Genomic DNA, 72089 nt, shown 5'->3' with positions numbered 1-72089 from the left:
ACAATTAGTAATAAATAATCAACAACCGGGCGTCTGAGCTACCTCTAAGTAAGACCCGATTCAAATGGTGAAGGTGTACTCAACGATGATACACTAACAGTCACCGCACGAACGAGTATTTCAAAATACAACGAAACGATGAAGCTATGCAAAATAGGGAAGAAAATAATAAATAATTAAAAATATTGACCAGGGTGCTGGGAGCACGGACACACGACCGACCGACCGCGTCGTGGTCAATCCCACGCCAGTTTTATATTTTTAATGTATTTTATTATTTTCCATGATTTGATGAAAAATCTCTCATTTTATCAAATCTCCTTCGTCTCGAGGAAACTCCTCGGTTTCATGGTACTTCCATGAATCCATAAAAATAATATAAAATTAAGAAAAGGAGTGTGGGGCATGCCATTGTCCAGCCGGCCATGCCTTGGTCCCAACCGGCCCCACACCCCATGGTTCCTTATTATTTTATTATTATTTCTCTAATTTCATGAAAAAACTCATTGATTTCATGGTATTTTGCACAAATCATCAAATAATAATAATAAAATAAAATAAAATAAATTATGAAAACTTGTGGGACCGGGCCTTGGCCGGCCGGCCATGCCCTAGCCGGTCCCACACTCCCCTTTGTTTTATTATTTTATTATTAGTTTTCCTTGAATTTATCAAATTCCTTGATTTCATGGTATTTCTCTCAAATTATGAAAAATTCTCTCAAATCATCAAAATACCTAAAAAATATTAAAAAATTATGAAAAACTTGTGGGACCGGCCCATAGCCGGCCGGCCATGCCTCCATGGTCCCACACGCCCTTGTTTTTATTATTTTAATAGTTTTTGCTTCCCTGAACTCATGAAAACTCCTTCAATTCTTGGAAACTCCCTAAATTCATCAAATTTCTCAAAATTCATGAATTTTTCATAAAATCATCAAAATATTATAAAATTAAGGAAAAGGCACCACGGGACCGTGGTCTCGACCGGCCGACCATGCCTTGACCACGACGGTCCCACGCCTCCTCATTCCTTATTTTATAATTATTTTTCATCATCCCATGGTGTTTTCCTCAGTTTCGTCGAAACCCTAATTTTGGCATATTTTCTCGAATGGATGCTCAATTGCACGTCAGAAAATATCAAAATTCTCAGGACTGAGACGCGGACGCCTTGGGGACACGAGCACGCTATCTTGACCGACAAAGATTGGCTCTTTGGCTCACGAAAGCCGGTCCCATCAATTTTCACAGTTTTGACCTAATTTGCACAATTGCTCGTATTAGGTCCAAAACTCTTCCAAACACGTTGGATTTTCATGAAGTGATCGTTAGGCGGTCACGTGACAACCCAGGGCCGATTTCATGACTCCAAGTTCGGTATCTCGTCTCGTCATAATTAATTAGGTTTTCTCACCTAAGGCTCAGACGAGCATTTTCGAATAAATGATTAAATCAGCATTTGATCATTCTTTCACCAACAAATCGTCAACTCTTCATGAATTCTTCGTATTTTCTCACGTGAGCATATGGACACTACATGGTTGATCCACGGTCCCATGTATTCGCTCCCTCCTTCGTCCCATGGTTAAACTTTTGAAGAACCATGAATTGATCATCAATTGATCAAATTAAGGTTTCTGAATTCAAGGATCATCATTCCAAATTCCAACCTTAATAATTTTACGATGACCTCATGGTCATTAATCTTATTAATTATGCTCGGTTCAACAACCAGTACTTTAATTAATATTTTGGTCACGCTGCCAATAATCCATCAGATGAGCAACACTTGCTCAGACGATCAAATATTCAACAATTCATCACATGAGCAACACTTGCTCAGATGATAAATATTTTCTCAAACCGAGAAATATTGGTTCAACAATCAATATTCAGCGATCCATCGAATGAGAAATACTTTCTCACTTCATCGTAAGAATCATACCTCTGTCTCATGACACGTTCAATTCATGAGTTTCAGAACATCATGTTCAACACTCAGCAACCACATGGACTCATCGTCCCATCAAACCACGAAGTCATCAACTGACTAACATACCACGAGACGTCAATCGTGTCACTTGGGGGGATATCACTTAGGGTTTTGGTATGGCGGTCTACGGCACGTGTGTTCAAACACACGATGGAATGTGAGCAAGTCGTGCAATCAGTTGAAGCAATTCACGAGGTAGTGGGTGGAAAATCGACCAAGTCTCCATACGTTGAGCAACTGGTTTCAAACACGATCTTCACTTCCCCACTCCTTGATTCCATCAACTGTCACACTTCATGGAATCATGGTGTCTAAAGTTACAGCAATATAAATAAGTCTCTGAATCATGATTGAAGGATCAACATCAACAGTATCATCGATCTCACGTCTCATCGACAACACGAGATCATCAACTCATCAATTGAGAAACTACTCTCAATTGAGCAATTTCAATTACTCAGAGCTTATCGTATTCGGAATTCACACACCCACAATCTTTGATTACCATTGATTCCACACATTTCTCATCTTCCCTCCTACAGATCAACCCATCCTCTCTTGTGACCGAATTTATTATGGAACGATCATTGTCTTGATTTAGGCCAGAGTACTACAGATTTATCTCTCGAATCTAAAGCACCCCCTTTGCAGCGGTGCATCTGTGTGAGGTTTAACATTTCGCTCGGTTCCAGGAGTCTCCTCCTTACGGTCGTCTCCTCAATTCCTTAAAAACCAGCAAATCGTTTTTCCCATCTACAGGAGGCTTCAGTGTACCAGCTAAGTATGCGGAGTTGTATACCAGAATATGGGAAAGGTATGGTCATATCACAACAACCAAAAAATCACCAGCCGGTTTGCGTTGGTTAAGCAGGTGGAAGAAACATTATCTTCAATTCATGATATGTGCAATGTGACTGGCCATACCGTGTCCAGAGATATAATCTCGAGCTGGAAGTTTCACCAGGATATGTGTGTAGGCTTTGAGTTCAACGTCTCCTGGTTCTGTGAAGGTCTTTCTAAGATCCAAAGGTTGCAGGCTGAAGCGGTTGACGGCCCTTCCCCGGATTTGATTAATCAACAGGAGGCATAATTCGAGAAGTTGTCACAGGAGTTGAAGCTGAAATAGGTGGCTCTTCAAAGCATGAAGGACATTTTCTCCAAGAAGAACGAGCCGTTGTTAGGCATTTTTCCTTGAATGTTTTTATTTTCTAAACTTCGTTTTCTTAGGTTTTTTGTTTGAAAGGCAAATGAAACGCCTAGTTTATGATTTGGTTTTCTGGTTTTTGCATTCATAGATGATTGTTTCTTATAAGAGTTTTTGGATTATTTTGGAATAATGGCCCTTTGATCCATCAATATGTCAAAATCTGAATTGCGAATGTAGGTAGCAAAGTCATTCGGGAAAATTATGAAACCGTGAATGTTTCATGAGAAAAGGAAATATATGAAATCTTGAGATGATTGGGTTATCGACTTCCATTGCAAATGTGAAAACCCAAACAATAGATCGTGTAAACATTGTCTGACAAAACTTACTCACTTTAGGGTCTTTCACCAAAACTGAATCTTCAGGGAGTAAATCCGAGTCTTTATGTGACGCCCTCCTTGCCGCGAGAAGTCCCCAGTCATTATTTATTTTATGTGGAACATCTTTATGTCAATCCGCGGTAAGGCGGACAATCTCTAGTCCCCAGACGTAATTCTCCTGAATCCATATTTTCTTGGACGATGCGCTTCGAAACATTGCATTTTACTGGTAGGATGATGGAATTGAGAGTTTAATTTGCAACCGAGAGATTAATCTCCCACTGTGGTCGCCAATAGTTTGTGGGTGAAAACCGTTTCTGCTGATTTTAGTAATGTTGGGTGTGTGGATGAGAAACGAATTTAAACCCTAAACAATGCACTGCACGGGAGTACTTTTGATTCGAGAGATCAACCTAGACAATCCTGGCCTAAACCAAGAAATGTCCGTTCCAGGCTTGCTTCGGTCACAAAGTGAAGGAGAAGGGTTGGTCTTAGGGAGGGAAGCGAAGAGAGTGTTGAGACCAGAATAGTTGATTCTGAAGGTGATGGTTGTTTATGACTTGTATCTAAAAGTAGAACTGGCTAGCAGAATGGAAAGCTACCATGTGATTTCTAGATAATGTGTTTTTTCCGACCAAAAAACCTTGTCCTTTGGTGAAAATAGGTGAAGCCTATTTATACAAGTCATATTGAAACGTACCCTGGTCTCGTAGGAAGTGGAAATGATTGAGTGGCGGAAGAATATAGTAACGTGTAACCGTCAGTCATTATGCTTGCATGATGAAGGAAGTGAATTCGTTTACACCGTTACTTTTTACCACCACTAACTGTCCTGCTTCATGACACTTTCTTGTAACGGGCGCATTGCATGCCGCACGTTGTAAACCGCCAGACCAATACCCTGATGAGCATCCCCCAGTTTGTGACATGTTTGATGTCTCGAGTGTTTTCGTGGAAAACATGTAGCACTTTGCTACGTGTGGCAAGTCAAAGTCAAGGGACTTACCGCAGAAAAATAGCATGTAATGCTGTTAGGATCGTTTTGGCTGGTCGCCTAAAACTTGCCACAGGTTTGTCAGTTCGGTAGTGAACTTCGATGGGTGAGATCGCATCTCATGAAGGAGGGTAGCTGTTGATTATGGCTACCATGTGTTGGTGCCTGATAATGGCGCGGTGGTGTTTTGGTGTACGCCAGTGGCAACGTGGCATGGATGGCATGGCTCGTGCATGCCAGTGGCACGGTTATGCAAGTGGGGCCTGGCGTAGCCATGGCCACTATATTTAGGAAGCTGGTCGTCTAAACCTTGCCACAAGTCTGTCAGTTCGGTGGCGAACTTGGATGGCTGAGATTGCATCTCATGAGGAAGGATGTTCATTGATTATGGTCGCATCTTGTTGTATAGTGAAGTGGCGCCATTGACATAGCGGCGTCTGACGGATCCATGGCATAGCGGCATGCCAGTGGCGTAGCCGTGGCAGCTGTTTTGGCATATTGGTGTTAGACCCAAATATGTCTTCTGGCAACATTGGCCATGTTGCTAAGTTAATCTTGAGGTTTCAGGAGAGTCACTGGACCCAGTTGGCATGGAAACTTTTAGCTAAATTAGGGTTTGGCATATCGCAACTCTATTTAGCACGTGCGGCATGACTGTGGCATGGTGGCGTGGCTGGCATAGTTAGCACATGACAGTGGCACGAAGTAGCGCCTGACGTCGCCATGGCCGCTAGACTTTGGCACATCGGTGTTAGACCCAAATGTGGCGTGGAAACATTTTCCTTGTTTCCACATCAATCCCAACGCTCTGGGAAACGTTACTTGGCCCGGTTGGCGTAAAAACTTTTTCCAAATTAGGGTTTGGCATGTCGAAACCCTAATTGGTGTGTGTGGCATGCGGCTGCAGCATGACGACACTTTTTTGTGCAAACGGTGTCATAGCTATGCTTATGGCAAGACCGTAGTGTGGAAACGGCCACAGGAGTAAGGATTGTCGTGGGTGGCTATGATATGGTGCCATTCCTAGGGCTTCCTGGGTCCCACACGGCTCGTGGCATGTTGTGGCAAGTTTGGCATGTCGTTAGCATGTTGACGCGGTAAGTGGCATGTTTGGCACGTGCACTTTGCATGGTCGTTTGACGTGTGCGATTGGCATGATTTTGGCATGTTTGGCATGTCGTTAGCATGTTGGCACGGTTTTGGGAAGCCAACATGGTATGGAGACATCTTGACACCTCTTTTAAAGTTGTGGCAGGTTTATAACAACCTGATTGGTCAAAAAAGAGAAGGCCAGCCAAACACGGTGTGGCCACACTTCCAGCGTGAGTGTGGCGGCTTTAGAGCGACCTGATTGGTCGATGGAAACTGGGGCCGGAAGGTATGGGCCCAACCACAACTGGTGTGAGCGTGGCGGCTTTAAAGCGACCTGATTGGTCGAGGGAAGTAGGGCCGGTTTAGGATGGGGGCGTGGCCAATGGCAAGTGGTGCCGGCTGGCCTAAAGAATGGCCACGCCTCCCTTTGTTTTCATGTGGCTCCTTGTTTTCTGATTCTGGGCAAGGTTTTGCACCTACTAATCTATGGCGGATTAATTACCTAGTTTGCCTAGGCTTGAATTTCGACAAGCAAGGTCTGACATACTGCGTAAGGCGCAAAATCCTAACTTTTGCAAATTAGTCAGGGTAATCGATTGAATTCTATGTGTTGACACAGAGTTCCTTTAAGTTCATTACTAGAGAGCAGCATGCTTTCTGATTGAATGCCTTATGCAAAGACCTTATCCTTGATATTTGGAAATTCGTGCTACTCTGCTGCGAGTGAACACAAATTATCATGCCATATCAACATTAAGGGTTCAGCCGGGAAAAATAGCACAGAAGGTATTCAAAGAAACTTATATTAAGTGAATATAGGCAAGGCGCCAGGATAAATTTCATGTAAATATATTGAACGGCTCAATAAATATGTCAGTGGAGAGGTTAACACTCACGGCTCCGTTTCCTTACGTCACATCAAATGCAAATTTTTTTACAATTTTAACCCTAAGCTAAAAACCACAGTCAACACCATCCTTATATTCTTCTCCCACACTTCAATCAATTCAGAAGATAGCTCAGTGACACGTTGTTTATTCATATCCATAACAGAATTCATTAGATCGTTGACTACCGAAACTTGACCAGAGTATGAGTCCATCAAAACTTGGCTTGTCGCAATATGACCATATTTTAACCAAATCTGTTTATATAATGGTACTTGTCTTATCAGAACACTGAAGCCTCCAACATCTTCGAATTTCTCATTAAAAACAGTGCCATGCTGATGTCGTCCATCTTCAAACAATTGACCAGCAACGTTATACTCGAGCATTGGCGTAATTTTGCATGAATGGATTGATGTTGGTGCTTCACATTTTTCCTTTGTGACGTTAGATTTTTCCACCCCATCCCCACTTAGTTTCATTTGGGTTTCAGGCTTTGGCATTGACATTATAACTGGATCGATGTCTGAAATAGTCTGCACGGAAAAGAACATCTGGGATTCTGTTTCCGTTGACCTATCGCCGACTATCTGAAACATACAACTAGCCAAGTACTTGACATCTAGTCATAGACTATGAAGTTTCAATCGATGGTAAAAAAATGTTTTAAAATCTATTTCCTTTGTTTAAGGGATATTTTAGATAAACAATATTTGTTTTTGTTTTTATTGGGCAGATTGTCCAAATTGGTTAATATAACAGTATTTTTTTGATTCATGTCCATACAAATAATATCTATTTTTATAAGTCTATTTCACCCAGGATCGTTGATTATGGTCTTTTTAACCAATTTTGTGTTTTAATTTTACGCATGTAACAAAGAAAAGAAAACATTCTTAAGCCATGAGCAGCTGCGCGTAGTATTAGATTGAAACGAAGTAGACCAAGGGGATGAAAAGAAGTGCATCACCTCATTCGGTTCGTTTGGATTTTTACAAAGTTAGAATCCGGAAAGCATTGTATTAGATTGAAACGAAGAGGAGAAGAAGAAGTGCAACACCTCATTCGATTCGTTTGGATTTTACAAAGTTCGAATCTGGAAAGCATTAATCATTAAGTACATCACACATACATCTAATTGGGAATGCATTATGTATATATACGTGACCATAGTCTCGCTGTTTTCATTTTCCTGTTGCACATTGGATCCAGATTCGGTACCTCTACTGTCTCACAAACTTCGCTAAATTATTCTCCAAACATGAACTCTAAATTTTGTAGTGTGGCTTGTTGTGATCGTACAAGTATGATAGTTCATTACCATGTTTTATGTCAACCTTCCGGTCGACCATTGTGAAACCTATAAATGATTTTTGATAGGGGAAAAACTTTTTTTAAATCCACCCAAAAGTCTGCTTTCCCCTTAGTAAAAGTGGCTTTCCTCCTAACAATTATCAAAATTTAGACCACAAAGTAGAATTTGGACCATGTATGGCTTTCCGGATTATACTAGGAAAAAACTCAATGGGAATATATATCAATCAAATTGGTGAACTTCATAGAGGTCCTTGGATTATCATTGGTGATTTAAACTTTCATCTCTTAGGAGACCATAACAGTTCCTCTACTTCTGCCGATGGCTTAGTTAATAGCATCATTAACTCATGTGGACTTGAAGACATAGGTTTTGTAGGAAAGGATTACACCTGGACCAGAAATAACCTAGGTAATGGCACTAGAAGATCTAGGATTGACATGGCACTAAGAAATGGAGTTTGGTCTTATAATTATCCTAACTCAAAATAAGTTATGAACCTTACTCAAGTAGGAAGTGACCATAGCCCTATTATGCTTGCCTCTGACACTACAACCCCAAAGTCTTGGAAGCCTTTTAAATTCTTTCTAACTTGGTTGAATGATGAAAGTTGTACTTCTGTTATTGAGAATGCTTGGAGATTATATGTCTCTGGCTCACCTGGGTTTCAACTTGCAAAAAGATTTCAGTCAACAAAAAAGGAGTTATCTTTGTGGAATAGAACTCATTTTGTTAATGTCAATAAAAGGGTTGATGATGTTCAAAAAGAACTGGATGTGTTACAAGAACAACCTCCATATGATGAAAACCATAACAAGATTTTAGACATCAACAAGGATCTCTCTAAATGGCAGAAATATACAACTGATTTCTATCAACAAAAATCCAGAGACCATTTTATCAAGGATATGGACAATAATAACAAGTATTTTCACAACAAGACAAACAAAAGAAGAATGAAGAACAATATTGATTCTCTTCAAGATCAGAACAATACTTGGTTACACACCAGAGAAGAAATATCTCAGCATCTTACTTCTCATTTTAAGGAAATAAGTACTTCAATTGTTGTTACTCTTGATGAAGGCCACTTCATGCTTATCTCCACAATTATAACTGATGCAGATAATTTGTCACTAACTAGAGTACCCTCTCATCACGAAATTCATGATACTCTCAAGAGCATGGAGAACTGGAGTGCACCAGGGCTAGAAGGTTTTCAAGCAGGCTTCCATAAAAGTCAGTGGAGTATTATTGGTGAAGATGTTTGTCAGATGATCACAAGATTTTTTTAGACTAAACATATCCTACAACAGCTTAATAAAACATATATTTCTCTTATACCTAAGAAGAAAAAATCTATTTGTGCAGCTGACTTTAGACCAATTTGTCTATGCAATAATTCATACAAGATGATATCCGAGATTATTGTGAACAGATTGAAGCTCATTATGGAGAAAATCATATCTCCATATCAATATGCATATGTTTCTGGCAGACTTATAAGCTGTTAGAGCATCGCTCGGTTGAACCCACCAAGCGTTGGTATGTCAAGTTTGGTTGTCTTTTAGTGAATCAAAACTCATGTTAAGAGTCGCTTGATTATGTACTAGAGTCAACTTCGTATAGGTTAGCTTGAAAGTATTAGGATATGAGACATTACAAGTATTGCGAAGTCTTAAAGATGTGAAGGAGCAAGGATCTACAACGAAAACAATCATCCTTCCACTTGAGGTTAGTGATATTTAACTTGAACTGTTTCATTCCATAACATATCTTTCAAGTCGTGCATATTGAAAACATAACTTCAAAGAATATTTGAACTCTAGATAGACATAGTATTAAGGAATACAATACGAGGTTTATTGCTTAACCATTAAACTTTGTAGGTAAGACATCGTCATAATCATTTGAATGCTATTGTGATTATGTATGGGTATGAGGTGAGGATTTCATCCTAGGGAACAATGTTTACATGTGTTCTAAGGAAGTAAGTTCATAAACTTGTTTGTGGACCGAAAAGGAAATTGCCAGGTGTTATTGGTTTTGTTATTCATTGCATATCTTATGAACAATCAATATGTGTGATTGAGTATAACCGCTCACAACTTGTTTGTGTTCTTGGTAGAACTATTCACAAAGGCCTGACTTATGTATTGGTATGACTTTTATTAGTGAAACTGATCTTAAGTAATCACCTGAGATGTTATGATAGGGTTTGTGTTTTGTCTGAAAAAATATGGGAAAGGGAAACCGATCCTAGTAAGAAGTGCAGTACATCACAAAGGGGAACCGATCCTTGTATGGGGTACAGCAAGGTTTATAGCAGAAAGGGGAACCGATCATATGGACATGTGCAACACGTTTTTAGGCAAAGGGGAACCGATCCTATGGACATGTGCAACACATATAAGTTAGATACTATATATATGTGGGGAACCGATCCTAGTACCTAGTCAACCGAATTTTGGAAAGCTAGTGTGACTATGCACGATACTCACATGGAGGTAGAACCTAAACTTGTTTTGGTAGAACCGTTAAACCCATGATTGTGATTGAATGTTGGTTTGATCAATCACATAGTTCTTGAAAGTCAGATGAACCAATTCTAAACTTGTTTGGAAGTGTGGAAAATCGGTTTCAAGGTTGTAAGTGTGAAAGGGAACTTACAAAGTAAGGATGTCGACATACTTTGAACATGTCCTGTGAATGTTTATTTTTTTAATTGTTCAAAGATATTCCTTAACGACTAAGGGAAGAGAATCCCAGGATCGAAACATAAGTAACTTAAGAATCTTTTAATTAAGGTTATTAATTTCATTTTGTAGGAAAATTACAGAATTAGTAATGTGCATTTACTAATTAGATTTTCCGAGAGATTTCGATCATTATTTTTGGACAGAGCATTTCCAGGAATTATGAAAATCGAATTTGTGCTTTAATGAATATCTTGAGAATATTTTCGGTTTTGGAAATTATTTGGTGTCCAAACTTCCTTGTCTATAAATACTTGAAGTTTGCCTTTCTAGCAAACTAATCCTTCGTAACAACAGACTTCCTCTTTTGTTGTTGTTACTGGTGTAGTCTCCTATTCAGAGAGGAGAGTAACCTAATTAGGCAAAATCTCTTACGACCGCTCAGTTTAAATTCTTTTTTGGGATTGAGAAGCTCTAGCGTGTACCGTTGGTGGGAAACTAGATAATTTCGGTTTATCTTTTGTTTTCGATTGATTTGATTGACTAACGGTGGTTGAAATATGATTGCACCTAGTTTGTTAATTCTTGAGAATCTTCTCTTCTGATATAATATTCACTCAAACTAGTTCAGAGTTTCGACAGGGATCTTTAGACTGTTGTTAGTTCTAAAGACGATATTGTGATAATCCATTGTTAACAGACTCCGTTCCGTGCATGATTGATCACAAGAGATTCAAGTGATTGTGTGCAGGTTTTTATTGAAGATTTAAGAAGCTTTGAGGAGAAAAAAGATATTGAAGATCTGACTTGGGTTTTATAATCTTTGGTGTGCACAATACTTATTTTGGTAAAAGAGGATCTAATTAATAATCGGTTTATCCTTGTGGTAGATTGGATTGATTAATTGAGTAGATCGACATCAACACAATTATTTGGATTAAGAGTGTTGTTGGCTTAATCTTAAACGATTACTTCGGTAATTGAACATAAGATAGATCTAAGGACCTGACGAAGGAGTTTATGTTAAGATAAACGGAAGAGCCTTTGTCCGACTCATACCACTTGGTTGAATAGAGTTGATACTAAACAGATTTGTTGTTCCTTTACTGTTTGGAATACGAACCAAAGGAATTGTTCCAAGTACGTGACTTATTTATAAATTGGAGGCGTGGGAATACAGACGGAACTAGGTGAACTATAGGTTTAGTTGCTTGGTCTCAACTATACGAAGTTGGTGTAATTTTGTGTAGCGGCTTAATCTTGAGAGTATTCAATTCTGGACAAGGTCCCGGGGTTTTTTTGCATTTCCGATTTCCTCGTTAACAAAATCTTGTTGTGTCATTTACTTTATATTTCCGCATTATAATTATTTTATTATAATTAAAGTAAATTACACAAACGTTAATTCCTATCTACTTGATAAGCAATCCTATTGTGTTTGGTTAAGTTCGAACCTTTGTATCAAGTAAACATACTTCGTTGTTGTATTGTCTCGATATCGTATCCATAGACGATCACACGAAGTGTGAACCGATTAGTTGTATCGTCTCGACTCAGTCCATAGACAATCACTTTCGGAGAAAGGAATTATAGGTAGGAAAAGTTTTAGCTTGAGGTATATTTGGGTACCCTCGCCTTTTCATAAGTGACAATACAGTCATAGTTCAAGAAATTATCCACTCCATGAAGAAAAAGAAAGGTCAAATTGGTTGATTGGCTCTAAAGCTAGACATGTCAAATGCCTTAATTTGACAGACTGTAATGGAATTTCTTAATTAAAAGTTCTCAAGTACTTCGGGTTCAGTGATGATTTTTGTGACCTCATATACCAATGCATCATCACAACATCTATTTCTATTATGCTCAATGGTACACCTTGTGAAGAATTTCATCCAACAATAGGCATTAGACATGGTGACCCATATCACCATATCTATTCATACTTGACATGGAATTTCTCTCAAGGCATCTTTCTTCTGCTCAACAAAACAACACCATCAAAGGAATTAAAGTGTCTGCTAACTCTCCAGCCATTAATCATTTGTTTTTTTGCAGATGACAGCTTGATTTTCACCCAGGCAGATCTCTCCTCAGTCAACAATCTTTTAGAACTTCTTCACAATTTCAGTACTCAATCAGGTCAGGTAATCAACTTTGACAAATCCTCTGTGCATTTCAGTAAAAAAACCAATCCTTTTGTGGACGAGACTCTCATTCATATTTTAGGTGTCAAGACTATGAATTCTAAAGAAAAATGTCTTGGTTCTCCTTTGCTTTTGGGTCATTATAAACAAGAAGCATTCGAAGCTATTGAAAAAAAAAATCATGAACAGATATTCAACATGGTTATATACGTCTCTCACACAAGCTGGTAGATCAACAATGATTAAGCATGTTTTGAACTCAGTAGCAATTTATCAAATTGGTACTTTCAAGCTGCCTAATAATCTTCTCAAAAAGCTCACAACTATACCGAGAAATTTCTTTTGGGGTTATCAGTCTAACAGAGGCTCTAATACTCTTGCTTGGCTCAAAGTTTGTAAACCTAAAGATATGGGTGGACTGGCTTTCAGGGACTAAGAAATTCTAAACTTAGATCTGCTTACTAAGTTAACATGGAGGTTGTGCACAAAATCAGAGGCACTCTGGAATCAGATCATGGGTAGTAAATATTTTAATAATGGCGACATTCTTCATCAAAACCTTAAAGCTGTTAACTGCTTCTATACTTGGAATGGTATCATCAGAGATATTCAAGTTGTCCAACAAAATTATTTCATGGAAGTTAATAATGGTAGGAAAACTAAAATATGGTTGGATAGATGGATTCCTGGACTTACAGCACCACCTCAACCTATTAATGAGCTTCATAGATTTTATCAAGAAGTGGAAGAACTGATACTTCCAAACACCATTAATTGGAATGTGGAACTTCTTAATCTTATCTTTGATGCTAATACATCTCAGAGAATTCAGAGTTTATTTCTTGATACTTCGAAGGAAGATATAATGGTTTGGATGCTGGCAAAGGATGAAAAATTCACAGTTAAAATTGCCTATAAGAAACTCACTATGAGTAATACTGAAGTTCAGGTTGATGGAAGAATTATTCCAAAATAGGGTATGGAAGTTTCTATGGAAGAGTAACACAGCTCACAGGATAAAACTGTTTGCATGGAAATGCATACATGAAATTAATCCTACTAGATATGAGCTTGATCTCTATGATGACAACATTGAAACACAATGTGCAATATATGGTGATAATGCAGAAATAATGGAACATCTGATGTTTCATTGCAGACACGCCATATCCGTTTGGAGGTTGGTTAATGTAGACATATATGAAGTTCAAAACAGTTGCAATACTGTCTCAGAATGAGTTGAAAGATGGTTTACTAGCAGCAACAGTTCCACTGACGAAAAATGGTTGTATACACTGATGATCAGTGCTTGGATCATCTGGAAAGACAGATGTGATGCTATATTTTAGGAAGTAACTCTAAACCCGTTTAGTTCCATGCATAAAATACATTATCATCTTCACTCTCATTTGCATGAAACTAATGAGAACATTCATAACATGATGCACCATAGGTTTTCACAATGGCAACCACCTACGCAAAATGTTCTAAAATTCAATGTAATGCCTTTTTTGATTATGATACTAATACTCTTGGTACTGGTATTGTCTTGTGCACTTATACAGGTTGTTGCGAAGGTATCAAAGGATTCTACGCAGATGGAGTTCTAAGTCCAGAAACTGGTGAATGTATGGCCATACGTCAAGCTCTGGTGTGGGCGAAGGAGAAACAACTTGCAATAATCCACATTGAAGCTGATGCAAAAATTGTCATTCAATCACTACAAGATAATGTTCTTCTCATTCAATGGGAAAACATGAATTTACTTAAAGAAATAAAGCACCTAAGCTCAAGCTTTCTGCAATGTAATTTTTCCTTCGGTAGTAGAGATGCCAATCAAGTAGCTGACGCAGTTGCAAAATCTGTTAGAGAATTAGATGATAACATCAATGTTTTGGATAATTTTTCGGTTGATATTTACAGTTATCTTGCAAAAGACTGTAACTATTCTCCTCTCTAAGCAGTACAATTCTCTTTTTATCAAAAAAAAAAAAAAGTTTTACGGGGAAGGTACCAAATTCTATATAGGACAAAGGACTTTCTAGTTTATCTTATACGGAATTTAAAACCCTCACAACCATGAATTTGAGTCACATCCTAGATTTTAACTTGGTATCATTCACATAGTTTGTTTGCGTGACATTCATAATGTGGTACTAAAAAAAAAAGGTACAAAATTTCTAGATGGTATATTCATCATAGAGAACCTGACGAGATAGTGAGATGCTTCATTAGCACTTTGCAAACATACAAAAACGATACGTAAGAGAGGTCCCCATCCAAAGTCCTTATATCTTGAATGATTCTTTTTATACGCCAAGGAATTTACTTGATCTGCCAATTGAGAATCTTGATTAGTACCTTGCTATCATTTTCGAAAATGCACTTTGAGAAACCCCTTTCCTTGGCAGATTAAATAGCAAGAGGGACACCCCAATCTCCAGTAAAGACAGGATCTGACTGGTCAAGTAAGTGGTCTAGCACCACATCCTATGACCGTCCTAGTTGTCATGGAATATATAATCAAAAAAGTTTCATTACACATATTCACTCAGACAGAGAGTGTTACAGAGTTCTTATATGTGACCGATAGAAAGGAAAGAGTAAATTAGTTATCGTCACCAGCTATCACACACTCACTTGACAGTGACACTGGACCAATAGAATAAAGACACATGTATTCTGTCAGTTACAGTTATCCTAACAGATTTACATAATTAAATGAAGTGTAAGAAAGAAAAAGAGCTGAATATAAAAGCTCCAATAGCATTGTCTTAATCACCCTCCATTAAGCACAAGAGGCTTTAACACTTTGGGCTTGTTCTTTAGAAATTCAAATCTTGGAGAGGCTAACCCCTTTGTAAACACATCATCAATCTGAGCATACAATAAAGATATGCTGCACGCGCAGAGATTGGTTGTGAACTAATTCTCCGATAAATTGAAAGCCTATTGCCAAGTGCTTGATACTGCTATGACATACATGATTAGATGCTAAGACAATAGAGCTTTTGTTATCATACAAAAGGAGAGGAGGATCCGAAACAAAGATGTGCAAATCTATTAAGAGTTGACATAACTAAATAATATCATATGTTGCAGAATCTAATGATCTGTATTCAGCTTCAGTACTTGATCTGGCAACAATAGCTTGCTTCTTAGATGCCCAAGATACAAGATTTTCCTCCAAAAATACACAATAACCACTAGTAGATCTTATGTTCGTAGGATCTCCAGCCCAATCTGCATCAGTATATTCTTTAAGAGAGGTGTTACCTTGTATAAAGAAAATAACATGATCAAGAGTACCCTTAATGTATCTCAGAATCCTTTTAGCAGCTTGAAGATAAGAAGTAGTTGTTAAATGTGCTAAGCAAGCAGTTCCAAGTGATCCACAAGACTAGGAATCCAAATCAGTCCTCCACAAGACTAGCTAACAGGACAGTTTGAAAGCGTGTAACTCGTTCTATTTAGTTAGCTACTTTATCGTCTTTGAATATCTATCTTGTAACAACTTCAAGTATAAATAAGAAATCAATATCCACTAGTTATCTGTGGAAGATATTAAACCAAAAACCCTGTTCTAATTTGGTATCAGCTTTTGATCCAAGCCACCTTCCGCAAATCAAAAAGAAAACACAACCAAAAAAAATTTGATCCATCAAAAATGGCAGATACTACAAACACCCTCCGACAAGTACAAATTCACCATCTCGTAACCTTGAAGCATACAAAGACAAATCATCTGCTCTGGAAAGCTCAATTTAAACCTATCCTGAAAGATCATGATCTCACAGGATTTATAGATGGAACAAAACAAAAACCAGCAAGAACACTTCCAGATAGTGAAGAAATAAATCCATCTTTTACAGTGTATGAATCTCAGGATTCACTGATAGTTGGATGGTTGAATTCAACCCTAACACCTGAAGTCTTGTGCACGGTAGCAAGGCTTGACACAGCTAAAGAAATCTGGGAAAAGTTGGAGTCCGAATATGCACCCAAAACCTTTGTTCATCAGATGAACCTTAAGAAGCAGCTTCACAGCCTATCCAAAGGTAATAAGACCCTGAAATCTTATTTGACTGATGCTAAAGCTTTGTTTGCTCAATTAGCAGAATCAAGATATACGGTGTCTGTTGATGAAAAGAAGCAAGTCATCTGCAATGGCTTAAATCAAAGATATAATCTGATTGTCACTGCACTCACCACAGTCGAGGGTATGGACATTGATATCTTTTACTCTCATCTTTTAACCTTTGACATGAGGCTAGAGCAGCAGCTAGCCTTGTTGCAGACACCGTTAGCCAATGTGGCTATGTCTACTACAAAAACATCTGGTAATAGGCAGGACCAAAGGAGATATAATGGTCAAGGTTCTCAATATCAACAAAACACAAATCAGTCTTTCAGGAGAAACAACAACAACAATTCTTACCAGCGCAATAACCAGCAGCAACCACAGAATGATAACAACACAGGGCCAAAGTGCCATATTTGCAAGAAGAATAATCATCTTGCAGATAGATGTTGGTTTCGTTATGTCAAACCTAACACCAATCAGCAGCGCCAACCGGCTGCTTACATAGATCTACCAGGAGGAAACCAAGACACCCAATGGGTTACAGACACATGAGCTACACATCATCTGACAGCGGACATGAGAAACTTAACTATTCCTCATGAGTATGATGGCACTGAACAAGTGCAAGTGGGTAATGGTAATGCCTTGAATATTACTCATATTGGTAACAGTTCCTTTACAAAAAATTCCAGATATTTTTGCTTGAATAATGTTTATCATGTACCTGAGATCAAGTGTAATTTGTTGTCGGTGTCTCAATTCTGTAAAGACAACGCAGTTTTCTTTGAATTTCACACATCCTTTTTTGTTGTGAAGGAAAAGCACACGGGGCTGCCGCTGCTGAGAGGACTTGAAAGGAATGGACTGTACGTTTTTGATGGAGTTAATGTGCTACATCATCCAATAAAGCCACAGGCACATGTTGCTTCTAGTTTACCACTGTGGCACCAACGATTAGGTCATCCCACGTTGCGGACAGTCTCTAGAATCTGTCGTCAGTTTTCCCTTCCTGTTGCAAATAAAAACTTTGATTATTGTCACTTTTGTCATATCCGTAAGAGCAAGAAGTTTTCTTTCTCTCTTAGTACTACTGTTTATGACAAGCCTTTAAGCTTGGTTGTTTCTGATATTTGGGTCTCACCACATTTGTCAAGAAATGGTTTTCGTTATTACCTTTTGATAATGGATGTCTTTTCATATTATACTTGGGTATTTCCTCTTGTGCAAAGGTCAGATGCTCTAAAAAATTTCATTCTATTTCACAAACAGGTTGAAAATCTAACAGATCATAAAATCAAAGTTTTTCAGTCGGATAATGCCTTAGAGTTTAAGAAGTTCACATATTATCTCAATGAAACGGGTATACAACACAGATTCTCATGTCCACACACATCACCTCAAAATGGCCTGGCAGAACGTAGAATTCGTCATGTAACCGAGTCTGGTTTAGCTCTTTTGTTTCATGCTAACATGTCACGCTCCTTCTGGGATGATGCCTTTACAATAGCCTGTTATTTGATCAACGGGCTTCCAAAGTCTAATACAGAATCCAAAACTCCAATAGAACTTCTTTTTCAAAAATCTCCAGATTACTCCTTCTTACGAGTTTTCAGTTGTCTAGCTTATCCCTGCCTTAGGTCGTATAATGCAAATAAACTTGAACCTAGATCTCTACCCTGTGGCTTTATAGGATACAGTAGTGCACACAAGGGTTATATGTGTTTGCACCAAGCAATCAATAGGCTGTATATATCGCGTCATGTTCGGTTTGAAGAGCAGTCATTCCCATTCCAGTCTTCTCGACAGCAACAGACTCAATTGTATTGTTCAGGTAATATACCATCAAGTACAAGTGTTTTACTTTCTCCTCCTTTTATACAATGTAACTCACAAGTACAACATGAAGCAGCTCAATTATCTCAAAGAGATAATGTACTATCACCGACTGCATCATATGTTCCAGATTCTCCAGATCTCAGTGGATCTCTTGCACCAATGTTGGATGTAACAGAACCTGATTCTGCGATTGCTTATGCATCATCTAACACTATAGCAGCTTCAGCAGGTCTTTTTACTGAGCAACCAATTCACCCAGCAGCTGTAGTTCATCCCATGACAACACGTGCAAAATATGGCATTACTAAACCCATCCAGAAATTGTGTTTAACTGCCACAAAGCATCCACTCTTGGAGGAAGACTTCATGGAACCCACCTGCTATTTTATGGCCTGCAAACTTCCGAAATGGAGAAATGATATGGATGTTCAAATCAATGCACTAATTCGAAATGGTACATACTCATTGGTACCTTATGAAGAAGGAATGAATGTCGTAGGATCAAAATGGGTCTTTCGTGTTAAAAAAAATCCAGATGGCAGCATAAATCAACACAAAGAACGTTTGGTTTCCAAAGGGTTCAATCAGAGAGAAGGAGTTGATTTTGGTGAGACATTCAACCCAGTGATAAAACCGTGTACTATTCGTCTTGTGTTATCTATTGCTGTAATGAACAGTTGGCCATTGAAGCAATTGGACTTTGAAAATGATTTCTTGTATGGAAACTTGGAGGATGAGGTATACATGAAGAAACCTGCTGGGTACGTTGATCCTAAGTATCCAAATCATGTCTGTAAGCTGCATAAATCATTGTATGGACTCAAACAGGCTCCGCGGGCTTGGTTTTAGAGGTTAAGCAATTATCTGGTTCAGCTTGGTTTCACAGGTTCTATTTCTAATAGCTCATTGTTTATCCTAAAAACTGAAGACTCTATCACATACGTTCTCATATATGTAGATGACATAATTTCCACGGGCTCTAATGCTTCAGAGATTCAACAGCTGATTAGGTATCTTGGTTCAGAGTTTGTACTGAAGGATATGGGGGATTTATCTTTCTTCTTGGGTGTTGAAGTCATCAGGCGTGACAACGAACTTGTTCTCACTCAGCGAAAGTATGTAACTGATCTCTTGAAACGTACTAAAATGGATGTGTGAAACCTGTGTCTACTCCTCTAGTTGCGAATGAGAAAATCCAAAAAGGTGGTACTGAGAGATTCAAGGATCCTTCACTCTATCGAAGTGTAGTAGGTGCGCTACAATACTTGCATCTCACAAGACCTGACATCTCCATTGTTGTCAACAAGGTATGCCAGTATATGCATGACCCTTTTATTGAACATTGGGAACTTGTCAAACGGATAATAAGGTATCTAAAACAACAGTGGACTATGGTCTTCATCTCGGTGCCTCTCGTGATTTCTCACTCCATGCGTATTATGATGCTGACTGGGCTGGCAGTCTGGATGATCGTCGTTCTATGAGTGGTTATTGTATTTATTTTGGTGGAAATCTGATTTCATGGAGTGCTCGGAAGCAGAAGACAGTCTCTAAGTCGAGTACGGAGGCTGAGTATCGTGGTGTGGCGATAGCAACATCTGAACTTAACTGGATTTAGTCCTTGCTTCAGGAACTCGACATCAACATATCAACACCCATGCTATGGTGTGACAACCTAGGAGCAACATACCTTACGGCTAAACCGATTTTCCACGCTCGAACCAAACATATAGAAATTGATTACCATTTTGTGCGTGAGAGAGTCGCAAGGAAGCAGCTGCAAGTTGGATTCATAAGCTCAAAGGATCAGTTGGACGATATATTTACCAAGGGTCTATCAGCACCACTGTTTCATCTTTTAAGAGCCAAGTTTCACATTCATCATCTCACGTACAACTTGAGGGGAGGTATTAAGAAAGCAGTTCCAAGTGATCCACAAGACTAGGAATCCAAATCAGTCCTCCACAAGACTAGCTAACAGGAAATTTTGAAAGCGTGTAACTCGTTCTATTTAGTTAGCTACTTTATCATCTTTGAATATCTATCTTGTAACAACTTCAAGTATAAATAAGAAATCAATCTCCACTAGTTATCCGTGTAAGATATTAAACCAAAAACCCTGTTCTAACTAAATGCATGAACTAACACACCCGATTGACTGCAAAGAAAATCTCTGGTCTGGTCCAGGTTAAATATTAAAGAGCACCCACAATATTGGATATCAATGCACCTTCATTGAGAGCAAGTTTGAAATATGCAAGACAACGTGTAGAGAAAGGTTTCGCACCCAATAAATTTGTTTTCTCAAGAAGTTCTAGTGCATATTTATTTTGAGATAGAAAAAAACCCATCAACAGGTCTTTGGACCTCCAAAACAAGAAAATAATGCAAGTCACCTAAATTTTAAGCGGAAATTGTGCTTGCAATTGAGAAATGACATGATTGCAGAAAAAGACTGAATTTTCAGTGATGATATCATCCACATAAACTAAAATAATGGTGAGCTAAGAGTTGAAGCAATTAATGAATAAAGAAGAATCAGCTAAAGAAGGTGAAATCAAGAGCTACCAGAGCATTTACTAACCTTTCGTACCAAGCTCTTGGAGCTTTCTTTAAGAAATACAAGGATTTTTGTAACTTGTAGACATAATCATGATATATATTCAGTCAACAAATCCTGAGGGTGAGATATATAAACTTCTACTTTGAGAGAGCCATGGAGAAAGGAATTGCTGACATCAAGTTGTCTGAGAGACCAATTAGAGTTCAGTGCTAGAGATAGAATAAGTCTGATGGTAGTGTGTTTGACCACATGATTTAAGGTGTCTGTATAGTCCAATCCCTCTAGCTAATTAAAAACTTTATCAACCATTCTTTATTTGCTTCTGTCAGGGGTACCATCAGCATTTTTTTTTTAATTCTAAAAACCCATTTACAGCCAACCACATTTTGAGATGGATGATGAGGAACTAGGATCCAAGTACCAACAACATCTAGAGCATTTTTCTCATTATGAAGAGCAGTATGTTATTTCGGATTCTTATTGGCTTGAGCAAATATATGGTAGGCATTTCAAAAGGAATTATACTCATATAAGGTTTAGGTAATAAGTGTTTTATTGCAAGAAAGACTTTCAGTTTAGAGATACCATTCTGGATCTGGTGGTCATGAAATAAGAATTGAAAGACTCTGAAGAAACGGCTACAGTGAATGTGTCAGAAACTGCCGCAGGAGCTGTGATTGTTGAGGATGTAGGAAGTTCAGTTATTGATGCATGAGATGGAAGGATGATGTCATGAGAAGTATTAAAATAAGACATAGATGATATTGCAGAATGCAACATTTCCAGATTGCAAGGAGAAGATTGACCATTAATTATAAATGAAAATTTGTTTTTTTTTTGAATTCCACATGTATTTAAAACATAAATCTTACCAAAGAGTGAGTCTAAACACCTATATCCATTGTGATGAATGTTGTGACCCCAAAACACACAATCCTTTCTTCTTAATTCAAGCTTATTTTTTGTGTAAGGCCTAAGCCATGAAAAGCATAGGCAGGCAAAAGTTCTAAGAAAATTATAATCCGAAGCCTTGTTGAATAAAACTTTAAAGGAAAAACCATATGTGGTGATCTTGTGGGTAGTATATTAATGACATAGTTAGCTACAATCAAGGTCTCAACCCAAAATTTATCGGGTACACCAGACTGTATTAGAAAATCTCTTGTAATCTCTATAAGATGTCTATGTTTAGACTCTGCAACACCAATTGGGACATGGAATTTCATGTCTAATTCCATTGTCTAATAGAAAGGTACCTAGTTCATTGTTCGCAAATTCTCCACCACTATCTTTCCTTAACATCTTAATTCTAGTAGAAAAGAAGTTCTCAACAAGGCGCTTAAAGTGATAAAATATTGTATTAAAATCTGATTTTGCAGCAAGAGGATATAAATCCAGCATACTAAAATCATCAACTATATTAACATAAAACCTGTAATCCTAAACAGATACAAGATGTGCTGGACCCTATACATCCAGATGTGTAGCAACTGTATAGGCGCACTACTGACAGAACTGGACAACATGAAGGGTTGCTTGTGACTTTTGGCAAGCTTACAGTCATTGCAAAAAAGTGGTTCATGTAGAGAAACATGTAATGATAAATTTCTACAAACTTTAATCATAGTGTGAAATGAGGGATGCCCCAATCTTCTGTGCCAAGTTGCAACAAGATTCTTGATACATGACAAAGCATTTAAGGTGGTAGGTGAAGTAGCTGAAGAATGAACATGACATTGTAATGGATATAGTCCACCTTTATTGATCCCCTTGAATAATGTATTTTGAGAGAGGAGATCCTTTTCAACATAATAATAAGGTGCAAAACTGAGCGAACAATTGTTGTCTCTTGTAAATTGATTGACATAAATCAATTTTACGCACGTTCTGAGACATGAACTATATTTTTCAAAGAAAAAGACTAGTCCTGAATAATAAAACTAGAATCACTAATATGAGATACAACCATATCTTCACCATTAGTAGTAACAACTTGTGCAAAACCATCATAAGAAGTAAAAGCAGTACATTCATCCATGTTGTAAGTGAAATGGTTTGTGGCACCAGAATCCATATACCGCGGATTGTCACCAAGAATGTTAGCACTAGGAAGCATTGCAGAGAGATTTTGTGGTGGTTCACGACCTTGATAAGAAAAGTTCATACGTTGCTAACACTCAAGAGTTGTATGACAAATTTTAGAACATATTTGACAGACAACTCTAGTGTTAGGAGGAGGTGTTGATCTTGGATCGAAAAGTAAAACAACGACCACGAAAGTTATGAATGTAATTAGGGTGAAATCCACGAAAATTACCTTATGAAGATGATGCAAGAAAAGTCTTTGTTGCTGCATCAGGTCTGATGGAAATATTGCATTCAACATGAATGATTTCTTCCCTTAAGAGAAAACTTTGCAACTCGCCAAAAGTAAAAGGCGGAAATGTAATCCTGATTGAAGTTGCAAAAGCATGATAATCTGGTCCAAGACCACCAAGAACACTAACAAGAAGCTCATCAGAGATACAAGATCCACAAGCAACTAGTTGATTTGAGATTTTATAGATCTCAGAAATATATGTAAAAACTTTGGAGGAACCAAATTTCATATTTTTTAATTGAGTACGAAGTTGAATCGTATGAACAGATTAGGAAGCACCAAATTATTTCATCAAATTATCCCATAATTCCTTTAACATAGAGCAATCAGACAATGAACAATAACATATGCAGAAATTAAGGCATTAAGAAGAAGAAGAACATATGTATCCTCATCTTGCAAAATAGCATAATTCGAATTTACAGTTGAAGCAGATCTTGTGCCAATTGCAATAAACTGAGCAGGACATGGGTTAGAACCACCAACATAGCCAAGAACAAGAAATTTTCGAAGAATTGGAGTAATTAAGGACTTCCATGATGAGAAATTATCTTCCTGAAGTTTGAGAGGAATGATATTAGCTAGAGTATCAAGATAAACATAGTAATTGAAGAACTTGAAGATTCAATGAGACAAGACATTTTGATTGAAAAACAGGATCAATTGAAGATGAACATGATTGAATTTTTGATGAGGATTAGCAACGGATAAAGATCGAACAATTGTTGTTATGGAATAATCAGAACAATTTCATTATACAAATTCACTCAAAGAGAAAGAGTCTTACAGAGTTCTTTTATGTGACCGGCAGAAACGAAAGAGTAAACAGTAACTAAAGATACCGTTACCAGCTGTCACACGCTCACTTAATAGTGGAACATGACCCATAGAACATAGACACATGTACTCTGTCATTGACAGGTATGCTAACAAATTTACAAAAGTAAATGAACTGTAAGAAAGGAAAAGAGCCGAAAGATAAAAGGTATCGTAGCACTGTCTCAATCACTTCCCACAAGAATCTCTGGCAACCACAATTGCAAGAGAGGAAGGCACTTTGATTGCAGCATCAAAATTTAGAACGGTTTTTTGGGGACCATGGATATTTTGGGGGAGGCCATGGTTTTATTTTGGGTAAAGACATTACAAGTAAATCTAGGTCACTGGTGGGCCCGGAGATGCGTATAAAATTGAAGCGAAATGAAAACGGGCCTACAGTAATACCGCAAGTGCACGGTCGTCAGTTGTAGCTCGTGCAAGTACGGGTCGATCCACAGAGACTGGGTGTGTTTTGGAGTTTCTAGCTATCTTGGGTTCTAAATTGCTATTGTTGGGCTTTGGGTACCAATGGATTTTGGTAACCAATGGGTTATGATTGTGCTTTGGGCCTTTGAGTTCTTTGGGAATGAACTGGGCTTCAGCTTTAGTCTATCAGTACACTAGGCTTTTGGAGAGAACTGTGGACTGGGCTTAACAGTTCACTTGTGAACTGGGCTTGGTAGTGAACTAGGCTTTGGTTTTGAATTTGGGCTTGGGTTCTTTTGATGTGTACTGGGCTTGGTAACAGTGAACTGGGCCTTAGGCCTTAACCTGAACTGTGGTCTTAGCTGAGGCAAGCTCAGTGCAGCAGCAGCAGTGGCTTCAGCAGCAGCAGAAGGGTAATGCAGGCTGCTCAGGGAAGCATAACAGGGCAAAACAAGGCAATATAGCAAAGGGAAAGACCAAGGCAGTGAGGATGGCAATGGAGATAGTATCAATATATACAATGTGGCAATATATACAATGATGAAACAACAATAATCTACATGTGCATATTAACAATGGCATAAGCAAACAGCAAACAACAATGATGATGGTGAAGGTGATAATGGCATAAAGAATGACAAAGAGATAAACCAAGGCCTAAGCCAGGGGCAGGGGAGATAGTGAAGTAAAAAAAAAAAAGGAAGGAAAAACAAGCAAAGCCAAGGCAATGGCTTTAGGCATTCATCTAGAGTGGGAAGAGAACCAGCTTGCTCACAGTCACTAGTGAGCACTAGTTTCTCCCCACTGCTCAATCAATACAGTGCCTCAAAGCTAAACTTCTACCACTAACAGTGAACAAAACATGAATTTAAACACAATAACATAACATGGGAAGCACATAACAGTGAAGGTGAAATGGTGAAGGTGAGCCTAGGCATACAACTAGAGTGGGAAGAGAACTAGTTTGCTCACAGTCACTAGTGAGCACTAGTTTCTCCCCACTGCTCAATCAATACAGTGCCTCAAAGCTTCTAGCCTAACATTCCATCACTTCTTGACAGTGAATTGAAACAACAGTTGAGGAACTAAACCTTTAAACACTAAACATAACATTGAACTAACATTAAACACAAAACTAAATTGAAATTAGAAACAAACAGAAATTATAAGAACATAAATTAAATGAACATGGAATTAAACATGAAATAAAACAGAAATTGAAAATTAACTAAAATTGATTTGAAACTGAAATTGAACATTAACAGAACTTCACAGTCCTGGACAGGATAGTCCAGCATGAGCTTTACATCACACCCACAGTTCCCTTTTATACCCAATACCCAATTTAGGATTTATAGAAAAATACCCAAATTCAAACAGTGAAATTAGGTATATGATTTACCTAATATTTGACAGTACAAATTGAACCCATAATTAATTCATTGCTTCTCCTAACAGAAATTAGGGTTTTCTATAAAAATCCCAAAAATTGAGAAATTAGGGTTTCGTAAAATCTTACTTTGATGGCGCAATTTCTTCAATCAATCGCTGACCCATCCTTCCTCTGACTTCACTGCTCCTTCCCATGCCTTTTCTAGCTTCGATTGATAACATGCAATCATTCTCATCAATTCCACACGTCACTGAAATCGTGTGATGTTGATGAAGTTGATTGAAAGTTACCATGTGCGGTAGGTGGTGGTGATGATAAAGAAGGTGGTGTGGTTGTGGCAGAGTTGGTGGTGGCGGACATGGTGGTACGGTGGAGCGGCAGTGGAGTTGGTGGTGGAGCGGTACGGCAACAGGGAGGAGGAAGAAGAAAGGAAGAGAAGAAGGGAATGAGAGAAAAAACTCTCGATGGTTTTTAGGGTATAGGAATTTTCACTGTGGAGCATGTACATCGGATATGATGGTCAGAAACGTTGAGCGTTGGATGCAAATATGTTTGGTAGATCTAACGGTAATATAAGAGATGAATCACTTCGACCGTCGGATTGTGAAATACAACGAAGTCAACGGTGTTAGATGATGTTAGGTATTGTAGTGTAAATCGGAAGTATCTAATTTTGATGCACAGGCATAGGAGCGACCGTTGGATTCAACTACAATCTAATCTGAAGGCTTGGAATTTAAGCGCTGTGGTGTTTGGCAGAGACTTCAGATTTTGATGCTCTATGAATGAGAGACCGTAGGATGATGAGTTGGATCCAATCTGACGGCTGAGAATGGAGGCGGTTTTGGTTATAGAAAATGGGTTTGGGTAAGGGTTTTGGGCCTTGGGTATGCCAAGCCCATATCTTCTTTAAGAACAATTCTTCCTTCTTGAGCCCATCTCTAGTCTTTTGGGCTTATGCGCACCATTCTTTGCGGCTTCCTTGCGTAATTTCTTCCGGCTTTTCACTACTCTTCAACTCTTTTCCGCTCCGCAAGTTATCCAGACTTTATTTATTACCTAAAAATGCAAAATTAATTAAGAAAAATATTTATTCTTGAAAACAATGAAAATACAGAATATGGGATAAAATGTAGAATTAATGCACAAAAGATGAGTCAAATGCCAAGAAAAATATATAGAAATATGCACTTTTTAGCACTCATCAGTCACCCCTTATCTAGATATTTATATTAATACCTAAATTACCCTCTTGATTAATTTTTTGGTAATGATTAGTTAGTGTTAATAATAGTTAGCGTAGTGATTAGTAAAATGATTAAGTTAAAGATAATTAATGAGATTAAAAAATCAGATGTTTTTTTTTTAAAAAGAAGCAGAATTATTGAGAGAGTAAAGTTGGAGAAGATGAAGAAGGAAAACATGAAAAACAAAGGATTTTACCAACCACAACCTAAGGAAGAGTACCCAGGTATGTTTCAAACTTATATAATGTTGGTTGAATTGCTCCAAATTTTCAGAAAACTGTAAATTTTTAGGGTAGATTTGTGCTTGTAGGTTACCTTATGTAAAGAACAGGTTACCGAACTCATCTGAAAGTGTAGTTCGGTTACCTTTCCATATACGCAGGTTACCGAACTCGTTCTTAAATGGAGGTTTTTAGTTGTTCAGTTACCTTTTCCATACACGCAGGTTACCGAACTTTGTTTATAGGACTTGCATAGTAATGTTCGGTTGGTTCGCAAACTTTAACCCAACAACATATCTAACCGAACTCCACATGTATGCAATTAGTGAAGAGTTCAGTTTGTCAAGATTTTTTGCGAACAAACCGAACATAGTGGAACAAGTTCGGTTAAATTGAAACTCAACATAGTAGGCAAAATAACACAGTTCGGTTACATTGGAAAAAAAATCTTTTTGGAATATAAGTAGAGTTCGGTTACTAGATAGTTTTAGAAATTTTTGCGAACCAACCGAACAAGGTAGGTAAAGTTCGGTTATATCATAACTCAACATAGTAGGAAAAATAACACAGTTCGGTTACATTTTCTTTTGTATTATGGGTAGTAGGAAAAAAAATATTTTGTATTATGGGTAGAGTTCGGTTACTAACTAGTTTTAGAATTTTTTGCGAACCAACCAAACTCGGAGTTCGGTTATGAAAAATTAAATTCGTGATAACCGAAGTGTTCTTCGTGTTCTTGGTTTCAGAATGTTCGGTTACAAAACTAGTTTTTTTAAAACTATTCCTAACCGAACATGCCACTTTAACATCCATTTAAACCATATTTTGATGATTTCTACTCAATTTTCCTTTCCAAAAACGAATTAAAAAGATTGATGGGTTTTTCAATCGAACGAGGAACGTCAAGGAAAGAGAGAAGAAGAAGAGAATAAACTTTTTTTCAAAACTAAAATTTTTCGATTGCTCGTTTGATTTTGGTTAATGAATTCATTTAGATTAGATGTAGGAGTATATGATTAGATTTATATAGTTATTAAGTTAGTTTTAATTTAATTAAAGTAAAGAGTAAATGGGTATTTACCTAATTTTGGGACACCCCTTATAAGTATAGGGAGGTTGGCCTAATAAGATCATGGTCCCTAAAAAAACCATGATCCCTAAAAAATCGTTCAAAATTTAGCTTACTGGCGGAGTTTTGTGGTACATTTCTGGCACTGTGTTAAGGCCCATTTAACCTTAAGCTGCAAGCCCAACAAAAAAACATCTAAATTGTTTCCTGAACTAATGATCTGTTCATTTCATTCATTAGTTACGTCTTAATCTCTCCACTGCAGATCAAAAAGGACAGAAGTAGGAGTTTTTCTCGAGGGTCTGTTTGTTGCTCCCTCTCCGGATATATCTGCATGATTTGTCTTTACTAGCTGCTGCTGGAATCACTCACAGATTTGACACAACACTGTCACCATACAAACATAGTTTCCATCTCCAACGAAATAAAGAAAAATCAGAGCTGATGATTTAGAACTTAATAATCAAACAACTCTACTCTCTCTTTCTCTCTCTGTAAATCCCTGCTTCACAGGAAAGTGATCTGAAAAATGTACACTCATTCAGACTTGCAAAATGTTGAGCACATTTAAATTTCGAAAGAGATACAGAACTTACAAAGCCAAATAAAATTATGCAGTAACATGGTAAAATAAAGAGCCCAGTCTAAAACAACATATGGAAAAGGACTGTCTGTGCCTTCTCAGTTCATGAAAGCTTTCCTCCGTAGTCTTTATTCTCAGGATTCGCGTAAGAATCAGACGACACAAACTGAACACCTGGGAACTAAAGTCTTTATTCTCAGTATTCAAGTAAGAATTAGGGCCTCAAAATTGAACATCTTGGGAACCTGTAGCAAATAAAAGTAAGAAAATCATAAGCACGGTGACAGTCGATTACATATCAATTCTGTAACTGTAGATGGAAAATACTGAACCAAGAAATAACAAGATAAAGAGTGCGTTCATGCGCTGTGTGACTTTGGTACACACAACTGTGTGTTCTTTGCTGAGATAGGATGTTTGGTTTCTTCACAGGAGCACCAGGGTAGTGAAAAAGTCGGAAAAACATCCCATGTCTCCTTCTGGTAGATTTTCCAAGCCAATTCCCTTCTACAAGACCCATACTTTAAGTTAAAATTTCGATAAAAGATAGAAGAAAGTAGTGCCTAAACAGAGAATTGCTATTTACAACCCGAATAATTAGACCAAATATTAAAAGACAGGGAAGCTTGAAGAAACAACACGCACGCTTTTATTGGAAAAGGAAAGAGAAATCAAAATTTCCTGGACATGAGCTTGGGAGTTCTTGAATTTGTCATGATTTAAATTCCAATTACTTGGGTATAAATTATACCTATCACAGCTCAATAGATTTAGTTACTCAACTGTAACTAAACATAGTTTCTACAGCAATGGTACCAACAAATCTATCTAAATTAACAAATTGGTACTGGTGTTCGTTAGCACCACACATGGCTTTGAATCAAGATTTACTATAACTTCAATTTTTCAAAATATAAATAGTACTTTGATTCTGTTAACAATGCTCAAGTAGCCAAACTCTTTAAACTTTGATATTTCATCAAATTCCAATACCAAATACCGATGAAAACTTTAATCAATAGAAAACTGCAAACAGATATCAAAATCGATTCTTTACTAATATAACACCTGCATTTTAGGTCTCTACTTATCAAATGATACTAATACCAAACCAAATTAGGATCGACGAAAAAATATCAAAAATCTGTAAGAAACCTACCTGAAATCATCCTAGCATTTGTATGAATGATCATCAATTTCGATAAGAACCTGAAATATTAAAAGAATGCCATTAGGATCAAAGATGAATCTTTAGCAGAAACACCTGAATTACCAAGTCCTTCCATAAGTTCTATCTTATATTTAAGTGCTTTCTAGCAAGTGAAGTGTAATAACCACAACACACATTGAGGTTCAATTATGAACTGAACTAAACCCAAAGTAGAAGATATTGTAAGAACTGAACCTTTTTGCTCCATGAACAGTGAACTATGTAACCGAACAATTCCACAAGACAGGATTTCTGCACACAGCTATCTTACAGTACGGAGTAGTTGCAGCTTGTGTAATATCCAAGGCACCTAGACTCTTCAAAGATGGCCTTATAGTAACTTGTCATCGATTTTGAATCAAAGCCAATATGGCATTCAACTTGAGTTGAGAATATGCTCAAGTTCAGTCACATTTTACAATTCTACTTTAAGTTTCAATTGATACAATTTATGCAATGAAAAGTAGCTATTGTCCTGTAATCATCACACTATAAACTAATTGTGTATTCTGCCTTTTCTAGTTAACTGAGTAACCAAAGGAAGTACCTAAACTATATTTCCGCAATGCCTTTACTGAACATACGACTTTGCGGTACCCAAAACAAATAAAAACACAAATATCTTTAGAATCCACTAAATAGCATAGAAACTACTGATGATTAAGGAACTAAATAGCATAGAAACTACTAAATGGAATAGTGAATTAAGGAGACATTTCCCACAAATGAAATTAGTGGGTGAATACCCCATCAAACAACATGACATACACAATGTAGCTCTTTCCTTTGGTGTTCTCAATTCTGGGGTGTACACGTTGGCATGGATATCATAATAGTCAGTTAAAGCATACCGAAGCTAAGATGGGATAAGAGTGTAGACACAACAATTTTGACTAGTGCTATCACTAACAATTCTTTAATCAAGAGCAAGTAGAACTAGATTTCATTAAACAATCTTGAATGCTTGATCAGGTGAAAATCATAAGCGAATACATCATTTTAAACTACAGAAATTCAACTCACATGTTGAAGAAGACCTCAAAATGGCTCTGCAACAATCATAATCTTTCTTCTATCCCAAATCACGTGCCACCAACAGCTTTACTTACTCATCACAATTATTCCTAATTTCTACAAGAAAGAACGATTCCCCAATGAATTTGTTGAAGATAGAATAGTAATAGAACATCAACGAATTTCTGGCGAAATGTGAAGACTGCAAGAAGTTGTTCCACAGGGACCAAAAGCGAACTGCAGGAGGAGTAGATGTCGGAGGTTGATGGTTATGGTCAGGGTAGTAATTTAAGATGGCTAAATGGGTTGGTGTTGCCGGGTTTCCACTAAATTAGAACCGAATAAAAAATATAAAAAATCTGTAAGAAACCTACCTGAAATCATCCTACCATTTGAATGAATGTTCATCAATTCCGATAAGAATCTGAAAAGTTAAAAGAATGCCATTAAGATCAAAGATGAATCTTTAGCAAAAACAACTGAATTACCAAGCCCTTGCGTAAATTCCACCTAATATTTGAGTGCTTTGTAGCAAGTGAAGTGCACATTGAGGTTCAAATATAAACTGAACCAAACCCAAAGTTGAAGATATTGTAAGAACTGAACCTTTTTGTTCTATCATCAAATAACAATGTAACCAAACGATTCCACAAGACAGGATTTCGGCACATAGATACCTTACAGCACAGAAAATATTTAGACTCTTAAAACATGGCCATTATTAACTTGTCATTGATTTAGAACCAAACCAATATGACATTCAACTGGAGTTTAGAATATGCTCAAGTTCAATCACATTTTACAATCCACTTTGAGTTTTAATTGATACATTTTATACAACGAAATGATGTAGTTATTGTCCATCTAATCATCACTTTTAATTATTTTATGTGTATTCTGTAGTTAACTGAGTAACTAAATTGAAGTATCTAAAACACTCTCCCGCACTGTTTTAACTGAGCATGTAACTCTACAATGAATAATTGAAGAGCTTGCTAGTGACTCATAGGAAAACCATTCGCAGTACATTGTAATATAAAGATGGAGTACTCAAAACAAATAAGAACACAAATATCTCTAGAATCTGCTAAACAGCAAACTATCAAAACGATATGATACTGGACGCAGAAGTGAACTAAAGGAGACACTGCCCACAAATGAAATTAGTGGGTGAATACCCCATCAAATGGCATGCTTTATATATGTGGATCTTTCATTTGGGGTAATTCAATCAAACAATTCTGGGGTGTGGATATTGGCATAGTATTTGATATAAGAGTGAAGACCCAAATTGGATTTCATGTTAGGGTTTAATCATCAAGTAACGGAGTCAATTCACTAATTTCAGTTCTTACCCTATTTCATTCAAAGAACAAATCATTAAACAAGATTTCATTAAATAATCAAAAATGCTTGATAAGAAAATCATTAAACAAAATATATCATCTAAAACTACATAAATTCAACTCACAGTTGAAGAAGACCTCAAAATGGCTCTGCAACAATCATAACCTTTCTTCTATTCCCAATCACGTGCCACCAACAGCTTTACTCATCATAACCATCCTATGTCTACAAGAAAAAGACGATTCCCCAGTAGATATGCTCTTGCAGATAAAATAGTAACAAAAGAAACACCGAATTTCTGCCAAGATGTGTGGACTGCGAGAAATTGCTCCACGAGGACCAAAAGCGAACTGCAGGCGGAGTAGATGTTGGAGGTTTATGGCTATAGTTAGGATCGTAATTTAAAATGGCTAAATGGGTTGGTGTTGCCGGTTTTCCACCAATAACATTAAAGGCAACCCAATAAATCTTGGATGGATCTTGATCGGTTTTCACTAAAACAAAATAAGTTTCGGCGGGGTAAATATTCAGGTTTTGGGCAATGAATGGCTCAGCAAAATGTCCATCGGCTTCTAATACTGTCATGTTATGCCCCTGCATTACATAAAACAAAATCCAGTATTCAGCGTTGATTCATAAAATGTAACTAACAACTGAAAAGGCAACAAGGAGAGATTAACCAGGCTCTATCGGAGCTCCAAACTAGACTTCTTATATTGAATCTGATCTGTAGGTTCTCTACCACAAATGAGATCCAACCCCATTCTACCTAGAAGTATGCCAATGGCAGGGTAGAGATCAAGTCGCAGACCAAACTCATTCTAGATTCGGTTATAGCATGCGCACTTCAGATTGCCAACTTTGACACATGTCATAATGCTAAATTATAACTATACACCAAGTCATTGCGTGTGAAATCGTAACACGGGCTATAAATTAAGAAAACTGTGGATAGTCCAAGTGGATTAAGGCCAAGCAAGGGGATTCTAAAATTACAAGGGTGGAAAAATGTCGCTCGACTTGTAGCCCTGTAGGAGCATCTATCGCTAGTATAGCCATATTAGAGAAATTATTACCTCGATTTCGAAATTAAGTACAGAAAAAGATGTGAAGCTTGAAATTCTTAACCAAATAATTTTCCCATGAACAACAGTTATCACACAAGGATCACATTCAGGCTTCGTCCCGTTACAACCATCTGAAGTGCCGTTGGTCGGAGAGGAACAATTGAACCTTACTCTTCCATGAATCAATAGTGACTGCAAAATTTGGGGGAAAACATCAAAATCAAGTGAAATGTAGAACTAGAATTCTTGAATTTCGATAACGCACCTTAGAAGCTAAACCAACAACACACGGTTTAGAAGCTAAACCAGTAGCTAGTTCATAAGTACCCTCATGACTCCAATCATCAAGGATGATATTTATTTCGTAATCATCATGCAATAATGCTTGTTCAGGAACTGCTACCTGTATGGACCCATAATTCCAAGGCTGCAAAACCAGTAACTATTTTAAAATTAATGTGTCTGAAATCTGAATCAAGCTTGGACAATTAGAAACTTACTCTGTCAGCAACAAACTTGTAAAAGAAAGTTTTTCCAGGAAGCCATTTAGGTTCTCCTCCTATTCCATCATCACTCCATCTAGTACTAGTACCAATCTGTGTTTCAATAACGTCATTTAGATTCACATGAATCAATCAAAAAAGCTCAGAAAACCGGACCCATACTGTCTCCGTCTGCACCACAAAACCCATTCAACAACAAAAAATACCCTACTTGAAACCATGGAAATCCTAACTAAAACCTTGAAATGAAGACCCATCCCAAAAAACCCTAATTTACTCTGTAACACTAATTTTCACAAATTTACCAAATGAATGAATACTCTTTCAACAAAAAGAAATCCCATCCAGATCCTTAAAACAAGATGAGTAAAGATGAAAAACAAAACCTTTCATTCAAAAACTTTATTAGTATCGCACCTTAAAAACAAAATTATCTTCAAATCTCTGCAACAATTATTATAATTTCTTTATTTTCTCTTCCAAAATCTGCTTTTGTTTGCAAACCACTCACCAAAAATGAGAAAGAAAAGGTGAGTCGTGAGAGAGAGGCAGAGAGCAGAGAAGGGATTGGATTCTGCATCAGAGAATGTGAAAAGATGTCTTTTCAAAGGGATATTACTGTCTTTTTCTTGTCTGGTAGTTGTTCGGTGAAAAAAATCTCGAAAAGAACGGAACGGGGTCACGTTAATGACACTCTGTAACTTGTACTAAATGATACAGTACTAAATGATGATGAAGAAGGACAAGCGAGTCGAGTGAGTGAGTAAATTTACCTGACGAATTCCATGCCAATGAATAGAAACATTTTCTGTTAAGAGTTTCAAAATCAATGCATCTCCTTGTGGAGCAGTGACAGAAGGACCAGCAATCACTAGTTCCTTAAATTCGAATTCTTCGGAACTGCAAAAACGAACTCTGGCTTCAACTGCTGGTGTTGTTAGCATCGCCATAACAACTAACCCAATTAACAGAAGATTTCTTGGTCGGTTTCTTTTCATTTCCAAAACCCGACCCATGGTTTGCTCTCTCAATCTTCTTCTCTGTCTCTCACTTTGATATTCCACACAAATGAGAAATCCCGGTCTCTATATATAAAAAAAAAAAAAAAAAAAAATTGAGCTAAAGGGCGGTGTGTACAAAAACCACCTCCAACTACTACTTGAGAAGAAAAGTCTTTTCTCTTCAAGGAGTTTTGTTTCCACCATAGTACTATTAGTACCTTTTTTCTTTCTTTTTGAGGGTGTAGACCAAGTCCTTGTTGCTTGCACTTTCACTTTTATAGCGAGGTGACATATATATGAGCTAACTCATTTACATTTTTTTGGCACAACTATGAACCAGTAAGATTATACTGAATTTATGCCTTGCATCTCTGACTTCAAGAAGAAATTATAGCTAGCAGGCTGTTCGACCACGGCCAGTGATCGACAATCTGCAGCCGCTTATGCACCAATCCCACCCACATTGAGTTTTTCTTCTTCATCTGAGTGTCACTGAATTGGTAGCTTATGCAATAAAGTACGTTATATCGTTGGTGGACTTCGGGACCTAGCTAGATGCTAGTGGAGAGATGAAGAGTTTGACACGTGCTGTGTGCGGAAAAACAAAGAAGGAATATTCGCTTTTGAATTTTAAGTTTGAACTTCTTAGATTGGGGTCAACCGGTGAATTTTTGGAACCATCGAATTGCCTAGTGCTACGATTAAAAAAATACTATATATAACGCTTCGTGCCTTTGGCTTCGCGATTGGAGCCACAAAAAATAAGCCCGATTTACACCAATGTTAAAACCTACCCTGAAAACAAAGTTATCTTTAAAAGTCTGTAACAACTGGATATTTCTGCCCTTTGGAAACGTGAAAAACATCCAATCTTCCTATAGGTTTGTCACTCTTCAAACAGAAACAGAGAATTTCTGGATGGTTCAAATCTTTTGTACTCTTTTTCTTCTACAAGAGAAAAGCTAGTTTCTTATAAAAATCTCATATTGAAAATTATTTCTAATTGTAAAAACGAAACTCGAGCTTCAACAACAAATATTTTTTTTTTCAAGAAGATATTAATCCCCTTACATATGAACAATTTATGCAATTCTTAGTAAGTTTCTCTATTCTAAACCCATACCCTCGCTCAGTTATATTGTCTTTCTTCTCTCCCTTTGCTAATTTATGATTTTTGCTCTCTCTAATTTCATTCTTAAAAGAACTTTATTTTAGGAAAGTTTGGCTTCGGTCCGGTAGATAAAATTGCTGCCAAAAGAAAAGGCCTTTTATTTTTCCACCTAATTATCTATGTCCATGACTCCATAACAACAAACTTTTACTCTCTTTTTTGTGAAAGATATGCATGAAAGGAGGGACTTTGTTCATGTATTATACGGGTAAACCAACTCCTATATAATTCTTGAGCCAAGTACTGTTTAGCATTTGTTGGCCCCGCTAGAAAAGTGATCGGATATTTTGGAATCCATATACCTATCGCCGTGCATCTTTGACTTTTAAGATATATACGATGGAGCTTTTGAGAAAGTCGACTACGTGGAGGTGGATCTAGGTTTTTTTACATCCATATTGAAAAACTAAAACTCTCCATTTGTTTGGATGATTTTTTCTCCATCTCCATTGATGGATTATATCTCCCATTAGGATTTTATCTAATCAATCTGTGATTTGTTATTTTCGTTATTCCCCTCTATCTCTTCTGCTTTCTTTCTCCTTTTTGCTTGGTTGTTTCTCTCATGGTTTCAACTTCACAAGGTAACCCTAACTCTGAGTTTGAAGACATCATCAACCGTATAAATAACCTTATGGAGGAACCTCACACATACAGTTATGATGAAAATGATGATGCGCAAGAAACTTCATTTGATACTCATAAAAACGTGCTCTTCAAGTTCAACTCTGGGAAAGAGTATCATCTAAACATTCTAAACGAAGTCCTGTCAAAAGCTTGGAGACCCACAGGTGCAGTTTCGGTCACAGATATTGGAAGTGGGTACTACAATGCAAAGTTTCAGTTTTTATGCGACATGGAAGCTGCTTTACAAGGCACTCCATGGTCTGTAAAAGAAGACCTAATGCTACTAGAAAGATGCAAAGAAGAATTTCTTATAGAAGACTATGATTTCAAATACGTTTACTTCTGGATACATATTCATGGATTACCATTAAGTATGATGAACAAAGAAAAAGTTTTCAATATCATTAAGGAAACTGGAAATCCAGATCTAATAGACTCTGAACTAGCAGCTAAATGGGGTAAATACGCAAAGGTACGTGTTAGATTGGATATCACTGAACCTCTGCCTAAAGATATGATTATTACCCTAAAATCGAAAAAAAAAGATCACTATCACTTTCAGGTATGAAAAACTCCCTAGATTGTGTTTCTTTTGCGGGTACTTTGGGCATATTATGAAGCAGTGTCCACATCTATCAAAAAAGCTAGAAGAGATCCCAAATCTCAGTCCGGAGGAGTTTGCTTATAAGATGAATGACAAGACATATGCCAGGTATAACGAAGAAATTCGAGCTTTTTTCAAGAAAAACAATCCAGGAATCATACGACCAGCTCAAGATCTTCATCAAGTGAAGAAATCTAACACCAATGCTCAGGGGCCGTTAATCTCAGGGAAAATGATCAACGGTAGCAAGGATGCACCCAGTCAGATACAACTTAATTTGGCAGCATTAAGAATGACTACAAGCAACAGTGGGGAAACAACTAATTTAGGGTACTCTGAAAAGTGCAGGCATCCCTTGACGTCTACTGCAATGGTCTTAAAAAACATAAGTTTATCTAAAGATGACAAGGTGTCGACATCTACAGGAAAGCAGGTGTTGTACCCTGAGCAAGGTAAGGATGATAGTCATGTCAATTATAAGACAAATGAAAATGTTGCAGCTATAGAACTGTATGCCACCAACACAAGCACAATTGTAAGGCCTGACAACCACTCCCAGCTACAGTCACATGATCCGAGTAAAATGGTTGATCAGAACATTATTAGCTGTGAGATGCCATCAAAGAAAATTACAGACAGTGAAAGTACGAAAATTACTGAAGGTAATTTTGCTTCGATGAAGTCGGGTATATTACCAGCTTCTGAAAATGGTTCAAAGGCCCAGCTCATAATAGATCCAAGAAGCCCAATGTTAAAACCCGATAAACCACAGTTGCAGACAATTTCAACCCCTTTCCTTTCATCACACCCAAATACCAAACCTAATTCGAATTTCATTCAGCGAGGAGAAATTTTGAATTCAAGTGAGGCAGATGAGTTCTCATCTATCTCAGTTTCTTCTACGGATTCAACGAAGAAGAAGAATAAGTGTTGGAAGAGATCAGCAAGGATTAATTCGAAAGGAAGCACTGAAAAGAAAGATGAAGAAATTTCAATTGGGGTTAAAAGGCATGCTTGTCCTATGGATATTGATGTTCCAATCAAGAAGACTCATTCAACAGTTAACTCTCAAAAGGGTGTGGTGGCTGCCCAAAATCAGCCACAAGTTCAATGTTAATCTTCTCCTGGAACTGTCGAGGGCTGGGAAACGTCTCGACAGTCCGTAATCTTAAAGAGTTTCTCAGGGCTTTCAATCCCCAAATTGTTTTTCTTTCTGAAACTCTCCTGAATGAGGTAAAATCAACCAAGCTTTTTTCTTCATTAGATTTTGACAACTACAATTTTATTCCTGCAATTGGTAGAAGTGGAGGTCTGGTTATTCTGTGGAATGATTCTGTTAACCTAGAAATTCTCAGTTCCAATACAAATGTTATTCACTGTCGTATTCATAACCTATTAGAGAGTGATTGGGATTTATTATGTGTCTATAGCCCTCCTAGTAGTCAGAATCGAAATGAATTTTGGCACAATTTCTCCCTATTCACTGCTCAGATTCAGATTTCCTTGGTGTATGGTGGGTGATCTAAATGGTATCTGCTCCAGTTCAGAAAAGCATGGTGGTAGTCAAAAGTTTAATTCTGCTAACAATGGTTTTAAGGATTTCATCCAAGATAGAAGTTTGGTTGATTTGGGTTATATTGGCCCAGCTTTTACTTGGTCGAATGGAGCTACCTTATCAGAGCCTATATATGAGAGGCTAGACAGAGCTATGTGCACTACAAATTGGCTCTTCATGTTCAAGGATACTTGGGTTCTTCATCTACCTAGAATTAGTAGTGACCATGCCCCAATTCTGGTTAATACTCATAGGGAAAATCGACGCAAGAGAAAGATTTCGAACAAAATTGAGTATTTCTGGATGGAGTACCCAGAATTCAAAGATGTGGTGATTGATGCTTGGTCCACTCAGCAGGTGAATATTGTTGGAAAACTGGATGCAGTTGGTAAAGCTTTAAACAAGTGGAGCAGGAAATCCTTTGGGAACATCTTCCAGGCCATGGAACACGCTAAGGCTGAACTTCTCAACATCCAAAAAGAAGCTCACTTGAGAGACATCAGAGAGGATGAGAAAAAAATGTGTGATAAGATTGAGTCTCTTCATCAATTATAATACAAATATTATGAGCAAAGGAGTAAAGTGAACTGCATCCCCAATGTTGATAAAAACACGCATATTTTTCATCTTGCTGCAACTCAAAGAAGAATGAAAAATAAGATTGCAGCTCTACAACAAACTGATGGAAGTTGGCTCAAAAATGTTGATGGTGTAGTGGCTTATCTGGTTGATCACTTCTCTAATCTATTCAAGGGAGACCCTAACGAAGATAACATCACTATCCAGTTCCAAGATCCAATCAAACTAGATGCTGCCAACAATGATTTGCTTGCTCAAACTCCCACAACTGAAGAGATTTGGAATGTGCTGAAGAAAATGAAGAATCTCAAAGCTCCGGGGCCTGATGGGATGCTGGCTGTTTTCTTTAAACGCTGTTGGGACCATATTGCAGAAGAAGTTGCTCAAACTATCAAAACTTGCTTTGCTTCTGCGTCGCTTCCCCGAGGACTTAATCATACTAATATTTTCTTGATCCCAAAGGTAAAAAACCCCTCTCTACCTGCTGATTTTAGGCCCATTACCCTCACTAATGTCATCTAAAAGGTTATTAATAAGATTATTGCACAAAGACTGAGAATTCATCTAAATAATCTAGTAGATAATGCACAATCAGCCTTCATACCTGAAAGAATGATTATTGACAATATTGTAGCTGCAAAAGAGATATTTCATACAATGTCAAATTCTTCTTCTATAATAGGTGCTTTTGTACTTAAAATTGACATCAATAAAGCTTATGATAAAGTGAGTTGGAGATTTTTAAGCCACTGCTTGAGAGTTTTTGGTATTATTGGCAAGACCCATGATCTCATTATGAACTGTGTTTCGACCGCCTCTTTTTCGCTTATTATTAATGGCCAAGCTGAGGGTTATTTCACCAGTGAAAGAGGTCTTCGTCAGGGCTGCCCTCTATCTCCGTACCTATACATTCTTTTCGCTCAAGGTATGTCATGGCTCATGCGAACTATGGAGAATAATTCTCTTTACAACGGGTACAAGATTTGTAGAAATGCTCCTTCAGTGTCCCATTTAATGTTCGTTGATGATCTCATTCTATTTGGGAACCTTGATGAACTGACCATCGACACGCTACAGAGTATTCTTGATATATATGCTGCCTGGTCAGGTCAATGTGCAAACATGCAGAAGTCTTCAATTCACTTCAGCAAAGGAGTCAGACCCAACAGAAGAACTGAAAATGCTAACAGGCTAGGGGTGAAACAGATGCAGATTAACGACAAATATCTTGGCCATCAGCTTCTAAAGTCATCCTACAAAATTGATTCCCATGATTTTATTAATGATAAATTCGACACTAAGCTGGCAGGTTGGAAGCGAATTCACTTAACCTATGCAGGCGGAATCATCATGATCAAGCATGTCCTTGGGCTCATACCTCCGTACTATATGGCGACATCCCTGATACCTAAGAAGGTGCTGGAAAGACTTACCAGAACTATGAGAAACTTCTGGTGGGGCCATGCTAGAGAGGTAAGGAAAACCCACTTCATCAACTGGAAACAATTTGAAAAAGCAAAAGATGTAGGTGGGTTAGGAATTAGAACTCTGCAACACTTAAATAGAGCGATGATTGCTAAACTTGTCTGGAAATTCCTAGAAAATGATGATTGTCTGTGGTGTCAGCTTATGAGGGCTAAATATCTCCAAAAAGACAACTTTTGGGAAATGACGAAACCCTAAAAATGTTCCTCTACATGGTCTGCTATGTTAGGTTGAAGAACTGAGATGAAGGAAGGGTGTTGCTGGGCGGTTGGTAATGGAGAGAAGATACATATCAAGAATGACCTTTGGATTCCGAAAATTCATAACAGGAGGCCTATCCCCAATTTGCTTTCAACAGAGCAGCCTGTTTTAGTTAGTGAACTTATCCTACAGAACCCTCCAAGGTGGGATATAATCAAACTCCACCTATGCTTCCAGTCGCATGAAGTCGAGACTATATTGGATATCCACTTACCTAACATCAACGAAGAAGGGACTGAGGATAAATTACTTTTGCTTCACCATCCTAATGGGGTCTTTACAGCAAAATCCTTCACCAAAACTTTAAATGACAGAGCTCCTTCTTCTTCTCATTATGGTAATACTGAACATATACCTTGGAAGAAATTCTGGAAGGTAAAAATTTTGGCACCCAATCTTCAAATATTTGCTTGGAAAATTCTTAATAATGGTATTGCAGTTGGTAACAGGATGATGACATACTGCAAAGATATTAATACAGAGTGCAGGATGTGTAATGGTGTTGTTGAAACTTTGGAACACTTGTTCCTATACTGCCCTGTATCTCAATCTGTTCTTTTTTCTTTTCACCTGACTCTCAGAATTGATGCAAGCCTAAATCTTTCAGTTCACCACTATATCAAGAGTTGGTTATTAGAAGGTGGAGACTACTCAAAGTTAAAAATGCGGATTTGTCTGTTCTGGAGTATATGGAAGACCAGGAATAACATAGTCTTCAACAAAGGCACTGTGCATATTTATAAAATGCTTCAAGAGGCTTATTAATGGTTCCACCGTGATACCAACATTCAAGAGGATACCACTCTGCCTTCTGAACAAGACTTACTAGACTCTGCCAAGACTGTTTGGTCTCCTCCCACTCAGTCAAAAATGAAAATAAATGTTGATGGTGCTGCTGGAATTAGAGGGTTCGCCTGCGCGGTAGTAGCAAGGAACTACAATTGTGAGTTTAATGGGTGTCAGACACAAATATTCGCATTCAGCACCCCTGTAGAAGCTGAAGCTCATGGTGCTTTGGTGGGAATTGAGCTTGCCATCAGCAAGGATATAAGGCACATTATCATTGAAGGTGATTCACTCACTGTGATCAATTCTCTCAGGTACAATAATTTCCCAGTCCCTTGGCGTATTAAGAATACTATTGGAAAAATCAAAGACAAGCTAGGAAACTTTACGTATGTTGATTTTAACTTTATCAAAAAGGAAGCCAATTTCATGGCTCACTCCTTAGCAGCTTATGTTTTTCGGAACCAACTGTCTAATCAGTGGTTAACCTCTCCTCCTTCTTGTATTACTCACTTGTTTAGTGAGGATTCTTCTTTTTAGTTTTTGTTTTTTTGTTGGTTTTTATTTGTTAACTTTCAAAAAAAAAAAAAAAAAAGTCAACTACTAACTAATGTTTTAACTCCTTTTTTGTAGTAAAGGTGTGCTTAGGTTGATCATAGGTTAATACAACTATCTTTATTTATAAACATGCGAATAATGTACACAAGTTGCACAAGTTATACGAGAGGTCTCAATTTATCGTAAATGGTATGCTGAATAATGTGAGCAAATACGGCTTGAAGTTTATCGGCGATCCCTTAATCAATATGTTAAACATTAGTCTCTATTCAAAAAAATTTAACTCCAAACTTGCTTTGTTGGAATTTTAAAATAACTTAGGAGATATATGAGCATAGTTGCATTGCTTGTACAGAGCTCCTAGGAAGCAATACTAAAACTTAAACTCTCAAAAACTCTTAATCTCATTACTCACTTGTTTCGTTTTCTTTAGATTTCTTCACATCTGGCAATATCATCTTTTGTGTTGACCACCATGGCGACACTTCATCGAACACCTTATTCCTCGATGTATAGGCCTTACCGGTTGTCTGGTCAGCGACAATATCCAAGGTCTATCCTACTGTATCAGCAGCGTACCAAACATACTTTTTCGTGGTGTCCACAGTCGCATGTTTTCCCTGCCTTGTTTTATCAATAAGAACCTGATGTTCCTTCTCCGGCTGCAATTGATGCGGGACAATCGTTTTCTTACCAATCTGAGTTGTTGGTAATTCTGATTTGTCAATAGTTTCCGCTACCTGATTTCCTTTGTCTTTGCACATGCCGGACAACTTCTCTTTGTCCCCATCGATGTGATTAGAGCATGCGAAATCGTCGATCCAGTCGAATTCTTACTTCATTCCTTGGTCAGCAGCTGCAGCTAGTGCTTCTTCACTTCCAGGCTTGTCGAAGTCTATTTCTAGTTCTTCGACCAATTCAGCTAGGGCGACTGATGCTTGCATGTCCCACTCTTCTTCACTATCATACTGGCAACCATCTACCATTACCAAATTTCCTTCCGTCAGCTTCCTTTTCATAAACCGGCAATCTCTTGCAAAGTGACCGAACTTGCCGCAATGGTAACACGTCCGGTCTTGTTCTCGAATTATCTAGAGTACAGAATGGCTAGTGTAGGTGTAGATAATCCACAGGGCTAGGTGGCAAGATTCTAAGCTATGATACACCAAAGAAAAAAGAGCGGCGAAGCACAGGATAGAACCGAATGGCGCAAAGAGCGAGGTATCACGTGGGTCGGACGTGATGGCCCAACAGTTGTCGGATGTGACGTGACCTTTATCTCCTGACAGGTCGGGCGAACAATCAGAAATCACTCGGTCAGACGAAGGAATATGGTCAAATAAAGTAACAAGAAGAAAGAAGGGCGACATCGTGTTAACCAGACAATCAAGACTCGGTCTCGGGTGAAGAACTACCAAAAACCAAGACTCTATCGGTCAAACCAAAAAGTCGGGCGAGCAGTGCAGGTCCGATAGGGAACAACTAAAATTGATGTAATGTGACCAACATTGTAATTTTGTTGTATGTCGACCTTGGCCTATAAATACAAGGGCTGGTCGAGAGAGAGAGGCAGGTTGAAGGAGGGAGAAACAAGACACTACATTTGAGAGTTACACCATTTGAGAAGGAGAGAACACCTTTTAATCAAAGAAAAGAAATAATAACATTCATCCTTTCACCCCGTGGATGTAGGTAATCATACCGAACCACATATATCTTTGTGTCTATGTTTTTTTTGCATCTTTACTTAGTTTTAATTCATCTTCTATACCATTGGATGTAGTGTGTGGTTTTATGCCACTACATTCTGGCGCCGACTAAGGGGAACGTCTAAGTTCTCCGGATACCTTGGCTGCGTGTGCCAACAGAGACGATCCAAAAGCTCCTAAGAACACCTTGTGCATTAGTTGATGCTATGGGATGAACTCTGTTTGGTGAGGTCTGTATATGTCTGTTTAGTTTTGAAGTTTGTTGATATGGTTGAGTTTTCATTATTGAAGTCGTGTCGTTAGCAAGTATTTTCAGTTGGGTTAATTCTAAGCAGTCGAGTTAATAGGGAATCCTTCAAGAGCTCCCAAATAATGTTGTTAGCGTTTGGTCGAGGCCAGGGAAGGATCATGATAATAGACCGACTAGACATGCTCGGAGGCGAGTCTGTTTTCATGTTTCAATCTTCGTTTTCGTATTAGTTTTCACACTTATCTCCGTATTTCAATCTTAGTTTTTGTCATACGAGTTCAACAACGGTATACCTATAAAACTCCCAAATAACATCTTCAATGTGTGGTTGAAGTTGCTTGAGGTTCCATGTTGGCTTGTGAAAATGCCAAAACAATAGCACGGCGAGATTATAAGTCGCCGGCGAAAAAACCCAAGGAATTCAGAGAAGACATCCCTGTGCAGTTCCAAGGAAGTTCACAAGTTTTGATCCAAATTGTAATGTGGTGTGCTGACCTCATAAAAAGTACGAATTTGGATCTTTTACTCGCAAAGAACTAGGAGTTAATGATTTGGAGCCTAGGGAATGTAGGACAAATTGTAGTTAATGCAGAGTCGTGGTACTGAAAGCGACATCGTGCAATCTTGAAAGCGACGTAGCATGATACCCGTCTAAAAGAAACACTTAGAGTCAAAACAGGGCAGACTGGTGAGGTCAGCATGATAGAGTAGAGGGAATCGTACTTTTGAAACTTAGTTTTGGTGTCAGTCACCATTTTCCTTTAAAACCGTACGTACTAGAGAAACTTTTCAAAAAAAGGTCAAAGTAAGGTGTTGTCTGTATCTGCTGACGTAGGTAGGAACGACTCTAGGACTTACAGCATACTGTGTCCGATGGCTAGCACGTCAGGGATGGGGAGAACTCTGAGGAACTGCACGATCACCGGCAGTAGCATGCAAGGAGGAGTAACGGGGACGAGGCAGGGAAGTGATGGGCATCCACCACCTGAGGAATCACGAGCAGCTGTAAGGGGTATGCGGATTGTGGATGAGGAAATCGATTTGGGACGAGACGATGACCCCTCGCCTCTTGAGCGAATCATCTCAACTCAGAGGAGGGATGATAAAATAGATTGACTCACCGCATCAGACACAGAAGATGATGATGAGGCGCAAATCCTGCATGCCCAGAGACGAAACACCAGGCGACAAGTTGAGTATCAAGAATCACTCGGACGAGAGCAAGAACGACTTAGGCGAGTACAATTAGGACGAGAAACAACTATCAGAGCCGATCCAGAGGCATCGACCCAGATACCCCCTACAGTACCACCTCCCCTACCAATGATGACGACGCCACCCCCTGCTCATTTAGGCCATCCAAACGGTCACTCTAGCCATGAGAGTACGGATCCAACACTACTCGCAATTCTAGAAAGTCAAAGAAGGCAAGAGGCGGATTTAAGGGATCTTCAGCAGAGGAACCTAGCTTTAGAGTTTGAGAAATATCAGCTACGGAACTTGAGGTCGAGGTCGAGAGGATCTTCCATCCGAGGGACATCGGGTCACCAAGGACGAGCCGGAAAAGTACCACCAACGACAGGACCGAGCAATTTTGGTCGATCAGGACAACCCCTGACACCGCCTATCCGAGGGTACGGTCCACCCGAGGATTCATCAACAGAAGACGAAGGGTGCGAGAGAAATCATCAACAGAGAGACACAAGGGCCGACAATGCAACCGAAGCCAATCTAAGGGAGTTAGAAAAAAAGATAAGGAAGCTGTCAGGAAGCGGCTAAGAAGATAAGCTAGCCGAGGTCATAAGCGAGGACGAGAGGACCCCTTTCACCCAAGAGCTATAACTAAGGGACTTCCCACCCAAGTGCACGCTTCCCACATTTCCATCTAGGTTCGACGGTACGGGAGACGCAGTCGAGCATTTGAAGATGTACACTATGTCCCTAATCCAATGGAAGAACCATGAGGTAGTAATGTGTAAATTCTTCCTGGCAAGCCTGGAGGGCGAGGCAAGGAAGTGGTTCTACAATCTCCCACCAGGAACAGTCGACAGTTCTGAGACTCTAGTCGAAGCCTTCCTCGAAACTTACATGCACAACAGCATACCTCGGCCCAGGGTCAACAGGTTATTCACCTTGGCGCGACGGTTTAGAGAACCACTCAGATCGTTGATAGATCGATGGAGAAATTTGTGCACAGAAATTGGGAAAGTACCAGTCGACCAGAAGATATTCGGGTTCGAAAACGCATTAGGGAGGTCGGACCCCATCTGGATAGCCATGTTTACTGAAAAACCACAGACCTTAAAAGAAATGAGGAAAATGCAAGAGAATTTCATCTCCCTAGAAGAAATTCAGGAGGAATCAAGGGATAGGGGAGTGCAAGAGGCTAGCGCAGCACCCAAGTCGACATCGGACGACGTTCAAAGACGGCCCGAGAAGAGACCGAGCCCACCTACACGAGGACGAGGCAAGAGGCGAGAACATACACTCCTTTGAATGCTCCACTAGAAGAAATCTTCAAAGAGTTCGAAAAAAGGAATGACATCATATACCCAGCATCTTGAGGGATACAGTTCGAGGATACCAATGATCACCCAGGGTATTGCCATTATCATCAATATCTAGGCCACTCTACAAATAACTGCCGAGAAGTAAAAGACATCGTGCAACATCTTATTCGAGACGGTTACCTAAGACAGTTCGTCCGATACCCAGCCCAGACGACCGCAGCGCCCGACGCACCCGTCCACCAGGTCAGAATCGGCATATCCACGTAGTTTGTCAACACGATTTCGCATTCGGCCACTCAAACGTACAATCTGAATCTTGGAATCATATCTAGAATCCACAAGAGGGATCATAATGGGAAGGAAATTTTCATTGTAGCAAAAGCTTTGATGATGGAACCCTGGATGTTGCGACCCATATTTTTCTCGGCTCAGGATGTCCTGATAAACGACCAAGCTCACAGTGATCCCTTGGTTATCACCCTGCTGATTGAGGAATGGGGGGGGGGGGGTAAGAAGGATACTAGTGGATAGTGGGAGCTCAGTCGAAGTACTCTTCTACGACACATTCAAGAGGATGAAGTTGTCAGATGATATACTCGTCCCATCGACATATCGTATCTACGGTTTTAATGGGACTGTGATCATCCCAAAGGACGAAGTAACCCTAAGGGTATTGGACGGAGGTGTTTACCTAGATACGTTAACTACATTCTGTGTGGTCGATGTCGCCTCGCCCTATGAAGCTATTATCGGGAGATCGTGGATCGCGCGAATCAAAGGAGTGTCATCGCCTTATCATCAGAGGCTACGATTCCCAACGTACAAGGGGATAGCTGAGGTCGTAGGAGATTCACAGGCATCCTGACAGTGCATGCAGGTCGATACCCATATAAATGAGGAGCGAAAAGCACGACAAAGGGTCTTAAAAAACAAGGCTAAACAAACCAAAGCCGCAGAGGAACTAGAAAGAATTATTTCGCAGGCAGTCATGACATACGAAACACAAGGAAACGAGCCTTCATAGCAATTAAAGGAGATGGCGCCGATGAAGGAATCAAAACCAAACTTCTCGGCCGTGGAACCTACTCGGGAGATTAATTTAGGAACCGTAGAAGAACCAAGGATAGTAAGGATCGGATCCTTACTATAGGACGAACAAGTAAACCAGCTCGTGGCGGTGCTAAAGGAAAACATGGACGCGTTCGCATGGAACGTGCACGATATGGAGTGCATAGATCAGGAGGTATGCTGTCACCATTTAAAGATCGACCAAGCTTCAAACCGGTCCGACAAAATATGAGGCGAGTCGCGCCAGAATTACAGACGACCGTCGAGAAGGATCTAAAGAAGTTACAGGAATCGGGAATAATTAGGAAATCGCACTACCCACAGTGGATATCTAACATGGTCGTGGTACTAAAGAGAAACGGAGGAGTCATAATCTGCATCGACTTCAGCGACCTGAAGAAAGCTTGTCCGAAGGACAGTTTCCCTCTCCCAAGTATCGATCAACTGGTGGAATCTGTAGAGGGGTACGAGGCACTAACATTGATGGACGGATACACGGGGTATAACCAGATCCCGATGGCTCCCGAGGATCAAGAGAAAACCTCCTTCTTTACACCAAGGGGCCTATACTGCTACACCAAGATGACGTTTGGGCTGAAGAATGCAGGCGCCACATACCAAAGGTTGGTGGGCGATATGTTTGAAGACCAGATCCACAACACCATCGAGGTCTATGTCGATGATATGCTAGTAAAAAGTCGCCTAGCCAAGAATCACATCCGAGACCTGCGGGAAATTTTCCAGACGATGAGAGAATATAAACTGAAAGTTAACCCGACCAAATGCGATTTTTGGGTCACATCGGGAAAATTTTTGGGATATATCATCACTCCAAAGGGGATAGAAGCAGATACCGATAAAGTCAGAGCCATCCTCGAGATGTCGTCACCAGCCACAATAAAAGACGTACAAAATCTGAACGAAAGTATAACAGCATTGGGACGATTCATATCTCGGTCGTCCGACAAATGCAAGGATTTCTTTAGCACTCTTAAAAAGGGACAGAAATTCAAATGGACGGACACATGTGAGGAGGCGTTTCATAATAATAAGATACATCTTGCAAGTCTTCCAGTATTACAAAGACCCGAGCCATCGGAGGTCCTCACATTATACCTTGGAGCAACTTCATATGCTATCAGTGCAGTCTTAGTTCGAAATGAAGGGAGCGAGGAAAAGCTTGTTTACTTCATCAGCAAAACATTAAGTCCGGCCGAGAAAAATTATACAAGGATGTAACAGATGATTCTAGCGCTAACTTTCGCCATCCTGAAGCTAAGGACGTATTTCCAAGCCCATCGGATCCACATGCTCACAAAATCACCTATTGAGGTGGTACTGGACAATGCAGACCGATCTGGAAGGATATCCAAATGGGTGGCGCAAATTAAACAGTTCAATGTTTTCTACGAAATGAGGACAGCAGTGAAGGCACAAGTAGTGGCAGATTTTCCACTAAGCGACGAAGATGAGGTCGAGGACATACCCGGAATGGAAGAAGATCGAGAAGACCTGGCCGACTTATTCTAAGCAAGTAGCCCATCATGTTGGGAAGTATTCGTCGATCAAGCGTCGAACAAAGATGGATCGGTACTTTGGATAGTCTTTACCACACCAAAGGGACGAAAAATGGTCAATTCGTTTAGATTGGAATTTAAGGCGACAAACAACGTCACCGAGTACGAAGCTGCGATTCACGCCCTGAGATTAATCGTTGAGATGGGCCTATAATATGTAAGACTAACTAGCGACTCGCAGTTGGTGATCCGACAAATCACAGGAAAATACGCTATCCACGACCCGATTTTGCAGAAGTACTGGGAGCTCGCCCAATTCTATATCAACCAGATCCCCAACATAAAATTTTGCCACATATGCAGAAAAGATAATCGACAATCAGACGCATTGGCATATATTGCATCCCAGCTCACAGACCCAAATGTGGAGGGTATTCGTGTCATGAGACTCCTCGCCCCATCTATACCAGAGACACCCGAGGTGCACATCGACGTGGCTATCAACATGGCCGATAAATATCCGGACGGAGATTGGAGAAAGCCGATTCATTCGTACTTGGAGACAGGCGAGTTACCCAAGGGGCGACCCGAGATCAACAAAGTGAAAAGCAAATCGGCCGCTTACGAGCTAAGAGACGAAATTCTATACAAAAAATCATACCTGGGACCACTCTTAAGATGCTTAAGTAAGGAAGAAGGCCAGACAATCTTGAATGAACTACACTATGGAGCAGATGGAAATCACAGCTCGGGACGAAGTCTGTCAGCGAGAGCGAAAACAATAGGATACTTCTGGCCGTATATGAACGATGATGCAAAACAAATGGAGAAAGCTTGCGAAGAATGCCAGCAGTTTGGTAAGAAGATACATGCACCGTCAGTAACTCTAAACTCGGTAGTAAGCCCCTGGCCCTTCGCAAAGTGGGGGATCGATATCGTGGGACCATTACATGTGAGATCGTGGCAGAGAATATACTTAATAGTAGAGACGGATTACTTCACTAAATGGGTGGAGGCGGCACCACTGACACATGTCCGTGACAAGGACGTCTTCAGGTTCATTTGAGAGCACATCATATGTCGTTTCGGAGTACCGGCGGCCATCGTCTCGGATAATGGAAAACAGCTCCAGGGGAAAACATCGACCTACTATTTAACACCTGCAACATCAGAAAAAGCAAGGCTACCCCCATATACCCTCAAAGTAATGGGAAGGCCGAGATCACAAACAAAACTATCGCCGACAATATGAAGAAAAAATTAGACGGAGAATACGGTGATTGGTACGAAGAACTCTATAATGTTTTATGGGCCTATCGAACCACTCGAAGGGAAGCAACATGGCTATCACCTTTCATGCTGACCTATGGAACCGAAGCGATACTACCAACTGAAGCAATGATACCCACCACAAGAACTGAAGCCTGGAGGCGAAACATATCGGCATATCTAATATTCTCCAAGCTCGATGACTTGGAGGAAACAAGGGAGATGGCGTTGCAAAAAATGGATAATTACCAAAGGAGACTACAACGAGAATACAACAAACGAGTTCGACCAAGAGAGTTTCAACCGGGACAGTTAGTGTGGAAATATCTAGCCGATTGGGAACGCGACAAAAAGGGCGGTAAACTAGTGGCAATGTGGGGAGGACCATCCACAATCGTGTCTAAAGCTGGCGAGGGAGCTTATCGGTTACTCAAACCAGACGACAAACCCGATCTAAAACCGTGGAACGCTCAACATCTGAAACTCTATTACCCATGAGGGGTTCGAGGGAAATAGGTAAACATACTTGTCATTCATTTCTTTAAAACCGCGAGGGGTAGGAAATATGACATGAGCGACCAATGGTCATTCGTACTCAGGGAAAAGATAGTGAGGAAGTGCCGAGGTGACTTACACTCGAATGGTCATTCGTACTCGGGGAAAAGCCAGTGAGGAATTTCCGAGGTGACTTACACTCGAATGGTAATTCGTACTCGGGGAAAATACAGTATGGAAGTGCCGAGGTGACTTACAGTCGACTGGCTATTCGATACTCGGGGTAGTGGCAGTGTGCAAGTGCCGAGGTAGCCTAAGGGTAATGGTGGTTGGAAGCCAGATACCAAAGGTTGTTAAGATACGATTTCTTCTCAGCTAGGTAACCTACTTACATCTGAAAGGTTACCCCCATCGCAGGTGGCCGTGACCACTTTCCCGAGTTGGTTGGTCGATAACCACTCGGGATTATCGGGCCTAGAACTAGGACGACTGAAACCCTTCCACTGAATCTAAAAGATAGTGATGAGATACCTCGGCTGGGACATGGCATCGGGACCGATGACCCTCCTTGTTGAGTGTGTTCGACAGAAAAGGCACTAATACTAATGCATGTGACATCAAATGCAGATACGGAGCACAAATAACAAGATAGCAACCATAAAATTAAACAGCGTCAACACAATGATAAAGGCGGAAATTGTCAAGGAAAAGAAAAAAGAAAAACAAGCTTGGCGACGCAACACCCCATTCAAAGAAGTTGTTCAAAGAAGCATGAGTCAAGTGTTCAAACGAATTACAACCCGCGACAAAGGGCAAATTAGTGGCCCAGCACTACAAAAGACATGATCAACTCCTGGGTGGAACAGCACCGGCTCCCCCTTTCTCTGAGCAACCTCGCGGCGCTTTTGTGCGATGTACTCGTTCACACCGGCCTTGATCGCCTCAGCAAGCTCGCTCTGATGATCATTTCTCTCGTCCACAATCTGCTGAGAAAGCTGCTCGTACCTCGCCTCGGCGGCATGGAGATTAACCTTCACCTCACCTTCGGCCTTCTTCCACTGCTCCACCTCCTGCCCGAGATTTTGCACATCTCGCTCCAGATCCTTGACACGACCCTTCTCAGCTGCAATAAAACATTATAAGCGTATTAAACACGGAACATAGCAGAATACATAGTAAAGAAAACAAACTTACTAGGTCTTAAGGTCTCCCCAACATGCACTCCAGAGACCTGACAGAATTGGCAATACATATTCTAATGACTCCACGGACTTGGCCAACTCGTCCTCGGCCTTAAAAACCTTCAAGGTTAACTCATTATAGTATTGTTCATTGAACTCATTCGAAGGGCAATATTTCTTGTGATCACTCCACTCGGCCCTCTAACGGTTATAGGACACTTGTAGCATCGATAACTGGGCTTGGGTCCACTCTAGGTCACTGGACAGCTTATCGAAACCCTTGGTCCTTTCAAGAAGATATCGGTTGGACTGCTCAGCCACAACTTTTTCCCTCAAAATTCGTCACCGATCTTCATGAAGATCTCGATTTTGAAGCCTAAGGGAACCATTTTGACTCTCCGGATTATCGGCTAGTAACGTTTTATCACCAGCAAGTCTTTGAAAGATGCCCAAGCGGGCCCGTAAGTTATCTATATCTTCTGGGACACACTCAAACAGGCAATATCAGTCCAATTCCTTTTGAAGTTTCTGTATCTCGGCCTCCTGTCGGTCTATCTTCCCATCCTTATTGGAAATTCGTTGTCGAAGATTCTCCACAAGATCTTTCTCGATATCCCACTTTCTCTTCATAAGCATATACTCCGAAGAAGCGTCTAGATCTATACTAGATATTTCAGCTAGAAGAATAATAATTGACTCAGAACATTGATACGAAGAACTCAATCAACACAACTATTGCAAACAATATACCTTGCGCATCGGCTAGTTTGATTTCCAGATCACGAGATCGTTCCTTCTCTTGCTGAAGAGCAGCCTCCAACTTCCTAATCTCCTGTCGACGGAGAGCAGCCTCCAACCTCAACCGATTCAACGCCTACAAATTCCATCCCAAGACGAGATTAGTGGGGCCCGATAACATCCAAAGGAAAAGTGCAAACAAATCACTTACCAAATTATTAAAGACCGGCGCGATATCACGATACAGGGGCACGACGGCAATCATCTACTCACCAGTATAGGAGCCGAACTCCTCAGAGTGCAATGCGCCAAGTGAATCACAAATAGGGCCCGATATGGTAAAGGACGTCAGAACACCTGAGGGAGACCCAACATCCTTCTGGGGAAACTTTTGGAGTGATGTTTGGGTCGGCCTCTGATCACCAGACTGCACGACAGGAGTCATAACAACAGTCTCCACATAAACCTCCGCTTCCTTCTGGCCACCATCATCCTCATCAAACAGCTGATCGTCCCCGAATATATCGTCCTTATCATCTTGATCGGGGATATCGATCACAACGTCCGATCTTTTCAACACCACGCCCTTTGGCACCCCTTCCCCCGAGGAGGATTACGCCTTGGAACCAAACTTTCACTACCACGAGTATCGGACTCTCCAACATCTTCATCCTCGCACCTAGGGAATTTTGCACAAGGTTCAGTGTCAGATCACGTGAAGGAAAAAAACAGGGTAAATTACATGTACTTAGAATAAAAGCTATATGTTTGTTACCTTCCCCCGATCCTCCTCGACCCTTGTGCCAGCACTCCTCTTCTTGGAAATAGAAGCTGATTTGGTAGACTCGCCCTGAAGCTTAACCTACGACAACAAAGTAATCAGTACCCCAAGCCGATACAACAGGAATCAAAGAAAGTGAAAATAAAGCAACATACCCTATCATCGTTAATCACCCAGAATGGATAAGGCTCCGAAGGAAATTGAGGAGGAGGGAAGCTACCATGCAAAATTTGGCCGCGAACAAGTAGTGGAGCACGGTCCCAGTATGGGTCATTGGTGTGGCGAGCACGCTTGTTGGAGCCTTTACCAAGGGGATCAGCATCTAGCATCAATCGTTCAACACCCTCAGGCATAGACTTCAGACGATGAGGGCTAGCAGCAAAACCAGCAAGGTCGTCATTGGTAGTTTTCCCGCTCCGATAGTTCACGAAGAAATTGGCAGAAGTATAATTAAGAACATCTTCAGGCTTATAGGTCGACCAATCGGCCATAGATCCATGACCCTCGCCTCGGTCCCTCCACTCATTCATCAGGCGGAAAGTGTCACCTCGTAGTAGAAAGGGCTAGCAGGGTTGTATAAAGGAAAGCGAAGACCAAGTTCTAATTGCCCACGAGCAACGATGACTGCCTCGGATGACTGCTCATACCTATCGACATCAGACTTCTTCAACACACCCGTTTGGCCCGAGACTAGGGTCACTTCATAGTTTTGAAGACCAAATTCTTCCTTCAATTGTTCAATGAACTCATCATCAGACAAGTCTTTGGAGATCCTCTTATTAGCCCTACATGAAAAAGAAGGAGAATCATCAGGGAAAAGGGAATTTATAGCACGATAATCGTGATGGGAAGGACTCTCAATCCAAAACAAGGAATCAAAAGAAACAACATCTCCCTCGGAGAAGGTATCACTCACGCACCTTTTTTCAGTCATTGACGGAGAAGAAGTAGCCATGACAAAAAGCGAACGGAGAGATATGAACTTTGATGGAGAGATAAGTAAAAAGAAGAACCAACCACGACTGTCGCAAACCTCACCAACAGAAACAGCGAAGAGGAAGACTGAGAAGATAAAAGGGTCACTGGAATTAATGGTGTCGGCAAAGAATGAAGGAAAAGAAAAAGGAAGAACAACACTTGGTTTCTCTGAAAATGGCGAACGAATGAAAGAGGACATAAAGGGAGATATTTATAGGATGCAGCGCCTCGACCGACAGCAACGGTTACAAGTCATAAAGGGAGAATTAGTGGGAGACTGCATGACGGAATTCTCGGCATGCTCAAGGACGTGGGAAGGTGCAACGATTTTCTTTCCCTCGTGCCAAGCACACGAGCCAAAGATGGGGCATAAATGTAGGTGTATATAATCCACAGGGCTAGGTGGCAAGATCCTAAGCTATGATACACCAAAGAAAAAAGAGTGGCGAAGCACAGGATAGAACCGAACGGCGCAAAGAGCGAGGTGTCACGTGGGTCGGACGTGATGGCCCAACAGTTGTCGGATGTGACATGACCTTTATCTCCTGACAGGTCGGGCGAACGATTAGAAAGCACTCGGTCAGACGAAGGAAGATGGTCAAACAAAGGAACAAGAAGAAAGAAGGGCGACATCGTGTTAACCAGACGATAAAGACTCGGCCTCGGGTGAAGAACTACCAAAAACCAAGACTCTACCGGTCAAACCAGAAAGTCGGGCGAGCAGTGCAGGTCCGATAGGGAACAACTAAAATTGATGTAATGTGACCAACATTGTAATTCTGTTGTATGTCGACCTTGGCCTATAAATACAAGGGTTGGTCGAGAGAGAGAGGCAGGTTGAAGGAGAGAGAAACAAGACACTACATTTGAGCGTTTGAGAGTTACACCATTTGAGAAGGAGATAACACCTTGTAATCAAAGAAAAGAAATAATAACATTCATCCTTTCACCCCGTGAACGTAGGTAATCATACCGAACCACGTATATCTTTGTGTCTATGTTTGTTGTGCATCTTTACTTAGTTTTAATTCATCTTCTATACCATTGGATGTAGTGTGTGGTTTTATGCCACTACAGCTAGGTTAATAGTTATAGAAGAACTTATAGAATTATCTAGGCCCAATAATCTAGAATTATCTAGAGTAAATAAGAAAAGTTAGGTCCTAGAAATATCTAGCATAGACGGTTCTTACTAGGCCCCTATAGACGGTTCTTTAGAATCCATTAGCTACTATAAATAGGAGGTGCTGGTCCTCACTTGCAGGCATCGATCAACCAACAGAGTTAGTGATCGAGTTTCAGTGAGTGGAGTGGTAGGATAAGTGTGAGTGAAACAAATTCCTAGCGAGGTTGTGTGTAAATTTGAGTGTTTGTATAAACCATAGTGTGCAAGCTAAACTTGTGATTAATAAAATTAAGCTTTTTCATAAGTGTAATTTTGCCCACCTAGCTTCTCAAACTCAACATGCTTCTCACAAAATAATTTTTTTCAGGTCGGTCTTCGTGTAGGACTCGTCTTGTGGTACCGGTGGTTGGTAGTTTTCGTTACAGATATTGCCAAATTGGTGATACGGAAAGCCAAGTTGGCCGACAAAGTTAAAGTAGAAGAACATTTACATGTTGTTTGTTTACAGCTGATTCATCTGGATTTGAGTGAAATCACCTGACTGATCTGGATCTGACCCAGTAAGGTCCAACTCAGAAAATGTGTTTGTTTTGTGAGTCAGACCTGACTCAGCTGACTGAAATTTATGGTACAGAAAATACCCTTGTACACATTTTAGGCCATAAGCATTTACCACTACCAACTTGTTCAATAGACTCTCAACCATCTTTCTTTTTCACGTAATCAAACATATCAGACATCATAAAATAATAAATTCGAAAGAACATTTCAAGTTAAAAATCCTAAAAGCATAAAAAAGAACTTGTTATCCTCCAAAAAGTTGTAAGTAGGTACTCCAGGTTCTTTGGTGCTGAGCACTTCCGATTCCTGACTGAAATGTCGTAGTGAGAACCATGCATGGCATGGACAGAACAAACCATCAAAATCCCCAGGCATTAGGCAAAGGGATGCAACCAAGATGGGTATAGACACCAACAACAATAAGCCATTCTGGGTTCTTGACTTTAACTGCATTGTCCTTTGGATCACGTAGGGTGCCCTGGTCGGCAGTGTTGGCAAGTTTTATATCATCCTCATGCGGCGTTTAGTGAAATCTTCTTTCCCACTCCACTTGACAATCACAGTAGAGTCAGGCTCAATGCCTGACAAGTCAACTTTGAGAGAGACCAGGGACAAGACATCCATGCATACATGCTCAAAAAAAACTTGAGGAACATCAGACGAATCAGGGAAGACGAACCAGGGCCAAGAAATCCTTACTCACATACATGCTCACCATAAAGTATCCGAAGAATTACTGGGGTTTCTTCCTCCATCCCAATGTTAGATATTTGTTGGGAAATAGAATCCAAAACAAACCCTGGCACAATTAAAAAAAACCATCAAATGAAACTGCAATTCACAAATCCTTGGCCATTCAAGACCCACTAACATTTAACATCTTTAACAACATACAATTTTAAATACCCTTAAGATCAAAACAACAAAACAATAATCTCTCGGTAGCCGACAAATCTTAGAAGTAAACCATGTAAAACTAAACCTTAGAAGACAGCGGACAAAAGCACAACACCAAAAACAGAAATAATTTACTTAAAATTTTTTTTGAAGTTGATCCACAGAGAAAAAGAAGAAAAAAATACGAAAAAAAAATGAAACCTAGACAATGGACCTAATTGCTTAAAATAAACACCAATTCATGCCTACAAATAAACACTTGAGCTATCAGAACACACTATAGAAGCACAAGTCAAACCTTTACAAAGAAGGTCACGGTTCCCAAATCATCCTGTCCCCTCCAATTAATCCAACATCTCAGTTTCTTCCGGAATAAGGCAACAACAATTTTTTGGGTGACAAAACTAGCAGGAAAAGAACCCAAGTAACAAGAAGAAAACATTACTAATATCTAAAGTGAAGAATCTTTGAGCAAAATCCATAAGATATCACGATTAATTCTCATTGGGTGTGGAGCTTCACATGAAACATCCAAGAACAAATGCTATAATCTTAATCATTGATATATGTAACTGTATTGATAGTGTATATCTAACGGTAATCACATGAAAACAAATACGAGACGTGGATAATTTGAACGGAGATCGTGCCTACAGATTTTATACATTTGCGAATTAACGAAATAAATTATCACTAAGCATATGCCTCCAGTCAAGTACGCCGAAATTAACAGGATGTGTAGACAAACATCATATGAAATAAATTATGCATGCGGTCCTCGCTTGTATCATTTTATGAAAAATTGACAAAACAACACCATTAATACCCAGAATTTGAAATGTTTAACTATAAAGTGTTAGACAAAACAAGTGATTGCAATAGCTCATATCAGGGTTATCAATAACTGCATATGTTATGGTAATGAGATTCACAGAACATCAAAATTATATGGTTTCAACTATGCTTACCTAACATATACTACATAATTTGTTTAGCTTACATATAACAAGCACAACTGTTTCTCTTCATGATCAAACATTTGTCATTTCACTAAACGGTAGATGGAGCAATAGAGATACATGAGAAGGAAACTAGAAACAGTCAGGTGAGTGAGAGAGGTGGTCCAATTTCCCCTCATTGTTACAGCTTGGGTTTATTATGGTTTGGTGGGTTTATAATCTGGGAGCAGACAATAGAACGTTTCTTAGTTAGCACAAGGAATGTAACCAGTACACACAATATGAAAGATATATATGTAGCCAAGCCATGGTTTAATCAAAAAAAGGAACGGAGAGAAAGACCAGGGCACAACAATGTTTTTTTGTTCTCTTGATGGAACGAAAAATGGCATTGGAATACCATTTGGAGACATCTTAGGTATACTGACTAGATAACTTAGCAACATTCACATAACATGACACAAAAATCTGATCAAATATACTTCTCTTCTTGGCATTTTCACAAACACCATCTAAAAGCTAAAAAACATCCATCAAATCCTCAACTAGCAAAGCCAACCATCCAAGAAGAAAATCATGTATGAGCATAGGAAACCCCTGGCTCTAAATGAAAACAACATGGGATGAAATTGTTATACCTTCACGAAATTTTAATCTTCTTCTCTCTTACTTATTTCCTTCCCCCTTGAAGCCAATTAAGAACTCAAATTAGAACATAAATAAAAACCCATGTTCCAAATCACACAAAACCCATAAGAAAATGAAAGAAAATACATGGATGAAGAATTAGTAGATTTGCAAATCATACCTGAAGATGATGATTCTTCTAAAAGAACATTAGGTGATTTAAAAGAGATGGAGAGATAAGTTGAGAGTGACGACGAAGATAGAAATTAGTGGATTTGTTGAGAGAAATCAGTTGAGAAGAAATCTAGGTTTTGGTTCCTCGTCTGCTATCTCTGCTCTCGACGGAACAAACGAAGGAAATGAAAAAGCAATTTTTTGATATGAAGCGTTGAGGGCATTTTGGTCGATTCTAGCGAGTCAGGGGTTTGAGCCATCGACTCAGGGGCTAATCCATGCCTGACTCAATAGGACCCGAGTCAGGGGTTACCTCTGACTCAGATGCCGAGTCAGGAGTTACTAATTATTCAGACCAAACAGTCTGACTGCTGACTCGGCGTGATTCAGGGGTTGACTCAGACCCAGACGCCGAGTCAGCTGCAAACAAACAAAGTGTTAATGTGAAGTCCTTTTTGGACTTGTTGATTAATGACCTTTTTAGTTGAGCCCTGATTTTGGGCATACCTAAATCTTTCTAAGCATACAAAACAATAATCCCATCTTGGGTGACATTATAAGGGGTACCCTATGGGTAGTTCAATTACCTATATACCCTTAATACAAAAATATAAAATCAGTTTTCTAAAAAATCAAAATCAGTTTCCCTTACCATCTCTTCTTCTTCCTCCTCCTCTAGCCGAACTCTTCCCCCTCATGCGAAAAAAAATTCATCATCGTGATTAATTGTCGATTCCTAAAAATATGATCGTCGATTAAACTCAACCACATAATGACTCGTACAAAGAAAAGCAGGTACTAGGCAAACCAAATCGTCTTCTAATCCATCAATTGAAGAAAAAGAACCAATTGAAGATGAAGGTGTCGAATCTGAAAATCAACCACCAATTGAACCAAAAATTGAACCAACTGCATCTCCAACTCCGGAAATGAGGATAATAAAGCAAGTTTTACAAAACCAATCTCCTATTTGTTTTTTTTCATCGATTAAATGACGGTTACAGTGTTGGGTTCGGCTCAAAATTGAGTTGCATTTTTAGCCGAACTGTTCTTCACAAAAGCTTCCTGTAAGTGTATATGAACAGTTTGGCATGAAATTTCAAGCCGAACCTAGTCACAGATAGAGATGCATAGGGGTTCGGCGTATTCGATAATCATAATATGTACAGACTAGCACATTTACGAGGTTCGACTATTACGATATTCTCAATATGTGCCGAACCAATAACAATATTTTAACCCAAAAAATAACAAATTGATGTTCAGCTCATACGATTTTCGAAATATAAGCCGAACCAGTAATTATTTTTTTCCGAGCTATTCAGGATGTTGTTCGGCTTACTATGAAACTTTCATATAAGCCGAACTAGTGTCTAGCAAAAGGGTTGGAATTGAAAATTATAGGTTCGGAGCATGCAGTAAACAGATTCAGTGAGCCGAACCGTTCATCAATTGGTAGATTCGGATCATAGATGTGAGCCGAAGCTCAACCTGTTTCGCCGAACCATGATCCAAAAAATCATCTAAACAACCTTTATAATTCTGAAAATTATCTTAATCACTAAACAAAATATTTAATCACTAATCAATATTACTAACACTAATACGTAAAGGGCAGATTTTCCATTAAAAAAATGGGTTAAGGGGTAATCTGATTTTGCTATTTCACAACCTTTTTTTGTCTTTATGCAGTATGCCTAGTAAGATTTCAGTATGCCAAAATCAGGGTTCTTTTAGTTTTATCATCTATGCAAAGTTAATTAAACTCCACATTGGGTGCAAATTTGTTGATTTTAGACTCTAAGGATCCTGACTGTGTAGCCGCAGGAAATCCCACAACTACACCCTTGATAAGATTAACACACAACTTACTAAAACAAGTAAAGAAGATAACAATCAACCCATGTTATTTCTCTTGAAGATTCATACACAAAGTAAATGTTACTCAAAGTGTACAAACCATAACTCTCTCTTTCTATTCTCTCTGGATATTACTTGGACTAGATAAAAACTCATTACCCTCTACAATGCCTTCTTCCTCCTTATATAGGCTTATTACATAGTGGATTACAACTAATAAAGTAATTTCTTGTCCTACAAACTCGGCTAGAACTTCTCTCTGATGTCCCTTCATCGCATTGATCTTGGTCAACGATCTTCTCGCCCTAAGGTTGCCTTGTTTATCGTGAACCTTGCGTTTGTAGTTGTCATTCCCAAAGGTGGATTATCGTTATGATGTTCAGTGTCTTTATCAGACTCCTTATTTATCACATATTTCTTATCGTGTTCGATGTCGCTGTCTTGTTATCGGGGAACTTTCTATTTGTCGTGTTTACTAATTTCTAAAATATGGCGAGGCGATATTTCGTACCTACATTTTGCCTCTTCTCGTACTGATCTTCTGAAAGAAGAGTAGTGAGAGGGTTTCTCCTTTTCTCGCCATGCCTCTTAGTGTTTTACATCCGTCACTCTGTTTTTCTGAATTTTGTGTGACCGTCACGTCTCTTTCACCTTAAATGTTCCTACTCGCTTCTGACCGCCTTAAATTGATTTAAATGCAGATAGTCTTTAATATTGGCTTTCTTGTGGTATGTCCCTCTTCTTCTTTTTTACGCATCGTTTTCTTTCATATTAGAGGTTTCATGGAGGATCAACGAATTTCCTCTTCTAATTCCAAGTCTTTATCCAAGTACGTGACTTGTTATTCTTCTTGGTTAATCGCCTCACATTATCTTGATTGAGATAATCTTCACATGGTTTTTCTTTTCCTTTGCTAGATCAAAGAAGATACCGAGGAGTCTGATTTCGAAATCAAAAGAGGTTAGAAATATCTTCATTCTTTAAACAATATTGTTGCCTCTATTTCTTATCCTGTTTTGATTGTGAAGGAGGATTTTGAAGGATCTTCTCTTTCGGCCAATGTCAAGAGATCCCGTCATGTCAAATCAGATCTTTTGCGCGTTCCTAAGTTCGCCCGCCTTTGTGCAGGTGGATGTTGTGTCTCTGCTCATGGTATATCGTGCGAGGATAAAATTGATGGAAACCTTGATGATCCTACGACATCTTTTACCAAGCTGAATCTTCTGCTGTAGATAATGGGTATTCTTCCTTGATCCTGCACGGAGATTCTCATGCTGATGTTAACTTAAGTTGAAGGTTTTCCAGACAGCTTCTGATCCGGATTTGGTACGGGTTTGTAATGCCATGATGAGAGTTTGTTCTCACACTCATATAGATGAGGCTGCGAGGATCGAGGTTGCCCATTCTTTAAGCTACATACAACAAGCGGGGTTCGAAGTTATGGTAAGGAAATTCCCCTGCTGTTACTTTTTGGGTTTTTGCTTCGTTTACTGAATTCTTGTTCTCCTGCCTCAGGATAGTAGGCGTCGCATTGCGCTCTTGGAAGGATGTCTTCGCTCAGAGCGAGAATTGGAACATGGCTCGTCTGTTATTGCCGATCTAAAAGAAAAACTTTCCGAAGAAGTACGACGAAAGTAAGGTCTCCATAGTAATTTCACTTGCCCTGTCCCTTTATTGATATTTAGTGATCCTCGCGCTTTTCCCTTTGATTTTATGGTCTTCGCGATGTAAGGTCTCACCGAAAGTTTATGGACGAATTTGGTGAAGCTTCAATTCGTTGCTGATGAAAATTTGGACCTGAGGCGTCATTTAAGCATCTTTACCGCTAGGCATTCTTATTTGACTGATCATTTAGAGAATCTGAAAGTTGATAACACTCACTAGGAGAGTATGATACATGAGCCTATGCCACTATCTCGAAGTGCCCCATTGCTAGTTTTGGCTTTTATCTTTTCTTTTCTGTAGACTCCGCAGCTCAGCAGAAGCTAGAAATATCGGCCCGAGATGATGAGTTAGAGAAATTGAAGGGTGACTTGATCTTGATTCGAGATGAAAAGCAGTCTTATTCGAAACAACTCGCTAATCATCAAGGTCAGATTTCACTGCTTCGAATCGAGAGGAATTCCGAGAGGGAATCTAAAGAAAATCTGGAGTCTTTAGTCGCGCCAAGCTCACTAGGAAAAAGGAAAGGCTTGAGAGAAACTCCCACAGACGAGCTCAGCGAAGTCTGAATGAGAAGTGCCGGAAGTTCGAGAACGAGATTTATACTATGTTGAAGGATCTTGATCCGGAATATGTTGAGTATGCCCAGATCAGCTCTGACGAGATAAACACCAGTTCTGATGATGGGTCCGACGAGGGCGAGCATTCTTAGGATTAATCTCGTTCTCCCTGGCGATAACCCGTTTCACTTGGGATTTTTTGGTCTCCTGCCTTCATATGTATATTATTTTCTCGTGGTACTCCCTTCGTCTCTAATTAACAGTTCTAATTGACTTTGTCAAAATATTAAGGAAATCCTATAAAATGTGATGACTAACCATTGACTAACCCTATCTAATGTTATGTTATTACTAAAATTAAAATTATATAGAAATAATTAGAAGCTTTATTAGGAATTTTGTAAAAATGTTTTAATTTAAGAAAGAAATGACCATTAATACAAAGACATTGAATAGATATATATGGTGATAATATTTAAGATATTGAATTAAGTTTATATTTAAAAATATATGGTATATTTGATAGTTTAAGGGAAAAATATGTTTATAAACAGAGCGGACAGATACAAAAAGACAGACCAAAGTAAAAATTAGGACAGATAAAAAAAGATAGAGGGAGTACTTTATATAACCGTCTTTGCTTAATTTGCTTCATCTCCTAGTCCTTTTCCTGTGCTTTAAAAATGATGAAATCATAGTACTTGTTGCAACTTATCGCATAGCATATTCATGACAAATTGTTTGAGTAACGATAACGATAAATTGATAATGAACTTTAAAAATATTTCTGATTGAAAAGGTAAAGAATAAGTAACTTGACTTTGTATTCCCATACCTGTTTCTGTTCTTTCCCTTTGAGTAAGGATGTATATTTTTTTTTAATTTTATTGTTCTCTTAGAGTATGATCTCTGCGCTATTTCTGCATTTCATGATTAATTAGTTGTTCTTTAGGGCGTGGTCAATGGTTTTCAATGACCTAATCCTGTCGACGAGATCGCAGGTGTCTACGCACTTCTGCTGAGTGATAGTCCCTTGATCTTGTCTTATCAAGTTTGAGGTCTTATTTTGCCTCCTAGTTATGGTCTTATCGTGCCTCTCCCCCTGTTTTGTAGGTCTTATCGTTGCCTCAAGGTTATTATTTACTATGTTCTGCGATAAAAGATAGGGCGAGCTTGCTGATACATGACTACTCGTACTGCGCAAGGCTTTCAGAGATCCAACCCTGGCGACGAAATCACAGTTCCATGTACTCGTTCAATCCACTGGCCATTGATTCCGCCTTATCATTGTGTTTTTATTTTCTTAAATTTCTTTGGTATTTGGCGCGACAATACGATAGGTCTAATATACTCCTAAGAGTAAAAAGTCCCATGACATTATTGTCTTTGGCACTTGCTCCCTAGAGGAGGGTGTCGTCCCTTTATATTCCCCTCGACTACCCCTTCGAGGAGGAAAGCCCCTAACTGATGCATTTAAGCTCCCTCCCGTCTGGTTATGCCCGACAATCGGTATACATGCTAGGTGGGGTTTCTTGGGGACCGGATGCATCTCGTGTTAGGAATCTGACTAACTAGAACGATCAGCACCCAATATGTTTCAATTTCCTAGGGATTTCTCAATATGACGTTCGATAAGTCTTATGGTTTCCTCTTGCATTTTATGCGAACTATGGTGCACGCCAAAAATTGAGTACCTAGCCTTGTGTCTGAGGATTTGGTTATACGATAAGACCTTGCTATTGAAGGTCTTATCGTATTATTTGCAGTTGTCGTGCTCTCTTTGTGTTTGTTTTATTTGTACTTGCTTTACTGTTGTTTTGTCGTAGTGGTTGTTTTTGCTTTGCGAGAAAACGTTCTTCTCAAAATAAATATTCTGATTAAAACATTTTTTCTTGATCGCAACATTCTTTTACTCCTACACTCTTGTCTTCTACAACAGTTTCTCCATCTTATTTTCTTCCTGTGCCTTCTTCTTTTGCTCTGCTTTCTTTTTGGCCTTTCATAGTTCTGGATGTCTTCTTCATTGCAGTTTTTGGCTGCGATTGCATCTCCTGGAATTTCTCCAATACCACTTGGCATTGGAAATCGAATACATTGGTGCCATGTGGACGCGATTCCTTTTATACCATGAATCCATGGTCTCCCAATTAGTGTGTTATACGAGGATTCGATGTCCACGACACAAAATGTGACTTATGTTCCTATTTGTCCTACTGAGATAGTCATTACTATTTCTCCTTTTGGTCTTGAAACTACCTCGTTTAATCCGTATATATTATAGACAGATGGGGATCAACTCTGAGTCGGTGTATCCTATGGTTTTGTACGCGTGGTAGAACAATATGTCAACCGAACTTCCTGTATATACTACGATTCTATCTATCACCCATGTCTTCCTTTTAGTTGCGATATCTTCCTCCCATTTTGAGTGGGGTCTTCCTTTTGGTTGCGATATCTTCCTCCCATTTTGAGTGGGTTCCAATTGTCATTGTGACCACCAGAGGGTCGGTGTGCGATCTTCTACCGTTCGGAGCTTCAGTAGCTGAAAAAGTGATTGGATGCTTTTGCCATTCTGCGAGAATATTGAAGCTTTTGCGACACTTTGGACTTCATTGCCTTCATAGCCTCTCTTGTGCACTCTGCTCAGTATTTTTTCATGAAATTTTAAAATCTTCCTAACGGAGTGAATTATCGAATTGCATTGTAGGTGATTTGCATCCCGCGGTATTTCTATGCGATAAACATTTCCATGTGGTCGAGCTTGTTGATCTGGCTGGCCTGGTGGTAGTGGTGGAGGGAGCGGTGTTTCTAAGAAATGGTCCAATCTTCGTTGCTGTATGGATCGCAATATCATTCTTCTTACATTTCAAAAATATGCTATGGAATGACCATGAAACCTGTAATAAGTACAGAATTCGTTGTTCCGTGGTCCTGGGAGGGGTTCGCTTCCTAGATTCGGAGGTACCAGAATTTCTTCAGTCAGTATAATAGATTGACAGATTTTGTCGATGGTTGTGTTAAGCCTTGGTAATTTTACTTCATCATATACTGGCCTCCGTACGCCACTTCTCGAATCGTTAAATCTACCTTCCGGGTTGTATCCTCCTCCCTGATATTATACAGCTTTTCCTGGTTAGTTCCATGGTAATCGTTTTGGTATTTCTTATTCTTGTACTCTTTGTCGAACCACTCATGATCTTTGCCTGACATCGCAACTTGCTTTCCCTTTTCATTATTTCCTGCTTCCATTTCATTTACCTGCTCAACTTGCTCTACTACATTTGCCATTCTCGGAAGAAGTCTGGAGTTGCCTTCTTTTCCTTGGGTATAGTCTTCTGCCTCCTTCTGTTTCTCCTATAATGCGATATACTCTTCCGGATACTCTCGCAATTCTTCATTCTCATGGTATCTTTGATCCTAAATATTTGCACGTATAAAAGATCTGTTGGAAAAAGTGCATTAATGAATGCGAGAACTAGGTTGACCTCTGATACTCTTCCTGCGAGTTCGGTACACAAAGTCTTCCATATGTTCACTAAATTTCATAAACTCTCCCCTTTCCTTCTCTTCAAGTTGAACAGAGTTTCAATTCCCGGCCTGAGTGAGACGTTGTGCATGTAGATCTCTAGGAATACACTTTGTAACTTTTCGAAAGATGCGATAGTGTCCTCGGGCAAGGCGTTGAACCACTTTAATGCTTGTCCGGATAGGCTCGCAGGAAAGTATTTGCATTTTTACTGCCTCATTTGCTTCCAATTGCAGGAGTGATTAATTGTATAATCTTAAGTGCTGCACTGCATCCCCCTCTCCATCAAATAAGCTTCTAAAGGTGGGGAGTATGCATTTGTTTGGAATATTCCCGAAAGATATATCTATAGTGAAGGGTGATATTTTTCGCCTCTTCCATAGATTCTGCTAACTGAATGCCTCCTCCTCCTCCTCCTCGGGTATTGCCCATCATATCTCGCATTCCCCTTAATTCGTTCAGGACTACTCGATTCATGTTTTTCTCATTTGCCTGCCTCATTTGTCTTTCATGTTCCTCTCTTCTGCTTTGCTCTATCGCTATTTGTAAGTTCTTCCGTTCTCGCGCGCTTTCCTCCACTGCTCTTTGTAGATTTCTCTCCTCACCATTTTCTCTGCGACGTCTTCTCCGATCTATGTTTTCGTCGTGGTCTTTTTCTCTTTGCTCTTCCCTTTCTTCACGAACCTGTCCGAGATATCGTCTTCTTCCTCGCCCTTGTGCTTCATCTTCTCGCATTTATCTTCTTTCTTCGTTCTCTAAATGATATTTGCGACGTTCTTTCCTCTGGTCTTCTTCCCTTTCGTCGTTCCTCCCTTCAGTTTGATCTCGAAGAGGTTCTTCTCTTTTCCCAGAGATGGTCCTGCTTGTCTGAGGTTCTTCTCTTTCATGGTCCCTTGCATGCCTTTCTTGATTGAGTCTATTTGAAAAAGCGGGGTCTAAAAACCTTACCCAATATTTAGTTTAGGAAATCTGTATGGACAAACTCCAATATAATTCCAAGAGAATCAACTAGATGGTCAGACTCAATCAATGGAAATGTATACAAGAGTTGTATCTCAATTTCTCAAATCAATCTGCAATCGAACAGATGGAAATCTGTGAGCCGGATTAATATGAGAAATAACATGGATGGTACCAAAGACCAATATCCAAGTGTCAATCAATTTATATCAACAAACAAAGGTTGGATTATCTAATTGATTGAACTACACACAACCTGTGATATTTAAATCATATAAACAAATATAATGCGGAAAAGAAATAACACAGACACCAAAATTTTTGTTAACGAGGAAATCGCAAATGCAGAAAAACCCCGGGACCTAGTCCAGGTTTGAACACCACACTGTATTAAGCCGCTACAGACACTAGCCTACTCCAAGTTAACTTTGGACTGGAATGTAGTTGATCCCTAACCAATCTCACACTGATCAAGGTACAGTCACGTTCCTTATGCCTCTGAATCCCAGCAGGACTCTGCGCACTTAATTCCCTTAGCTGACCTTACCCACAACTAAGAGTTGCTACGACCCAAAGTCGAAGACTTGATAAACCAATCTGTCTCATACAGAAAAGTCTATTGAATAAATAAATCTGTCTCCCATAGAAATACCTATGAGTTTTGTTCCGTCTTTTGATAAATCAAGGTGAACATGAACCAATTGATACACTGGTCTTATATTCCCGAAGAACAACCTAGTAATATCAATCACCTCACAATAATCTTAATCGCATGGTAGCGAAACAAGATATTGTGGAATCACAAACGATGAGACGAAGATGTTTGTGACTACTTTTTATCTTGCCTATTGGAGATTAAATCTCGAGCAAATCTTAGAGAAGGTAGTACTCAATACGATGAACAAAGCAAGATCAAAACACGCAACTACAGAGAAAATAGTTGGGTCTGGCTTCATAATCCCAATGAAGTCTTCAAGTCGTTAACCTACAGGGCTTTGGAAAAAACCTAAGGTTAAAGGAGAATCGACTCTAGTCGCAACTAGTATCACACAAGAGGTGTGGGAAGTAGGTTTCTTAGTTTCTAGAGTTCTCCCTTATATAGTCTTCAAATAAGGGTTTGCAATCAATGTTACCTTGGTAACAAAGCATTCAATATTCACCATTAGATGAAAACCTTATTAGACTCAAGCTAATATCTTTCAACTGTTAGATCGAACTTAGCTTGTTACACACAAATGAAAAGTGACTTCATTTAGATATGAGTAATTGTACCTAAACATGTATAACTTGTTGGCTCAACAATAGTTAACCGAGGTTAGCCATATGAACACTTTCATATCAACCTTATTCATCTTAACTATAACTAGTTCAAATGACTCAAATATATGAAACTAGTTCTAGAGTTGTTCAATTGTTTATATTCTCATAGAAGTATACAAGACACAATTGAGGAAAAATCGATTTTGATTCGCTCGAATAAATTCATGAACATTATAGCCACGGTTTGCAAAAGATTGCATTCCTTAATATATAAATATATTAGTTCATGAACAAACCGATTTTAGCTACTCAAGTATGTAAACGGGTACGCATACCTAAGTGGACGGACTTAGTTTGGGTTCACCAGTATGCGAACGGGTACGCATACCTCCTAGCTCAGTTGAATTTCCGGACATGAACTTTACGCCAGTACGCATACGGGTATGCATACTAAGTTCCCGGATTTTCATTAAACCACCAGTATGCATACTGGTATGCATATTATGGTTCCCAGACTTGGAATAACATGCAACAGTTAGCATACAAGTATGCATACTGTGTTATATCCAATCATGGTTAATTGTTCTCAACTCCCATTTCAATCATTGAAACATTCTTAGAAGACGACAATAGATGTTTCACAGAAACTATTAGCTTCAAAGCAATTTTCAAGTGATCGAATGATCAATACGAAACATTTTGAGTCTACATCAAATGACTGTCTCACACAAATCATGTAAGATGTTACCAGGCGATTTTCACATGATCATCTTTTGACTTTCGTCAACAATATAAGATGAACTTGGTTAAAGCGAAAGCTTACCAACATATATTTCGATAAATATGTAAGCGAGTTAAACTCAGCTCGAAATATCAAATGTGTATAATCGAAGTCTATATAGATATACGACTTTTGTCTCAAATAGGAGATAGAGTAGATAGACTTTTGAGTGATAGATGAGTTCAAGTCTCCACATATCGAGAAAGGTTAACCCATCTCTGCACCAGATAAAAGTCAGCGAGCAGTCTCAATTTCTAATCTTTCAAAGACTTACCCTATTCTTTCATCTAGAAAGAAGCAGATGATAAAGAGACTTCATATTCTAACAATTTATCCGAGACGAACAAGACGAAAAGCAAGAAGGGTTAAAGAAGATCAACATGAAAGGCAAGGCAATCTCAGACTACCAGTAGAAATGAAGATGAACTCAGTGGTTCTAAGAGATTATCTAGTACTATGGATATCGATTTCTCAATTAAGAAGATCAATTTTGTTCAATCATCCCAAATGGGTGCGGTGGATTCCCAAAATCAACCACATGAGCGATGTTAATGTTCTCATGGAACTACCGAGGATTGAGATACATCTCGACAGTCCGTAATTTAAAGGGGTTTCTCAGGGCTTGCAACCCTAACATTGCTTTCCTATCAGAGACGTTAATTGGTGAGGCAAATGCTACCAGCTTTTATAATTCAATTGGTTTTGATGATTTTAATTACATTCCGGCTATTGGCATAAGTGGGGTAGCGCTGTTCTTTGGAAAAATGATATTGATCTTGAAGTGTTGAGTGGAAATAAAAATGTTATCCACTGCTATATTCATTAATTAGTAGAAAATTATTGGGACTTGATATGTGTGTATGGACCTCCAGAACAAGCTCAAACAAACAAGTTTTGGGCCAGATTCTCTCAATTTACTAAGCTCATTACAAATCCTTGGTGTATCATTTGGTGATCTTAATGCTATCAAATCCTTAAAGGAGAAGAAGGGTGGAAGACAAATAGAGAACAATGCAAACGTCGGATTTGAGAATTTCATCCAAGATAGAGGGTTATTTGATATGGGTTTTTTTGGCCCTGCTTTTACTTAGTCGAATGGTGTTGTTGTAGAAGAACCTATATTGAACAATTCATCAATATCTTGTTCATTCGCAACAACATTTTTTCTTTGTGCGTCGGTCCAAAAAAACATGTTTTTTTTTGAGAGGGATACTATTTCATCAATTGAGCCACATGTGTCTAAGGTATTCATACCTAACGATTTTCTATTTGAAAGACTTGATAAGGGTATGTGTACTACTAAATGGATTCTCATGTTTCCAAACAACGGAGTTCTGCATCTCCCCATACTAAACAGTGATCATGCTCTTATCTTTATCAACACCAACAAAACAGTTAAGAGAAAGAGAAAACACTCAAATAAGTTTGAATACTATTGGGTTGAGCATCCAGGCTTTAATGATATATAGTGAAGAATTCTTGGTTGGCTAGTCAAAATAACATCATTAGTAAGATCAGTATTATGAGAAAGGACTTAAACTAATGGAGCAAGGATGTTTTTGGAAATACTTTCATAGTTGTTGCAGATGCTGTTAGAGCAT

The 72089-nt window shown here is 39.1% G+C and overlaps 3 protein-coding genes across 5 annotated transcripts; 2 read left to right on the top strand and 1 right to left on the bottom strand.

Moving 5' to 3' along the window:
- The first annotated feature begins 8304 nt into the window (after positions 1 to 8304).
- Positions 8305 to 9105, top strand: LOC113286268. Its single transcript, XM_026534961.1, has one exon. It carries the CDS (start codon positions 8305 to 8307, stop codon positions 9103 to 9105), a length of 801 nt encoding a protein of 266 aa, XP_026390746.1.
- A 20008-nt stretch (positions 9106 to 29113) lies between these two features.
- Positions 29114 to 35451, bottom strand: LOC113283264 (L-ascorbate oxidase-like). Of its 3 annotated transcripts, none has more exons than XM_026532468.1 (9): positions 35186 to 35451; positions 34410 to 34505; positions 34175 to 34336; positions 33919 to 34101; positions 32967 to 33436; positions 31870 to 31919; positions 31505 to 31732; positions 30431 to 30480; positions 29114 to 29778 (listed from the first exon to the last, which is right to left on the bottom strand). In XM_026532468.1, the coding sequence occupies exons 1-5, from the start codon at positions 35426 to 35428 to the stop codon at positions 33068 to 33070; spliced, it is 1053 nt and encodes a 350-aa protein (XP_026388253.1). In that variant the 5' UTR covers positions 35429 to 35451; the 3' UTR covers positions 29114 to 29778; positions 30431 to 30480; positions 31505 to 31732; positions 31870 to 31919; positions 32967 to 33067. The 3 variants fall into 3 exon arrangements, with proteins under 3 accessions (XP_026388253.1, XP_026388254.1, XP_026388259.1); XM_026532469.1 differs by having other exon boundaries at positions 31505 to 31612; XM_026532474.1 differs by having other exon boundaries at positions 31505 to 31612; positions 31885 to 31919.
- Positions 35452 to 41677: 6226 nt separating this feature from the next.
- On the top strand, positions 41678 to 42460 carry LOC113285971. The gene has a single exon (XM_026534728.1). It carries the CDS (start codon positions 41678 to 41680, stop codon positions 42458 to 42460), a length of 783 nt encoding a protein of 260 aa, XP_026390513.1.
- The last annotated feature ends 29629 nt before the right edge of the window (positions 42461 to 72089 follow it).

The sequence above is a fragment of the Papaver somniferum genome, chromosome 1 (assembly GCF_003573695.1).
Source record: "Papaver somniferum cultivar HN1 chromosome 1, ASM357369v1, whole genome shotgun sequence".
Lineage (NCBI taxonomy): Eukaryota > Viridiplantae > Streptophyta > Magnoliopsida > Ranunculales > Papaveraceae > Papaver > Papaver somniferum.
The sequence above is the reverse complement of the archived record's forward strand: the minus strand, read 5'-3'. Positions and strand labels throughout refer to the sequence as shown.

Bases quoted from the DNA above. Each gene is read 5' to 3' on its own strand.
- LOC113283264 (XM_026532468.1), bottom strand. From the start codon at position 35,428: ATGGGTCGGGTTTTGGAAATGAAAAGAAACCGACCAAGAAATCTTCTG. The intron at 34,337-34,409 runs GTAAGTTTCTAA...CTGGTTTTGCAG, and splicing joins ACAAGTTTGTTGCTGACAGA to CCTTGGAATTATGGGTCCAT. The intron at 34,102-34,174 runs GTGCGTTATCGA...CAAATTTTGCAG, and splicing joins TTGTTGGTTTAGCTTCTAAG to TCACTATTGATTCATGGAAG.
- LOC113286268 (XM_026534961.1), top strand. From the start codon at position 8,305: ATGAACCTTACTCAAGTAGGAAGTGACCATAGCCCTATTATGCTTGCC.
- LOC113285971 (XM_026534728.1), top strand. From the start codon at position 41,678: ATGAAGGAAGGGTGTTGCTGGGCGGTTGGTAATGGAGAGAAGATACAT.